At 37.6% G+C, this 72,089-nt stretch overlaps 1 protein-coding gene across 1 annotated transcript; it reads left to right on the forward strand.

Moving 5' to 3' along the window:
- Nucleotides 1-3,378: 3,378 nt before the first annotated feature.
- LOC145983779 (battenin-like) lies at nucleotides 3,379-46,093 on the forward strand. Its single transcript, XM_083116828.1, has 9 exons — nucleotides 3,379-3,400; nucleotides 8,865-9,016; nucleotides 16,832-16,965; nucleotides 17,967-18,125; nucleotides 19,584-19,727; nucleotides 23,131-23,575; nucleotides 27,933-28,082; nucleotides 42,371-42,511; nucleotides 45,224-46,093. The coding sequence occupies exons 1-9, from the start codon at nucleotides 3,379-3,381 to the stop codon at nucleotides 45,350-45,352; spliced, it is 1,476 nt and encodes a 491-aa protein (XP_082972954.1). The 3' UTR covers nucleotides 45,353-46,093.
- The last annotated feature ends 25,996 nt before the right edge of the window (nucleotides 46,094-72,089 follow it).

Genomic DNA, 72,089 nt, shown 5'->3' on the forward strand with positions numbered 1-72,089 from the left:
TATCATTACTTAATTCATGAAGACTTTCTTTACCAATCGTGGGTTTAAATGTCTCTTCTTTGCCAATCTGTGCATTACAGTCACCTAACAGAATTTTCATATCATACTGAGAAAATTTATCAAAGACCTGTTCTAACTCTGTATAAAAATCATCTTTAGTATTATCATCTTTATCTTCCGTTGGTGCATGTATGTTTATTAAAATAATTTTACACCACCTACCCTGTAAAACTGCATATGATATCCTATCATTAATAAATTCTACTGTTTTAAGAGCCGAGATAATTCTATTATTTATGAAAAAGCCTGTTCCAAAATTATGATTTTCAGTACCACCATAGAAAAAAGTATAATTTTTAGTTTTACAATTCCCTTCTCCTGGCCACCTAACTTCCTGGACAGCTACTACATCTAATTTATACTTAACTATCTCATTAACTGTACACTGAAATGCCCCAGGCCGGTAAAGGCTCAGCACATTCCAGGTGCCTAATTTAATATCCTTATTCCTAACGTAGATTTTATCCTTAGTCCAGGGACCTCCCAAAGTAGTCCCCACCCGGAGATCCGAACGGGGGACTATTTTACCTCCGGAATATTTTACCTTGGGAACATCCATGGCCTTATATTGCTGATTCTTGACATGGTTTTTTACAGTGCAGAGTTGTCAGCTCTACGCCTAACCCCCAATATGAATGGAGGAACTACTACAGAAGACGAACACAAACACATTCGACAACACAACTATTACACAAGACACACACAAACACATCACAACTATAACACAAAATAAACACAAACACACCACAACTACTACAAAAGAAAAGGTGTCAATATTATAAATATGTTCTCATTGTTAAACGTAATTGATGATCAAAAGGTGGCCTCTTAATTAGTAGCCACCCTATAATTATTTCAATTACAAGGAGCTGAAATAAGGAAATATACTTCTTTGCGAATTATCCACTTCACTGTACACGAACATTTCCCGTGTTATCATCCTATTTCCTATGCCTTGACCAAATCTTCCAAATGGAAGTCGACGAAAATTATATTATATTTTTGTAGGCCTACTTGCTAAAACATGGCTCCTATTTGCTTAAAAGGGGAGAGACTTGCATCACCACAGACAATGCCCGCCCACTGGCCACGTTAACCATTTTGCAAAATATTGTGTCATTCCAGATGCCTAATTTAATATCCCTATTCCTAATGTACATCTTATCCTTAGTCCAGGGACCTCCCAAAGTAGTCCCCACCCGGATATCCGAATGGGGGACTATTTCACCTCCGGAATATTTTACCTTGGGAACATCCATGGCCTTATATTGCTGTTTCTTGACATGTCTTTTTACATTACAGAGTTGTCAGCTCTACGCCTAACCCCCAATATGAATGGAGGACCGCACCTGTCGTTGGTCAGCAGATACCTCGGATCTATCTGGGAGCATCACATTGTAGTCCACCAACCATACCCCACTTCTGCCGATTGTGGGATGCTCATAGAACCATGACAGGACAGCTCTGTAAATCCCAACAGAGCAAAATGTTGACCATTTCACTCTGTTGGTTGACTAACTGCAGTGAACAAGTCACTGGGCGATGAGGTCATCACATCCCTACGCCTAACGCTTGTCTAACCTAACCTAATCTTACCGTGAATGGTTTGTGGGGCAAACATGCATTAACTTTCAATATTGTGAATAATGGAATTCTTCAAATTCAAATTCTCTCAACCAAAATTTAATACTTCCATAACATTAATGGCTGTGATACTATAATGCAGGCAGAGGATTGTATAATAATTATAAAATTTTTGATTTAATAGAAACAGTATTATTGTATACATACTATATGCTTGAAAGAAAAGTATGAAAACATTTTGGAAAATTAATTGTTGTTCCTTGTAGACTTCTTTCAACATTTAAAGCAATTGAAAGAATGAAAACCTCTAATATTGAAAATTAATATTTCTTCTTTAAAAATACTAAGAAAATATTAACAAAAAGAATATCTACATATACATATATATAAAATAATATCTACAATATCTCTTACGTAAAACAGCTTATTTAAAAACCAAATACTCATCATTTACTAAATAGCTGAACATGAATGAAGAAATGTTGATTTATTTCCCTCCACGATGAACTTTGTGCCAGCTGATACGAGACTTAAACAGAGAAGTGCCATATTTATTACACTTCCCACGTCCAAGTCCCATACCGGACTTAGCATTTGTATCTCTTCTATCTTGATGTGTCCATAAAACACGCGCGCTATGCTGCTTCCAATACAAAGTTGCATTTACCTCAAATGATCCATAAGCATTAGCTACATACAAATAAAAAGAGGCTGCGACTATTTTCACCAGGTGGTGAGAATAGCATGTAGGGCTATTTTCACTAGCAAAATAATTACCGGAATTACCTAGAAATTAAATAAATGCTTTATAGTGCTGTACAGTGGGATTAATTTTCTTGCATTTTCATGTTCAAATACTATTAAAAAAAATATGAACTGGGAACTGCTCAATGGGTAACATAGTTTCCCTGGTGACACTAACATTTCAGTAGCCAACATGCTAGAGTGCTCACCACATACGTAAATGAGAGTACACTTTGAAAAAATAAAGTTTACCGAAGCTATGGCAAACAAAAATAATGTACTTAATGTTTTCACTCTAAGAAAGGCATGACTTCATCAGTAACTTCTGTACTGTGTGTATCATGATACATGCATGTTACTGAACACAAAAATGTTCATCTTAAAATAGATAAATTGTGGAAATGATCACACTCTGAAGTGTTTTTTTTCCACACAAAGGTTTCTCCGAACTGCAAAGTTATTCCCACAGTTTGCAGTACTGAAAGCACCATTTCATTCTCTTGTATAGCTTCTAAAAAAAAAATCACACAATGGGAACCATGATTTTCAGTAATTATTCTCAAAATAAAAAAAAATGTGCAACTACATTCATGAGGTGTTGAGACTAGCAGAACAAGTTATTTTTACCAGTTTTTTTTATTTTTTATTATGGTAACAGTTTCATACATCGGAGACACATTTCTTCATTTTTACAAAATAAACTAGTTACGGAAATGAGTTTCTCTAAGGTTTCCAACGTTAATCAAGGTATTTTCTTTCATCGTGGTATCTATTTGACCAGGAAATCATGTCAGTGTTTCCAACCCCCCCTTTTTTTAACTATGCTTGCCTAACCTAACCAAACCTAACCTTATCGGAATGGTTTGTGGGGCTGTCCGTCAGCTTCCCGTGCATAATGCACAAGTGACGAACACGAACGTAGGAAAGAGCTTTAAAGAGAAGCTGACTAAGAAGACTAACTAATGCCCGCATAAACAAATATAAGTGACAATGCTTGAATTCTTGCATTATGGTAAGTTAGTTAAGTATGGTAACTTTAAACAAACTGTTTTTTGCCCGTAATACTATTTTGAAAATGAAAACTGAGTATGAATTCACAAATGGAAAAGGCCATTGCATATGAAACTAAGCCGTTGTGGTTTCTCGTGTATTGTATTAGTAATTCTTGAAAATACAAATATTTCAACCCAATTGCAAAAGCAATTACATACAATTCGTGGGGTAAAACAAAATATAATGCTAACACAAACTAATGTTAACCTATTCTTCTATTGAAACCCGGCAATTGTATGTTGCAAGCCTATCCATACTTTGATGCTTTATGGTTATACCATAAACAACTTTTTTGAGAATACAATGCACTTTTTTAACACTTTTACTTTTACAGTGGGTTGAAATTCAGATATGGTCGATTAAAGTGACTTAATTTTATGCAGTGTAAGGTTCGATAGTTGTAATAAAAATCATCCTGTGAAAGTAAGATGGGTTCAACTACTGAATGTTATATGGTATTGTAGTAGGTTAAACTAAATAGAGTAGGAATTTTTGATAATGTTTTGAGTGACTTAGGTCAGTTAGATTTGGTTACTTGAATTTTTTCTACTTTCTTTTTCCTGTAGGATATTGAACGTAAAATGCATGCAAAAACAAACGAAAACCTGTACTTGAGGACAGAACTTCACTCATAAATAAAGAATAGAAAGGACTACCTCGAAATCATCAAAGCTTCTATGATATTTTCGGAACGACTTGAGATGACCGGAGCCCTCTCCGATTTTCTTCATATTTGGCGTACCCACTAATTGAAGCTTCCTAATCACGAATCTGAAGTTAAAATTTGTCGGAAAGGTCTAGAAATTGCAAAATAAGCGAAAATAAGGCGTTAGTTTTCGGAATGGAAACCGTCAATTTTCACAAAATTTATTGTTTCACAAGCAAATATATATATTCCTGATAGTACCACACCAAATTTTAACTATGTTTGCCTAACCTAATGGTAACTAACCTAACCACGCACCAATGGTTCGTGGGGCTAGCATCAATGGTTCGCAATTATTTGCAATTTCTAGATCCTGATACTACCACGACACAAAATTTTAACTATGTTTGCCTAACCTAACCATGCCCCAATGGCTAGCACCAATGGTTCATGAGGCTAGTGTCAATGGTTCACAATTTCTAGACGTTTCCAACAAATTTTAACTTCAGATTGGTGATTAGGAGGCCTCAATTTGTGACTATGTCAAATATGAAGAAAATCAGAGAGGGGTCCGGTCATCTCAAGTCATACCAAATTTTCATACTACTTTCTAACCCTGTGAATGCTTTTCTTTTTTCTGTACAGTGTGCAAAATCATCTATAATATTGTTGTCATGGGTGTGTAGGCAAGAGATTTTTCTGAGTAGGGCCGAACCGTTTGTAAAAGACGCAACATATTTCAAATTAAAGCAAGATAATAGTACTGAAATAACATGTTATGATGGACCTGTTGCTAAATATATTTATTGGAACTACTGTATCTACTGATCCACCACTACACCTGTACTTTTGGGAGCACTGGTGTTTCTCACATGTTTAGAACATTTGGAAGCATGAAATGTGCATATTTTTTTTTTTTTTCTGAGGGGACAGCTGTTGTGATGCTCTAGTAAAATACTACTTTCAAACTTACCATTGCTCCAATTGTATAATGATTTTTGCAAGTTGTAAAGGAAAATATTCAGATACTTAAATATCTAGGATAGAGAAAATACTTCAATATTAATAATACTGGAAATGATTGTGGATGGAAGTTTGAAGTTTGGGGAAACTAAATTGTATGGCCCAAGTTCCTTTGTTTTTTTTGCGTATGCAATTTTAACATGGTTCGATTTTGATTTACTTCTGTTAATGCATACTGCTGAGTTTTAGCGATTACTTAATATTATTAAATGTTAAGTATCCCCGAAACGTCTGGAATTCCTTTATTTTCTTGAAGGTGCCATTTCGTTTTTTTTCATGCAAATAATCTCAATTTTCAACATATCGAGTAATTCTTGTTTGTTCGTTTTCACTTGCGTTGAAATGGCAGAGAAATCTTGACTAGCATTGTCTTGTCGATGATCAGTGGTTATGCAGTGTTGCACAACCTTCTTCATAGAAAAATACCTACTTTCCTGTTACTGATTTTGTATTTTTTTTCCAAGTTTGAAAACCCCACGAACCATGCGCGGAGAGCCCCACGAACTATGCATGGCAAGGTTAGGTTAGGTTCGGTAAACATAGTTAAAATTGTCATCTTCAAAATTGTTAAAAACATTCATAAATAGCCCCACGAACCATTTATAAATAGCCCAACGAACCATGCATGGCAAGGTTAGGTTTGGTTTGGTTAGGCAAAAATAGTTAAAATTGTAAAAAACAGTCATAAATAGCCCCACAGTTACATGCACGTTCATTTACGTTATACTACTGTTACACAGTAGGAAAACCGCGTGTTTGGAAACACTGACCGGTTGCTATGTCATCAAGCGCACGCAAAATTTTGTTCACGTAGTATGCTTTTGTAGTTAAGTTAGGCAGGCCAGGTTTGGTTCTCTTAGCATTATAATAAAATCACTAAATGCAGTCGCTTGTCAATGGAAAATACATTGTCCATGGGAAGCATGCATGCTTGCATAAGGTAATTTTTAAATTGTTGTAAAAATTGCATATGTAGCATGATGAAATCTCAATAAAATAGAAGGAACTTGGGCCGTAGATTGCGACAGATTGCGACAGACAGTTAGCTACTCCATGGATCATCATGCACATTTCCACATCCTTCATTGAAGTCACACCCATCTCCATTCCATTGCATTAGTCATGGCATGTTCTCCATATATCTCACAAAGTTAACAAATTTAAGTTGGTTTCATGTTCCTTGCATTCAAGAAACAGATTACAGACTGCTTTACACATGCAGCAGATTCCTCGATATTCTTTATCCTCCATTGGTCGTGCTGTATCCCGAAGGCACATGCAAATATAATTGCTTATTTTCTTGGAAATGATTAGGCATGCTGTTCTAAGCTTCTCGGTAACTTCTTTCGGCTCGGGTACCCTTTTCTACACCCTCGATTTTTCGCACATTTCAAATATTCTCGTTACGAAAATTAGTTCTTCATAAGAAACGATGTTTCTAAATAGCGCGGAAAGTAATTTTTTTAGATCTACGTGCTAGGAAACTTACGTTTTTCAATATTTAGATTCCTTATGTAACGTCGAAACGGTTTTGCAGGGATTTGATCATGGCGCATCTTGGATTCATGTCACAGGCGCACGTCAGAACATTTTCTTTTTCTTCTTATCTTTGACTTGTGCAATGGGATAATTTGCAATTTTTTCTTGTTATAAATGACTTGTGCAATGGGATAATTTGCGATTTCAATATATTATTTATGTAATTTATTGGCGGATTGGATATTTGAGACATTGCCATTGTTTTGTGCGACTTTAGACATTGGAATTGATTTGTGTGACATTGAATTAAGACAAAAGGACTAAATATGAGATTGACACACGTTCAACGGATGAAGGACATAGAGGACTTTGTTCGACGAGACATACGGGACATTGTAATTGACTTACAGGGAACCTAGCCCCACGAACCATTGACGCTAGCCCCACGAACCATTGGCGCTAGTCCCACGAACCATTGGCGCTAGCCCCACGAACCATTGGCGCTAGGCCCACGAACCATTGGCGCTAGCCCCACGAACCATTGGCGCTAGCCCCACGAACCATTGACGCTAGCCCCACGAACCATTGGCGCTAGGCCCACGAACCATTGGCGCTAGCCCCACGAACCATTGACGCTAGCCCCACGAACCATTGGCGCTAGCCCCACGAACCATTGGCGCTAGCCCCACGAACCATTGGCGCTAGCCCCACGAACCATTGGCGCTAGCCTCACGAACCATTGGCGCTAGCCCCACGAACCATTGACGCTAGACCCACGAACCATTGGCGCTAGCCCCACGAACCATTGACGCTAGCCCCACGAACCATTGGCGCTAACCCCACGAACCATTGGCGCTAGCCCCACGAACCATTGGCGCTAGCCCCACGAACCATTGGCGCGTGGATAGGTTAGTTCAGTTAGGTTGAGATCGATAGTTAAAATTTGGTGTCGTGTTAGTATCACGATCTAGAAATTGGAAATAATTGCGAACCATTTCAAACGACAAAATTTTAACTTTAAACGGCTGTACAGTCGTAAATACTTCTTTCCGCGCTCCAATTTTTTTTTATTCACAAATAGGATCGAATAATATTCATAATGAAAAAGAAAAAAATTCAAAATTCGAGGGTGTAGAATAGGGTACCCGACCCCTTCTTTCCTCTTTGTCTGAATACAGATGACCTGGCACCCTTCATGTCTGGGCTTAGTAAGCTTTTTGTATCTCAGAGATACATAGTGACTGATTCCAGTTGTGTTAATGGTATCACAGTTTGCTCGCAGAAAGGTCTGTCAGGATCCGAAAAAACACTGAACTCATTGTTCCATTCTCTGCAGCAGTGTGGTGAATGCAGGTAATATAAGGATATCAGTGATATGGGTCTGTTGGCGATTGTGATAATGTAGATAGAGAAGGTGGTTTGGAGACTGAACTGGAATGTAATTGATTGATTGATTGATTTAGTTTATTTTACTTCGCGTTTTGTGCCTCTTGGCTAATTTGCGAAGATGAGGATGAGTGATGAAATGATGAAATGGATGAAAATGGACATTCACAAACAACCATACCCGACCGGGATTCGAACCCGGGACCCATGGCATCGCAGCGCGATGTGCTAACCACTCGGCCACAGGGTCGGGCCTGGAATGTAATAATGATTACGATGAACAACAGAGTGATGTATATAAATGTTTGTTAGGTGACATTAAATATCATATGTAGTGCTAAAGAAGTATTTTTTAGATGTTTAAGAATCATTATATGTAAGACTAAAATAAAATAAAGTGAAAATTAAAAAATAATCATGGATATGGTAATAAAACTGTACCTGTATTTCACAGATACAAACACACATCACAATGTTTAAATGCTGCTTGAATGTCTGCAAATGGCATTCATGTCTTTCCAAATAATCAACAAACTTGGCAAGTATGCATGCCATTGTGAGCCCAGCACAGCAGTGGCAATATTTCCATGTTGCCTTATTTTGTAAATAACCCTGGTACACTCATTAAATGCATAATTTCAATCCCCAGTTTAGGCACATTGTACAGTGGTTCAGATCCCACTTTAAATTGTATGCTCAGTCCCAAGTAGCCTATGCGCGCATAAACAAGCAACATTTTTAATGTATAATTTCTCTTTCTAAGGTAAAGCTGCTCGTGACCACCTGACTTCCATTTCACACATAAGCTATTATTATTGAATTCGGGTTTTGACTAAATACTTGAACTATTGGCATTGGTGTATTTTATATCACTTGTCTTCCCTTACAGGTAGCAGCACCATGACAGCTGCATCTGGAGAATGTCCCCGGAACAAACGGAATCTTCTTGGCTACTGGCTACTGGGCCTTTGCAACAACTATGGATATGTTGTTATGCTGAGTGCTGCTCACGACATACTGAGTTCTGATTTTCACGCTGGCGTATGTATATATTTGTGGATTGTGATGTTTTCATTCATCCTTCTTCTCCCAGTGTACAGGCTGATTCAAGAGCCCCATCCTGTAGGACAACTCAACTCCATTATTGTTGCAAAAAAAAAAAAAAATGTTGCCATCTTTATCCAAAATACCTTAACCATAATTTGAGGCAAAATAAGATGTGAACATGTGACAAATGCAGGCCCCTCCCCATCCTACACTTATGAAAATTGGACTGTGCTGCCAGTCACAGACATCCAACAGTATCAAGTTTAATATAGCCAGATTTCCATTTGTACATGTTTTTCCTTTTCTGTGGGTTGATGTGGACAGGTGGAGGGGACTGCACATGTCACATGTTCACACTTTTTACTTTGCCTATGATTTTCATCATCAGTTCATGATTCACATGGCATTTTCAGCTACCATTGAGTCTCATATCAGGGTACAGCCTCAGCAGTGCATATGTTAATAATCCCAATGCTTTAAATTGAAACCCACATAGTGTTAACAACTTTCCCCTGTTCCCATGTTTTGCTATGTACACTAATAATGGAGTTGTCCTATGTAACTGGACTTTTGAATTACCCTGTGTATTATTGAACAGAAGAAGACATTTTTATATGACAAACAGAACTTGTATCACCTGAAAGTTATCTATATTGTAGTGTACATTGGCAAGTAGATGACCCTTTTAATTGTACCATAAAAAAAATCATTTACCATCTTGTAAAGGGCATAGATCTTCCTTGATTAACATCAGTACCACTGAATACACAATTTTCTCTTTGATTCATTAGAGAATCCATTTTATTTCATGAGACATGTGAGATAATTGCTGTGAATACTGATTTATTTTATGTAATATTTTATTCTACCAAGTATTTATGATTTTCTAAATCTTGGTATTGAGTATTTCTTCCCAAAGTGAATAATTTTGGCCCCATACATGCATGGAATTCCAAGTGGAATGGGATATGTATGAGCTGACACTAAATGTCTCCACAGAACAGGATGGGGATCCATTTTGCTCAAATGCTAAAGGATAGACGCACATTTCAGGACCTAAAACTGCATCTCAAAAATTTAAATTATTGACATCTAATTATATGGTCCACGTGCAAGGAACCTGTTTCAGGGAATATGCACAGGACACCTAAGGAGATTTCAGACCGAAGGAACAAGTAACATATGATGCATGTAGCTTGGGAACGAGCCAATCAACCGTAACATTTCACACCATAATGACATGACAGGCTACACAAGCCTGCATTCCATTGGTGGAATCCTAAGTGACACGTGTTGCTTGTCGCTTCAGTGGAGAAATGCAGCAACAGAACTTCTGCTGTCTGCTTCTATTGTAATCAAATGGGGTAAAACCTACTACAGTGAAACACACGGAACCGAAGTGCAGAATTTCTGTGCCAGATGTCTGCAGCTTTCTAGGGTGCAAATTTTCCATTTGCTGCATCTCCAAAAGCTTTCTTTTGTAATAACATGATGAGGAAGTGCGTATTACTCACTATTGAATACAAAATAAATACGTAAATAGTATCAAAACTTTACAAACTTACGTGAGTGAGTATATGTTAATCCGGATGACGTTTCAGAGGTAAATACTTCCTCCTTCTTCAGGTCTAACTAGAGGTCTAGAGGGGTGGATACATTTCCTTAGAAAATGGGATAATGCCGGTAAAAATTACGCTAAGTTGGGTTTTCATGTCGCCGCCGAAGTTTTGAGAGTTGTAGGGAATGAACGCGAATTCTCATTGGATTGGTGATGTTGCTGTTGAGGGGAATCAGTCCCATGGGGGAGGAGGTAATCTCCAACTCTGTGCGTTTAGACCATTACCCATGCGCTTCACCTTACTGCTGGACGGGAGTTACTCAGCACCTGGTTTTTGTTTTGAATATGAGTATTTCTTAGAATGTTTTACCTGGAAAGGGATTTTTACCATTTTAATAACTAGGATTTTTAAGTGTTTTTCACCAATTCCTTCAACCATATTCCTATTTAACACTATTTCACGTGACACCATGTCCGGTGTCTAGGCTTCTAGTTAGACCTGAATAAGGAGGAAGTATTTACCTCTGAAACGTCGTCCGGATTAACATATACTCACTCATGTAAGTTTGAAAAGTTTTGATACTATTTATGTATTTATTTTGTACTCTTTTGTAATTCCGCATGTCCTCGTTTAGCTCCAGGAAGTGTCATGCTCAGCGCCACTACAGATGAGAATGGAAAATGTTCCGCATTGAAGTATGATGGCACAGTATATGGACTGACTGCCCTTGGAAAGGCACATGTAATTTTCTATTCAGAGGTTCGGGGTGGCTCGTTTCTGGCATCTCGGTGGGTGTTAACCTTAACTTATGAAAACTGATTGGCTGTGGTAGATATGAAATAGAAAAGGATAACACTGGTCGACATTTTTTCAAAAGTTGAACGATGTTTTGAAATGAATAGGTGACTGAAAGATTTTTCATGCTGAATTCAAATTTGAAAACCGTTTTGCTCCATCACGTCACAATTTTTCACAAATCGTGAAAACTGAAAAGCATATATGGTCTATTATGGTATTATTGGGATCATTTGGGGTTTATATAATCATATTACAGACACATAGAATAAATAATTTTTGCAAATATAGTAATCAGTGGGACATATATTGAGATTGTAAAATCTATATTATATACTATATTCGCGTACATTTTCATTTACACATGTCTAGAAAGAGATATAACATAGTGCATTTCGAATTACTGAGACTCAGGATCAAACTTCATTCTTTTTGACTTTCTGCCTTCCCCGACACCCGACCATTTTTTAAAGTCCAACAAAAATCTGCCATCATGGAAACATTCCATCGTCCCTGGTATCTCCGTTCCATCTCTGCTATGTCCTTGTGAAATCTTTCCCCGTGCTCCTCGCTGAAGTGTCCGAGATTACTCGGAAAGAAATCTAGATGCGAGTTGAGGAAATGCAATTTGAGGCTCATTTTACAACCAAGTTTACATAAATTCGTTAGCAGATTTTTCACAAAATTTTCATAGTTAACGTGTTTTTCATTGCCCAGGCATCCCTTTCCGTAGCAGTAATTATTTCTTCAAAATCTGCATCCAACATCAGTTTCCGTATCTGAGGGCCAACAAAAATACCCTCTTTGAGCTTACCCTCAGTGACGGATGGAAATTTCCTGGCAATGTATATAAAGCATTCGCCGTCTTTGTCTAACGCTTTCACAAACTGTTTCATTATCCCTAACTTAATATGCAACAGAGGAAGCAGTATTTTAGACGACTGAATTAATTGCCGTTGTGTCACATTCTTCTTCCCTGGAGAGAGAGATTCTCTACTTGGCCACGTTTTCACTTTCCAATGATTCTCCCTGTCCCGACTGTCCCATTCGCACAAGAAGCAGGGGAATTTTGTGTTCCCAGCCTCGAGACCCAACAACAAAGCTATCACTTTGAAATCTCCACAGACAGACCAACCTTCATATTTCACTTTCAGTAGCATGAACCTCAAAGTTTCATAAGTTTCCTTAAGCAACACAGAATATGCAACTGGAATCGATGGGAACACATTACAGTTATTTAACAGAACACCCTTCAGACTAGTCTGTGATGCATCAATGAAAAGTCTCCATTCACGTACATTGTAAGAAATACCATACAATTCCATGACTTTCTTTATGTTGTTACAATAAACAAGGTTTTTGTCTTCAGTAAAGTATGGGAGTAGCTCTGTCTCTCGATGCCTGTACCATGAGAAATGTGTTCCTGGAGACAACAGGTTTTTCTTACTCAGGCGGGAACCAAGAATTTGGGCACTCTCCTTTGGTAAATTTAGGTCTCTTACGAGATCATTCAGTTCATGTTGTGTGAAAGGTTGCGGAGTGCCTGTACTTGTACCAGGACAGAAATCGTCACTGTCATCATAGTGTGCATGTTCAACTTCAGTGTCACTTGAAGTGCTGCAATTATCACTACTCGTACGTGGTACAGGTACAGGTACATCTGGCCCATGAGGCACGGGCCTAATGGCCGATTGTATGTTGTTGGGATAGCTCACATTGCTCTTGTTCTTAGCACTGAAACCGCTAACAGCTATAGCACAGAAATAGCAGTCATCAATGTGATTTTTTGGTTCCCGCCATACCATTGGTATTCCAAATGGCAATGCTTTCCTCTTGCCACACTTCCACAATCACAAAGCTTCCACACATGTTTTGCAAACTTCATGCGGGGCCCAGTTTTGTCCTGATCACTTACTTTAACACCAAAATGTTCGTGGTAAGCAGACCTCACAAATGTGGTGATAAGTTGTCTTTGCCTCTTCACTACATAGCTTCCACAAATGTAACAGAATACATGGGGCGAGTTCAAACACTTCCTGGACGACGACGACATTGTCTCTCGACACAACACAGCACGAACTATCGACAATGATGAAAACTTTATCAAATATTTTGCATTCCCTACTGCTATTTACATATATACAGGGAGGTTATTTCAGTCGTTCACCGCCAGCGTGTCGGCCGTTCGGCGGACTCTTCATGCAACAGGTCCCGGCAAATTGCGTTCAGGAAGTCCGTAACAGAAACCGCTTGTTTTGTAATGTTTCCACTTTTCACAATTACAGTTACAATTACAACTGAAATAAGCACGTAACTTGTCGCAAGGATGCTGGAAAAGGTATCCTCCCAAATACAAATATTTCTGGCACCTTATTTCTGACATCTAATCTTAGATTAGACATCGCTACTTTATCCTCAGTTGTCGCGACAGCTTATCGGGGAGTTGTCAGCCGCGAGAGGACGGCGCTTCATACTGCACGTGTCGGCAGTGATGCCAACCGTAGGGACATGTCTTACGCATAGGGACTTTTCACTAAATTTCGCCCGCGTAGGAACGTAGGGACAGATTTTGCCAAATGAGGGAAAACGTAGGTACTTTTTTCAATCTTGGTAAATGACATTTTATGAATTACTTTATCTGGATACTTTAGCGAGGGGGAGAAAAAAGAACTAACTAACAAATCTCCATCAGAATTTTGGAACATGTTATCGGTTACCAAAAACTTTCAAGGCAAGTTCCTTTTTGAAAACATTTCCACTCTCGCGAAAATAGTGCTAACATTGCCACATTCTAACGCGGAAACGGAAAGAATATTTTCACGCGGAAACGGAAAGAATATTTTCAATGTTAAGTGATACAAAAACAAAAAAGGGAAATAAAATGGGACCAGAATTGTTCAAGACTGCAGGAAATATAGCATCACCAACCAACATCTATCTCTGCACAGCAGCGGCATGTATGACTTCAAATAACATAATCAACAGTAAACGACTCAACGTTATTCATTAGGGGTGTGCGGGATGCTTTGCTTTAAAAAGTCGTTAATTCTCGACGTTTTCTGCCTTGTAAGTTTCTGGAACTTATCGAAAATTGTAAGTTTTTATTCTAGAAATGCAAAAACAATCACTTAAAGTGAAAATGACTTGTAAAATTCGAGATTTCCAGTGCTTCGGGAAATTTCGAACATTTCCCGTCCCGAAAATTTTCCGACTTGGTCGGGAAATTGCAAATTTTTCAGTCCCGAATGTCGGGATTTAAAAAAATTACCGTCCCGATCCCGTCCCGACCCAAAAAATTCTGTCCCGCACACCCCTATTATTCATTAAGGCAAGAATTTACAATACCGGACCCTTCTGTAATTTCTATGCTACGTCTTATACTCACGAAATAATTATTCGTGATGATTTATCTCAAATTAACATGTTGGGGTGAGGGGGAAAAATGTTCATTAACGTGTAGAAGTTGTAAAATAAGCTTTTCAATTCTCGCAATGATTCTCCGTATACAAGTATGGTAGCCATATTTGTTGATATGAACAAATTACAATTAGTTACGCTGTCTACAGCGTTGCCACCCTGTTGATTTCATACTTGGATAGCATGGATTGTGTAAGAATAGCGGAAGAGAACAGTAAAAAAGTTGTTGTTGTTGTACAGATTGTTAGATGGAGTGTGCAGGAGGATGGCTGTGGGCTAATTAATAAACTTATGGATTTCAGTATATTGCCCAAAGAACGTGCTTACATGTGACAGCGACAATCACGATGTAGAAGAACTGATTTGATTACAGGTAAATTTGGCAACATTACATCAATCATAAAATTGCAGGATACGAAAATGGCGTCGTCGATGATGAAGAACGTTTGCCGTTAAAGTGCTACGAAAATAATATTTTTTATCGGTTCGTAATCACAATTACCGCAAAACCATTCAGGAATAGCCCCACTGAGCATTCTCGGTAAGGTTAGGTTAAGTTAGGTTAGGCAAGGCAAACATAGTTAAAATTTGGGCTCGAAAAAACATGCACGGGTAGCCCAACAAACCATTGACGGATAGCCCCACGAACCATTCAGGTACGGTTAGGTTAAGTTAGGATAGGCAAATGTAAATTCGCGCCTTCATTAATTGTGGAAGCACCGAGCAGAAAGATTTGTTAAGTAAATGTGTATATTTTATCTTCTGTTTTGCATGCTCATGAGGTGATGATTTTTTTAGTCGCCTTACTTGGCGTAGGGACATTTGGTCAGTTGTAGGGACATTTTGACTACGTCTGTAGGGACATTGCCGAAAAATGGTTAGCAACACTGTCGGCTACCAGACGTCAGTGTACGTTCATGTTCACTTCTGTTTGCGTTTATCAGTACGCGTGTTGCGTATACTGTGTTATTGTAATGTGCTACTCATGGCCAGTGCTTTATTGTGTGTTAATTGTTATTCATTCATTACTTATGTCGTTAAACAAATATAGTCTTGAACAGAGAGTTTTTATGTACGATAATTACGTGAAAACGAATTCTTGCAGAAAAGTGGTCAGGGAATTACGATAGACAGGATCTCTTGAACCTAAGAAACGTGTTGTATTGCTGTTGAAGGAGGTCATTTTCAACATCTCTTATAACACAGGAGGTTAGAGATCATCATTATTATTACTTTTAAATATCATTTTACGCTTTCGGTTTGCTTTATGCGCCGGGATGCTGTCTTCCCTTTCTGACAACTGAGGATTAAGTAGCGATGTCTAATCTAAGATTTTCTGTCAGAAATAAGGTGCCAGAAATATTTGTATTTGGGAGGACACCTTTTCCAGCATCCTTGCGACAAGGTACGTGCTTATTTCAATTGTAATTGTAACTGTAATTGTGAAAAGTGGAAACATTACAAAACAAGCGGTTTCTGTTACGGACTTCCTGAACGCAATTTGCCGGGACCTGTTGCATGAAGAGTCCGCCGAACGGCCGACACGCTGGCGGTGAACGACTGAAATAACCTCCCTGTAATATCTACAATACACTTAACTAAGGTTTTCGGATCACGTAACCTTATACACGGTAAATAAATTAAAAACTACTATTTGCATTAGTTGGTATCGAATAACAAAACTTAGAAACAAATTTATTGAATCATTCATTGTTACTAGGCGTCTTCAGCAATTTTGTTAATCATATAATCTAATAAGAGGTGCACTGCCATCTATCGGGAATATTATTAACTTCTAATTTCTGGGCAGGAATTACGATTTATACAACAATGAAGATTTCTAAATAACTGAGGGTGATACAACAAAAACAAGGTCACTTCTGAAATCAGCATCAAATGTAGTTTCAGAAACCACAATTAGTTTCCAAACATCAGAACCCATGTCGACCAGTGTAATTAACAAATAACTGAAACATTCCAGGATATGCTGAAAAAAAATAATACCAATTTTATTAGCAGATTTCCTTTTTTGTTTCAGGGGGAGACTGTTAACAATGTTACCAACGGTTCAAGAGACTGCAACCCTACCTCAACTGGTGCCATTCTGCTGGCTGATGTGATTCCATCTCTTACTATTAAGATGATAGCTCCTTTTCTCCCATTTCTAGTGCAGTAAGTATCTGACTGAAAATATGGCATACATGTGTAAGGCAGATCTTTAATAATATTAAAACAACCATGTAAAAAACAATAACTACATTTGAAATGGCAAGCTGTAGCTACTCAGAAGATAAAAAATGAGGGAAGATGCAGATGGGTGGAAAGGCCATAGAAGAAGATAACATGTCTGAAGAACTGATTTAGGTTTAACAGTACAATAATAATATATAATAATAACACATGGTATAACAGCCTGTGAGGGCCAGTGCCTACCTACAGACTGCCAGCCTCACTCCCATCAGACTTGTAAGATCATCCAGTTTTGGGGCGACATGTGGTCAGTCGACCCCAAGTTCTCATCGTAGGTTTTCTCTGACTGGGTTATGGTACATTTCCTCATCATGGTGGATGACAACTGGCTGAAATCTCAGAAAATTTGTTACACTTCCTCCAAAAGATTTGAACTTGCGCTTTCCCATAGCCCAAAGCTTGCACCTTAGAAGTCATGGCCATGGTGCGGGACTTAACAGTATAGTAGATGTTTCCATTTCAGAGAGATAAACACATATTTTTCTCATTATATGGGGCATACAGGCAGATTGCGTATTTCAGTAGAATGTGAGATGGAATTTGGAAAGACTGTGACTTGAGAGTATTCTATAATTAGCAAAATTCAGGAGTTTTGTGAGAATGTTTGTTTGAGTGAATTTTCTTCACAAATGCCTACTGCAAAAAAGGGGGAGAATATGTATTTTCGCCAGAATCAGATTTAAACAATATGTGGTTCTATTTGTCATATTTTTAATTTGTGCAGATGGTTTCTTCATGATGGAAAAAGCACCAAAATCAGGTAACACTAAACAACACAATCATTGTAAGTCATGTGTATTGTAATTGTTTTCTTCTTGTTTATTATATATGTATATATGTCAAGAAACTTAACTTCTATGTTCAAGTGTTTGCAAAAAATATGGTTGAGAATTTTTTACTTAAAATATTGTTCTTTCTTCTAGCATAAGGGTGCTCATGGTCATCATCCTAGGAGCTGCTGGATTTTTGCTTGTTGCATTGTCATCTGCTCGATGGGTTGCTATTTGTGGTGTAGTTTGCACAGCTTTGGGTTCTGGTTTGGGAGAAGGCACCTTTTTATCTTACTCAGCCTTTTTTGAAAGGTGATTATTTTTTAATAATTCATATATTTCACATGATATTTATGTGTTTCGCTATCTGAAAAGAAGTTATTCATTTTTAAACTACTGGATCAGTCTCCTTTGCTATACAAATCAGTTAATTGTACGAGGGTAATTCAGAAAAAAAACTCCGTTTGTGCATGTGCGTGAAATAGCTCGGGATAGCGACGTCAGTCTTGTGGCGCTGTGGGCAGTAGTTCAGCAGGCAGTGATAAGTGAAAGGAGAAGGTTGTGTTTCAGTTGACTCGTCCGTTACAACAATTGAAAATGAACGCTACAATAGAAAATCCTGCCAAATGTGAAGTTCGTGCAGTAATACGATTTCTGTGTGCAAAAAACTTTCGACAGCTGCGATTCATTGCGAACTGTGCAATGTGTATGGACCAAACGTGATGAGTGAAGGTGTCATACGCGAATGGTCGTATGTTTAAAGATGGACTAACTGATGTGCATGATGCGCCAAGAAGTGGGCACCCATCTGTAGTCAGCAATGAAATTGACAAGCATCGGGGGATGCTGACTTCCGGTGTGGTTTTGGTTCACGATAATGCTCGCCCGCACACTGATGGACACACAGACACACACAAGAACGTTTGGAGTAGTTCCGTTGGGATGTTTATGATCATCCTCCCTATAGCCCAGATTTTGCACCGAACAAATACATACAACATTGTTCCAGCTAATGACACCCGTGTCCACAACACTATCAGAGTCACACAATTGCTCTTCAGGCACATGAAAAAGTGGCTTGCGTTGCACCGCTTCAACAAGGACAATACGCTGCATGGTGCTGTTAGAGAGTGGCTTCATTCCCAGGCGGGAAATTTTTTTGCAGAAGGAATTTCAAACCTTGTAAAACGTTATGACAAGTGCCTCAATTTGAATGGTGATTATGTCGAAAAGTAATGTAATGTTGTACTTTTCTAATGTGTATAATAAAAGTTCTGTATCTTCGAGTGTCTGTCATTGATAACAAAAGTGAGGTTTTTTTCTGAATTGCCCTCATATCTCAGATGAATTAAGTTTCCATATAAAAGACAAAATGTCTTTACAGGGCCGTAGAAGATGAAACAATGTCATTTTTTTGTAATATTTGATCAGCTTTTGAAGTATCCTATATTCAATTAATATTCCAAATGCCAGACTTTCTTCACTATGTGGAAATTCACGATACATTATGGGTTAAGTCTTATGTTTGATTTCTTTGTATGGCTATTGTTCAGTCCTATTTAGAACAGATCTAATTCAGATTATTCTCCGTGCGAAATAAATACCTTAATACCATACATTATAGCTTTATAACTTCCATTTCATCATGTTCTGGAACTACTTTTATTGTGATCAAATCATGCTACTTTCACATTGATTTAATTTATTGAGACATAATTGCTTTCATTGATTTAATTTATTAAGGCATAATTGCTTTTTTCCCGAAATTAGAAATGTCATTTCCACGTGGTCATCTGGTACTGGTAGTGCAGGCATAGCAGGCGCTGTGTCCTATGCCTGGCTTACGGCTGGAGGAATTTCACCAAGGAATTCATTGCTGCTCATGCTGTCTGTTCAAGTTATCATGGCTTTCACGTAAGTGGATACTTTTTTTTAAAAAACATTTCCATTTGGTATGCTTATATGGTTTGTTATGTAATTTGCATCTTACTTCCCTCATCCAAAATTCCTCCCCCTCACTCTGCAATGAAAGTTTGCACAGGTCTCAACTTAAACATATTATTCCCTCACAATGAAGGCTAGGTGCACTTACTAATTTTGATGCTGCCATATTGAAACTTATTTGCATAGGTTGTATGATTTGATTAATATGGCTCTGATTGCACATGCATGTTTTGTGCAAAGCCCTTTTGATGATACAACGTTCTAGGTCTACAGAAATCTCTTTGATAAACTTGTTTCAACTGCTGTTCATGTAGAATTTTTGTGTATACGTGAACATAGTAACATATATTTTTGTAGTAAGATATCAATATCAAAGTGCGTAAATGATATTTCACTTGCCTCATGCATTTATTTTATTATTATTAACCTGATCCAAATTTGCACCATTATGAAGTAAGTTCCTTACGAATGCCTTAAAAATACATTGGTAGGAGATTTAATAGTGGTGACTATTTATTTACAAATAATACAAAGAGATGCCTCTGTGAAACTTCTTTTACAGCACTTTCATGTAGTCACCAGCATTGTGTAACAATTGTTTCCAGTGATTTCTCCTTTGGGATCAAATCGAAGTCACAGGGGCTTAAGATCTGGGTGGATGGTGGATGGTAGAGCACCTGCCATCCTCATCGAGATAACAAATCAGCACAGGTTGGCCTACATGCACCCGAGCATGTCCTGCAAAATGAAGAGAGGATTCAGCAGCAAAATATATTGCCTCTTCTTTTTCAATACAGGTTGCAGGCAATGCAGTTTCCTCACACGCTTCTTGAAGACCATGATGACACTGTCGTTCTCTATGACTGCGGCCACATTCAATCTTTATCCAACTCTGCTCTTCCTGCTTTGAAAACATTGTTGTGACTACAAAACTTTAGATTATCAACTCCAAAGATACTCTATTCCTCTCATCAGTGCGCATGCACCTAGTGTTGAAGGGATGACTCCATTTTCTGGGAGGTAGTTTAGGTATCAAACTAATGTGTAGTTTAAGCAAGAAGCATCGGTTCCATTTCATGATGTATATACAGCAGTGTTGCCACTATTAAATCTACAACCTACATATTAACTGTTGTCTTATGAATGTTAGTTTAAAAGGATTTGACAATCCTGAACAACATAGTATTGTGACTTTTTTATACAAATATGTGAAATGTGCCTTCATGGTATGGTGCTATATGCACAGGGAACTGTACCTTGTTAAGAACCCATCTTGTCACAAATTGTATGAGTTGCATCTCTATTTTTATGACCTTTCTAAGAATCTAAGAATTCGAGAATTGCATAAAATTAAAAATGAGATCCACCTCTAATTTGGTAAATTTACTTTAAGAATATACTTTTAATAGTTTATTTTTCTCCTCTTGCTTACCTAGCATCGCCATCCCTATATAAAGGCGAAAACCTGGCTGGCAATTTAATTCTGCTCCGCCCTCGGATGAGAGAAGGTGCTCTCCACTTAGGCGAGAGTCCAGGCACCTATAGAGGAGAAGGTGTGCTCTGCTCCGGCGAGAGTCCAAGCACCTATAAGGTGCCCTACCCGGCGAGAGACCCAGAGTAGTAAAGGCTCCATCTTCGGATGAGAGAAGCTGAACTCCGTCTCCGGACGAGAGATAAGAGGTTGGACTCTGTCCATTAGTCACAGAATCCGCTCCACTTTCGAGTGAGAATAGCCTCACTCCATCTTAGGACGAGAGAAGTGGACTTGGTCTAGCTAAGAACACGCTCCACTTTCGAGTGAGAGAAGTGACTAATCAGCTTTCCCCCCCATTTACAAAAGTCATTCATTCTTTTAGAACCCCATCTCTTTAATCAGACTCGAATGTTTACCTCCAGCTTATGAATTTCAGGAAACCTTAATTGGAATATTATTTTAGGAGATAGTTAGTATTGGGTTGCATTTCAAATGTATTATGGTAATTTGAATACGGATGAATTTTATCAATTGTACTTTTCTTTTGTAACCTTACTTTAAACTCATAACCTCTCTGTAGTGGTCTAAGTTTCTTTCTAAACCTTGTTGATGAATAAAATTTGATATGTTAAAGCAAACCCTGGTGTACTCCCTGTATCGCTCTGGCTTAATATTTGGTAGGCCTTACAATGTGCAACATACACCCGATCCCTGAGTGTAAATGGAATCTCATGCTCTGACTAGTTAAAAGGTTAGCATTATGGGTAAACTTGAGACGACGGTAGTGAGAGAGTATGCCTGCCGGACCGAAGTAATTGACGCTCTCAACGTGGGCTGCATTGTTAAAGACTGTTTCAAGAAATATGGCATCCAGATCCTTGATCCGGCCGTGGACGCTGTTTCAACCTTTTTTTACCTTACCTGTGTGAAATGTATTTTTAAAGAAAAATAAGTATGTAGGAACTTCAGTGAAAAAGGCAGGCTGAACCAGGACTTGAACCTGGATCCATTGCATACTGTGCAATTTCTCTACCAACTGAGCTAGAGAGTCTGCCTGGTTTTGCTGCTGCTATTTGACATGTGTGGAATTGTCTTTCTGTGCTATCACTACAGGATGTGTTGCCCTTGAAACAGTGATATGTTGACAGTGCCTAGTTTCTTCCAGCTAGGAGCTGTATATTACCTCATAATATGGCAAACATAGGGGATGCACTTGGTAGAAATTTCAGCCAATCATTCTAACAAGCAAGTAATTATTGTTATCAATGCTGAGTGCATTCAGCTCCTCAATAGCATAGCGGTGGTTATCCTGAGGCCACAACATTAACCACTAAATATCACCCATTAAACCAGGTTTGATATCCATAGATGAACATAGAGGTTTAGTTCCCACTTTAACTGTAGGTTCATTCCCAATTAACCTATTCGAGCATTAACTCAACTTGAAAGAAACTTTTTAAAACACTAACCTTCGTGAAGTATAATCAACACTAAATGCAGAAAATTATCTGTATAAAAAAGAGCCATTACTTCAGTGGAGGTATTAGAAGCTCTATGAAGCATTGTTTTCAGAATTCTAACCCAATCTGTTCACTAATCATGACTTCTATCATGATGATGCAAAAGTTTCCTGGAAAAACGTGCATTTTTGGTGTTTTTTAGGTGGGGTTTTCTGAAAAGTCCCCATCGGAAATATGTGCTCAATCCACAGAGGTCAATCCTTACCTTAATGGATATGTACTGAAAAGCACATTAAAAGGCCTTACAGGAAAAATATATTATTTTGTTAATATTTTCCCTACAAGTGATTCTTTTTTTTGGTGCTAGACTTTATTCAGTATTTCAACATTTTGTTACACTGCAACTTAACTTCATCTTTTATATTCTTTCTGTCCATAGATTTTGGTGCTTACTTAAGCATCCAGAAGGACAAGGTGCATGCTGTCCAAAAAAGGTTGCCAGTAAAAGTACATCTGCAGTGCACCCTGAATCTGCCGTCAGTGCTGCCGTTAGCACTGTTGCTAGTGCTGCTACTCACCTGACCATTGAAACTGAATCTTCCAGCAAGGAAATTAATCTTGAACTTCCCATTGGAGCTAGCGTTGAAATTAAAACTGAAATGCCCAGCGATGTGGAGACATCAACTGAACCCACACCACCAGGCAGTCCACCAGACAGTCCACCATGCAGTCCACCAGGCACTCCTCCATCCGAAAGTGCTGATTTGAGTAGAAATATATTTTCTGAGTTTGTGGACAAGCTTAAGTCTGTGCCAGCGCTAATTAACTACATGCTTGCTCTGGGAACAGTCTTCTTGTTTGAATATTTCATCAACCAGGGATTGGTAAGTTGCATGCAAATTGTGTTTATATTATAGATTAATATAAATTATCATAATTATTTTTCATGTAATTCATGTACTCTACTTTTGTTTTGATACATGGTTTGTTTTTGTATGGCAAAATCAGGGGCCTCCCCAATGGTTTAGTGGTAACGCCATCATCTTGTAATCAAGGTGTCCTAGGTTTGATACCCAGTGGAGGCACATAGTGGTTCAGATCCCACTTTAAACTGTAGGTCTAGTCCCAATTAGCCTATATGTGCATAAAGTGGACTTAAAACAAAAATTCAAACTAAGGTAAAATCTATTACAGTCACCTGGAAAATCTTGAGAAAATAATGTTAAATCAGAGACTCGATGAGTCCTTTCCTATTTCTGCTTGGAATATGACAAATAGAAAATTAGAGGTTCTCTTATTGTGACTGCATCTCATGATCACATTTTTCTGTAAGTGTGTATTTTGCTGAACATCAGTGGGAGTTTTTGTAAAACCATAACAGATGAAGGCAAGAGAGGATCAGGCAACTGCCTCTTCTTGCTGGCCGCAAACTCCACTGTCATTGAGACAGCATAGTAATTTTTAAATCATTCAGAGAGGAAAGAAAGGTGAAGACAGATTGGTAGGAATGTGTGTGATTAAAAATGTAATGTTGCAAATGGCATTATGAAAATTCTCAAGATATCACCATCCTCGCAAATTCAAGGTATGATCAGGAGACACTTATATGACTTCTTCTTCCATTAGCATCACAACCCTTTGTGGGTTTTAGCTTTCTCAGACAAATCGAATCCAATCTTTCCTCTTATTTGCCATTTCTTTCCAATTTCTAACTTTGAGAATCTTTAAATCTTTGCATACATCTTCAATCCATCTCATCCTAGGTCTTCCAATTGGTCGCCTTCCCATAGGTCTCCATTCTAGTATACATTTTATAGTTCTCATGTTATCCATTCTTTGTATGTGGCCTAACCATTTAATTCTTTGACTTTTAATATATCGTATAATGTCTGCACCATTGATTAATTTTTCTAATTCCACATTATTTCTTATTCTCCATATATCATGTTCTATCTGTACCGGGCCAAAGATCTTCCTTAAAATTTGTCTCTCAAATATACTTAGTTTGTTTCTATCTTTCTGTGTTAGGATCCAGGTTTCAGCAGTATATGTAACCACTGGTCTTATCATAGTAAGATATATTTTCATCTTTGTATTTCGTTTCAGAAGTTTCGATTTTAACAGGGATACATTTGCATAATAGGCCTTATTACCTTTCTTTATTCTTTCATCTATTTCAGATTCTATTTTATTGTTTTCATTAAGTGTAGATCCAAGGTATGTAAAATTACTAACACATTCAAAGGAGTAATTATTTATTAATATTGATCTATTATTATTCATGTTTGTTCTATTAATATTCATATATTTAGTTTTTTTTCATTAATTTGTAGTCCTACTCTTGCAGCTTCCTCTACTAGACTTATAAATGTTTCTGAAAGAGCTTTCTTAGTTCTTGCTACAATAGCTACATCATCAGCATATGCTGTGACTTGTTTTAGTCTAGTACTGATGTCTCCTCTCACATCTAATTTTTTAATCACCGAGTCCAAAACTAAATTAAATAATGTTGCTGAAAGAGGATCTCCTTGGCGGACTCCTGTCATGACATCGAAAAAGTCCGATCTTGCATTTTCAATTTTAAATGAGGCTCTAGTGTTTTGAATTGTCATTCGGATTAATCTTACTAATTTATTTGGTATTCCAATTTCTTGTAACCTTTGTAATGTTGTTGGTCTATATATTGAATCGAAGGCTTGTTTGAAATCAATAAACAAAACATGCAAATCTATATCATATTCATAGCATTTCTAAAAAATCAAACGCATCATCAGGATGTTATCTGTAGTACTTCTGTTGTTCCTAAATCCACTTTGATACTCTCCTATAATGTCTTCAGCATAATCAGTTAGTCTGATGTTAATTATTGCTGCATTTTTTTTTGTATAGGTTGTTTAATAGTGATATGCCTCTATAATTTTCACAGACTGTTTTATCTCCTTTTTTAAGTATAGGGCACACTAGTGCTATGTTCCAATCATTTGGCATTTGTTCTCGATTCCATATATTAATTATAAGTTTATGTATTCTACGATACATTTCTTTTCCAGCTGCTTGTATAAGTTCACTGTTCATATTGCCAATTCCTCTGCTTTCAACTTTTTAAAGTTTTTAATTACTGTCTCCACTTCTTCGTATGTTGGTGCATCAACTAATATGTTTTCATTATCCTGCTGATTCATCATGTTCCAGTAGGGCACTTATAAATCCTGGTTGTGTTGAACTCCCTGGAAATGTTCTTTCCATCTATTCATTATTTCTGCTTGTTCAGTTAGGATTTGACCGTTTTTGGATTTTAAATTTCTAGTTCTTGGTTTATACTGTTGTGTTATAACTTTCTGGGTTTGATAGAATTTTCTGTGTTCTTTTTTGGTGTTTAGTTCTTGTAACATTTCTATTTGTGTTTTTACTGGTTGGCGTTTCTTTTCTCTACACAGTTTCTTAGCATGCTTTTTCAGATTTTCATATTTTTCTTTATTTGATCTTGTAGTTCTATTAAGACATCTATTTCTAGCTTCATTTTTTGCTTTAACCACCTTTTTACATTCTTCATCATACCAATCTTCATTTTTTTCATATGCTTTGGTTCCTAAAACCTGATTAGCAGTACTATCTATGATGTTTCTTAAATTATCCCACTCCACTTCTACATCATCATCTTCTCCTGTTTCTTCAAGTTTCGTTTGTATTTCTTGTCTGTATGTGTTTTGTATAAAAGATTTCTTCAATTTTTCTATATTCCATTTCTTAGTTTTCTTGTATATTCCTTCATTAACCATGCTAATTCTTTGTCTTATTTTAGTTCTGACAAGATAATGATCCGTATCACAACTAGGTCCTCTATATGTTTTGACATCAATTATTAATGTAGCTCTCCTCTTATTGATCAATACATGATCAATTTGATTACATCGTTGTTCACCTGGTATTTTCCAAGTTCCTTTGTGAATTTTTTTATGCTTAAATCTAGTGCTACTGATATCAAGGTTTTGTAATTGTGCTAGTTGTATATACCTTTCTCCATTGTCACTTGTTTCTTTGTGTAGGGAAAATCTGCCTGATACTCCACTACTGCTGGATTCATTACCTATTCTCGCATTAAAATCCCCCATTGGAATTAGTGTATCATGTTTTGGTACTCTATCACATACATCTGACAGTTCACTATAGAAATGTTCAATATCTTCTTTGTTTGTGTCTTCAGTTTGTGCATATATACATATAAAGGTCATATTGTTGAATTTTCCTTTTATTCTTAATTTACATATTTGGTCATTTATTGGTTCAAATCCGAGTATACATTTCCTCACATTTCCAGTAACTAAAAAACCTGTGCCATTTCTTCCTTTAATTGTTGGATGCTTACTATACATAAGAGAGAATTGTTTCTTTTTAATCCATCCATTCCCATTCCATCTTATCTCTTGTAATGCTGTTATTTGCATGTTATATTTTATTAATTCATCTGCAATTTCATTCATTTTGCCTGGTTGGAGCATGGTACAGACATTCCAGGTTGCCACATTAATATCCACATTCCTTAGCCTTTTACATTGCATGGGTCGTCTCTTATAGATCCGTCCGGCTTTGCTTGTCTGAGAGTTCGTAGCGGGAGGTTGTTTTACGGGGTAAGGGTGCTGGCCTTACGCCCAACCCCCAACCTGGAGGACCAGGGATTTGTATTCGAGGTTCCTACCCCTAGGAAGACTGGCTTCACCACGCCTAAGGGCTCTTCCTACCCCTTGGTTTTCTGTCAGGGTTTTCCTTCCCTTAGCCTTTAGAGATCCCTCTCTCACCTGCAAGGCAGCAGGGGCAGTGCTTATTTAATGGCGGCACTTACTCGCCATGTCTCAGTGTCGTCGCTGGATTTTTGTGGTTTTTAAATGAGAGTTATCCTGCCAGAAATAACTCTCTCCACATCCTGTTGCCACTGACGCTCCTTGTCCGCAACTGCTTATTTGTCGCAGCTAGCCTACATATCTGTAGGCCGTTCCCCTATCCGCAACCTGGGGATTCGCTCGGCAGCATAGAGCTCTGCTCCTGGGAATTTTGCCCAGTACCGAGGCTTATATGACTAAAATTATATTTTAGCTTTTCTTTCTAATTTTTCTGTTTCCTTCTCTAATTTATTTTATGTTGATTCCTCTACACTTGTTAAATTTACTTTACAAACCTGTTATCTGTGACGATGTATTTTTCATGTTTTATATTTTTATTTTCTTTATTTCTTCCTTCATTTAGTTTGAACTTATCTACTTTGATAACACTTCAATAAGCCACCAAGAACAGTACAGATGGTTTCAAGTTGTATACCAGATTGGAGTCTTTTTGTCTCGATCATCGGTTAATTGTTGCACTATTGACCGTCTGTGGGTGTTATCAGTATGGCAGGTAATTATGTCATGTGCCTACTCTAAAATGTTACATGATAATTGTTGTTATCATCTTTGACAAATGGAAATAATAATTTAATTCATTATATATGCATTTCATTCATGTTTCCATTTGACATTTGAAAGCCAGCATCTCCTTTAGTTATAGCCCATGGCACTGATATATTTTATGGATTGTATGTTTTGCCACCTGCCTGTGAGGCATAGTGGTTAGCACAGGCAGCTATGTTGCCAGAGGTCCTGAGTTCGAATCCTGGCTTGGGCATTATTTGTGAGTGTCTGTTCCAGGGAGTCGTAACGTACCCAATTTGCGTTACACGGTACGTTCCATTTTGTAGGAGGAAAAGTATGGTTCCACTGCTGGTACCCATGTAACGTAACGAAATGCAATATGTTATAGACTGACGTTACAAGGAACGTAACAAAATGTATTGTGGTAGATATTAACGTTATAAAGGAACGGAACGAAATGAGCACATTGGAACATAACGTAATATGCAATATGGTATATACTACCGTTACAAGTTACAAGGAACGTAGTAACGAAATGCAATATGGTATATACTAGCGTTACAAAAAAACGTAACGAAATGCAACATGGTAGTAAATAACGGTATACATAGGAACGTAATGAATGCAATCCTCCGTAACGGAATGAAGTGAAAGGCAATATGGTTAATTAACGTTACATAGGAATGTAACAAAATGTAAACCACTGTAGCGGAACGGAACAAAATGCAGTTGGGTACATACCATCTACATAAGGAACGTAAATAAATTCAGTATGGTAGATGTTAACGTTACAAGGAAAGAACAATTCACAAATGTTAGCTAGTAACGTTATAGGCGCGTGACGAATATAATCTATTTAACATCACGGAAGAAAAAGGAATAGCCAAAATCTCTTACCTTTCATTGGAACATTGCGAAAAATAACTCAGTATATCGTATGGGATTAATGTGAAATAGCCGTGAAAAATATGGTTGTTTGTAAACAAATGAATTTCAACCAGGGTTGTTAAAGGGTCAGGAATTTTAAATCAATTCAATTCCGGTTCAGCAGGGAATATTAGCAAGCATAAATGGATCTGGACCGTAAAGAGCCTTTTTATGTATTTCAGATCGTTCCAGGGACCTTTTCTCCTGATCAATTGAAATACGGCAAAGGGACCTTCTTTCCGGATCAATTTAAAAGACGGTCTAAGTTCCATATTGAATTGAAAGAATACGCAACTTGGACCGAATTTAAACTGTGCGATAAAAAAGTTTCCAGTCTTGTTGCGGAACCCAATAGAACCCATTAGAATTTATGGGTTCGTGGACGTTTAACAACCCTGATTTGATATTAAATTACATTTTTGGTTCGAAACTGAATAAAGCTTCCAACTAGTGTAGAAAGGAGTAGCAATAGGCGTGCGCACGGGGTGCAAGGGGAGGGGTAAAATGCCCCCCTCGTCATGGACATCAGAGAAATATGCCATATGCAATTGCATATTAACCCGATAATAGTGTTGCCCCCTCAAGAAACACCACTTGAATTCGAAATTATCGCATTCCTGCATCCCCATTATAATAATTAATGTAAATTAGTATGAAAAATCAAATTATACGTGTGAAATATATACTTTTAGCTGACATTCGTTTTCTAAAGGGGAGAGGTGGCCATCCTCGCCCCCCTTCCAGATTTCCATGCCCTTATATTATTATACTTTATTCCAGAAATTTAGGGTAGAGGAATCATATCGCCGGTTATTAAACGATATTATGCTCTTGAAGAAAATGAAGTATTTTGAAGCCGATGAAAGTTCACAAAGGAACAACGGCGGAAGAAGGTGTTGTGGCACAATCACAGGGGGCAGGGTAGATTAGCCTTCAAACTTGTACAGAAATCAATTCTAGGAGGTAAGGAAGGCAAACATTGGACTATAGAAAGAAAGGTTGCAGAATCTAAGAGTAGCAAGACAAATGGATACTCAAGATGGATTTAGTTTTCACGTCTTTCGTGCACTATTTCTTCCAGACGGCAAGAGCACCTGCAAGGGGGCACAGAGGGGCAATTGCCCCCTCTCGATTTCTATCTTTATACCAATTTTAAAAAAAGTTATATAAACTTGGACAGTTGCTGCTGATTACGGTGTAAGTTTTGTCCGTGTAAGGTAATAAATAGATTTATTATTAATTTTTGAAGCCGCACCGTTCATTTATAAACACACTGTATATGAGTCATTGTGAATTCGAGTCAATTTAAACATTTTGCGTTGTTGCGAGATTATCTATTAGGATACAATTTGGACATAAACAATCTAAGTAGAAAAAGTGCATCTTGTATATCAAAATTGCCATGTCCATCTGATCTCCGAAAGTAGTGTTTAGCACGTCATTTTTCAAGTATATGATTGATTGATTTGGTGTTTTGAGTCCACTTTATGCACAGTAAGGCCAATCGGGACTGAACCTTCAGTTTGAAGTGGAATCCGAACCACTTGTGCCTCCACCGGGTATCGAACCCGGGACCCCTTGATTACTAGGCGACGACGCAACCACTGCGCCATCGGGGAGGCCATTTCAAGTATAGTCCATGATTGTATCTAGTATATGAATGAGATTTGTCCCTCCTCTCAAACAATTCGTGGCTTGTCCCCACCGAACGAAGTGTGTCACTTATAAATTAAGTTTCCGAAAGCAGGCATTATGCATGAACAGAACAAAAAATACTCCTGAGAAATTACAAACATTATAAGCCAGTTCGTGACCGGGAGTTATTGACGGTCTCCCCCCCCAACCTATCCACTTTAGGTCCCGGGTTCGAGTCCTGGTCTGTAAATATCTTTTTTAGGTGTCTCTTCATCAATTTCATCTATTTATCATCCATCTTCATAGTTTCGATTAATTATAAAAGTGACAAAAGCAAAGCAAAATAAGAACAAATAAAAATAATTGCAAAATGACTACAATGTCAGAACTACATTTGAAAAATAAAATGCGAGCAGAAGATTCATTTTCAAACAGGTATTTGGGTAGAATTGTGTAGACAGACAGCATGCTCCCGAAAGTTGCCAATCCACGTGTAGCATGACCTTCGATACTGGGGTTGCGCTTTTTCAGGAAAGTTTTCTCGACCCTCCTCAGGCGTCTTATCAAGAATGCCTCAGTGTTCGTAGCATTGCCAACTTATTTTCCGTCGGAAAAAGTATTTTTCCTCCTATTTAATCTGCGGTTGGCTCTACAATACATACAACAACTGAATTACGGCGAAGTAGGTTAGAAACCCTGCGTGCTCAACAGCAGCTTCGATAAGGCACCTGATTGTTTCGAGCTGAACCAGGAAATGGGCGATCTTTATTCCCCAAGGCCATTCCGTAAAACTAATGCCACAAGAAGTTTTCTGTGTGGATTTGAGAGCATGAAATTGTAGGCTGATGATAGTACTAGAAGACGTCAAGTGGATTTTTTTTCTGTTTCGTTATGTTATATAGCTTTCCTACCTATATAGTTTGAATAACTAATCAATCATTTGATGAGTAGACAAACACGAAGAAGCCGATCCCGTGGCAAATTAGTTAGCGTAATACACTGCGAAGTCTAATGTCGGATTAGAAAATATGGATGGGTCATTTGTCTTTATACCACTTCCATCACCTATCACATCCTTTATCATCGCGATTAACCGAAAGTGGTAGACGCGAAATAAAAATAGAACCTTTGCATGAATGTCCGAAAAAAAGGCAAGGGCACGAACCACCTGGAAAAGGAAAGTCAACCAAAAATTATATATATCGCGCAATTGCATTTTAGCTATAATAATATATGTTAATTATTGCATGAACATGCTTGAGGGGAGGGTGGGGGAACACAATTTTTATCCCGAAATTTTGGAATTTTGAGAGTTAGCCCCCTCCCCCTCGCCACATATTTGCAAAAATTTCATATAGTCTGAATCTCTGGTTCATTCCGCGTACAACGGTATATCACTCATCTCTCTAGGACAATTAGCTTCCGATCTACACTTATTTAATTGAAACTCTGCATTTTGCTCAAAATCGGCTCGGTACCCAGAGGCTTACTTGTGAAAAAGGTCTTGGGCGTCAAAAGGTTAAAACAAGACAAACTTTCATTCTAACCTCAGTCAATTGTGGGAGCTGCTTAGAAGTAGTAGTGTTGCTGGTATGGTGGACTTCGGTTCTTACTTTTGCTTTTAACAGATAGATACATTTTGAATAATAGTGAAATCAAAGTAATCGATTATTTTACCGAATGACAAAGTTATAATGGAATTGTGTTATCTCCATTACAGAACAACTACCTAATCTCATTCAATTCCAGTGTTCTATCTGGTAGATAGATATATCAACCTTTGCAATGATGTAAACTTTCAGTGCAATGGCGACAAAAGTCCAAGAACTATAATGTCAAACTTTAAAGGTTTCCTGACAAAATAAAAAAGGGACAGATCATTTACATTCTCAATGGACATGTTGAAAAAAAGACTAATATTCATTTTTTAAAATTTCTTTTTTTAGCGTAGGTAAAAGGAAGTCACTTGAATAAAGTGGGAATATAATCAAAATGTCCATCAGGTATTCATTGATTTCAAAAAAGCATATGATTCGGTCAAAAGAGATAAATTATATAATATATTAGTCGAATTTGGAATACCTAAGAAGCTTGTTAATATGATACAAGTATGCACCAGTGAAACAGAAAGTAAAATTCGTGTGGGTATTTATGTGTCTGACAAATTTACAATTCATGATGGGTTAAAACAAGGAGATGCATTATATCCATTGCTCTTTAATTTTGCCTTAGAATATGCTGTCAGGAAGGTAACAGAAACTAACGAAGGACTAAAATTAAATGGTGTGACTCAGTTGTTAGCATATGCAGATGATGTAGACTTATTAGGGGATGATATAAATACAATTAAGAATAATGCTAAAATACTTTTCAAAACTGCTAAAGACATAGGTTTGGAAGTTAACAAAGAGAAAACTAAATATATGCTTACAGGCCGAAACCAAGTGTTAGGTAATAATCAAAATATAATTATTGATAACAACTCGTTTGAACCAGTTTCCAAATTCAAATACTTAGGAGTAATATTAACCAATGAAAATTATATTAAAGAGGAAATAAAGAGTAGGCTTAATTCAGGAAATGCAAGTTACTTCTCTCTTCATAAACTTTTGTCTTCTAGTTTAATAACTAAGAAACTAAAAGTTAAAATATACAAAACAGTAATTTTGTATGTAGTGCTCGTATTAAATGGGTGTGAAACTTGGTCCCTTACATTGAAAGAGGAACATAAATTGAGAGTATTTGAAAATAAGGTTCTTAGGAAAATATTTGGACCTAAAAGGGATGAGGAGACAGGTGAGTGGAGAAGGTTACATAATTTAGAACTACATAATTTGTATTCATGTCCAGATGTTATTAGAATAATTAAATCAAGAAGACTTAGGTGGGCAGGCCATGTGGCACGAATGGGAGAGGAAAGAGGAGTTTACAGGATTCTTGTTGGGAAACCTGATGGTAGGAGACCTGTAGGAAGGCCAAGACGAAGATGGAGGGACAACGTTGACATGGACCTAAAGGAAATCGGTAGGGATGGAAAAGAGTATATAGATCTTGCTCAATATAGGGACAGATGGAAGGCCTGTGTTGCTGCAGCCATGAACCTTCGGGTTTAAGAAAGCTAGAGAGTTAGTTAGTTAGTTTAAAAGGAAGTAGCTATAAATGAGTAAATAAAAAATATTACGTGGCAGAGTGGTTAGCACAGCGCACTACGACGCCAGGGGTCCCGGTTTCGAATCCCGATCTGCACATGAGTGTTCTCTGTGAGTGTCCCTTCGTCAGTTTCAGCATTCGTCGCTCATGCTCATCTTCGCTTTCTGAACCGCCAGGTGTACAGCACCTGGCGCAGCGTTTCGCGTCCGAATTCCAGGAACAGGCAACTTACGGTTACCTGACCAAGTAGCGTTTCGTCCGAGGGCTACCATCCTAATAGTGTTTAATGAAGCAAACTCTTGCTAACACTCTTAAATGCTCCATCGAAGAAAATATATATTTTTTTGTTTTAATATTTCTTTCCCTCTGGAAATTGCAAATCTCACCTTCGTAGTTGACAGATAGTAAGAAAGTGTTGCCATCAGCCATGACTAAAATTTCTAGATCCAAGTTCACTTCCTCTCGACGATTTGTTTTGATTTGATTTGTTGTTTTAAGTCCACTTTATGCACATTAAGGCTAATAGGGATTGGACCTACAGTTTAAAGTGGGATCCGAACCACTTGTGCGTCCACCGGGTATCGAACCCGGGACCTCTCTCTCGACAATTTGTCTTGAGTCTGCACTCCGCTGTCTATGCAATGTAGTTTTAAAAGTTGTAAACCGAGGTATACTAGTCACCAATTCCATCGCTGCCAGTGGTTAGTCAAGGTGTGACTCATCATCAGCCAGGATCGAACAAAACGCAACTCATTAAACCGTCGCAGACGAACTGTAGCATTTTTCTAGAAATTTCGCTTTCGGACGAAACGCTACTGAACCGTACAGCAGTCCCAATGCCTACTCCAAGTTGCACAGCTGCTTTCGGAGCTCTTGGTTTGGAAAGGGGGTCGGGATGAGGAAAGGGTCTTGATTTTTTATACTGAAGCTCCTTCATTTCAGTCTCCTATTTCTCTTGGTTGAATTTTCTGAGATACGGAATCTACCTCATTTTGCTTGTCATTACGTTTTATTGCATCACCCACGGTACGCTTACATATACTACTTAACATTTTCAATTTCCCTGTACCCTTTGGTTAGGTACGGTAAAAATAAATAGCTGCCATTCGTCAAATGTTGTATTTTTGTTTTTGTTACCCATTTTTCTCGTACTTCAGTCAGGGAGCAATGCAGCTACTGGTAACAAATGTAGTCAGGAAGTAGCATCAATTGTTCCTTCCCCGCACTGTAGTTGACCAGTAAAAAAAAACGATGTAAAGCCTCGTTTCTATTACCACAAATTTGCCGCGCAACATGACGCGCGGCATGCGACGCTGCATGTGCCAAGCATTTGTTGAAATGGAAATTGTCTGCAACATGCCGCGGCGCAAGTGCCGGGGACAAAATTGCCCCAACAATTAAGACGCACAACATGCGCCGCGGACAATGGAAACAGCCTGCAGCAAGTTCCTGGGGCATGCGCACTAGAGTAGAAACAGACGACGCGACTACAATCTGTGGTCCAACAAGATTTAATAACAATGCAAAATCACTTACAGTCATTCTTACAAAGTTTTCGTATCCACTTTGAAGACGTAAGTCTCTCATCAACGAGTTATATGCTCCTTCCGAATTTCTTTTCGCTAGAAAACTTCTAATCCACCATCTAGGTCGTTTTCGCCTCTTATTTTTACAAGTTCATGGTACGCGCCTGCCATAACCACAAAACCCGCCATAGTTGTATTGTTCATCTTTACACAAGTTAAATCACTACCAAATTATTACAATACAAGAGAAGAAACACTGACTACTCTAAAGCACAATGGAACAACGCTACACTCAAGTCCTGCACTCCGGTGCTGTTGTAGGCGTATTTTGCAGAAGTAGTTTTGAATTGGAAACAGTGCACTGAATGACGCGCAACATGCGCCTGCACATGTTGCGCGTCATGGGTCTGGAACTTGTCAGAATGGAAACGTAGCTTAACAGAAACAGAAGGCTTTCACGATTTGTCTGAATATTAAAGTGATCTCTTTTTTCACACCCAAACATAAATAACTATTTTCAAATATTTAAACGTAACAGGGGTGTAAGGGGTGACCTTCCACGTATTACATCCAATCCTCAACTTCATTCCACGTAGTACGCCCTGGACTGCTCTTTCCAGACTAACGAGACTCTGGCGACTGGCCCTATGGCCAGTATAATTCTGTGTGTTCTCCTGCTTTCTGTCATATGCGCTGAGTGCCTCTTTACAGCCTCAGCTTTTAACCTAAGTCAGAATATTTTAATATTTCAGTTATGCGACATTACAGTTATGTTATTTGTTATGGTAAGGGGCTGCACCCCGTATAACGTGGCGGGTGCAAAATAGCCTAAGTGCTGACGCACCCAAATTTTTTTAAAAAAAGTTACATATAACTTTAAGAAATGCGTATAAATATTTCACCATCGTTTATATTTATGTACATGTTGTTAATTTTCAAATATTGTGAAGGAATGCAGCAAGATGCTACGTATTTGATTACTAATGTGAGCCACTGTATATGTTATGTTTTTATTTCATGAACAATGTATGGTCAAACATTATTTTGCAGAGCTCCGTGGCGGAGTGGTTAGCACAGTGCAATACGACGCCACAGGTTCCGAGTTCGGATCACAGCCTGTGCATTATTTTCTTTGTGATGTCCTTTCATCAATTTTGCCATTTCATCACCCATCCTCGTCTTCGCGATTAGCCAAAACTGGCATAAAACCAAATTTAAATATAACAAATCAAAATCAAACATTACTTGGCATGACAAGAATGGATAGGTTATTTTGAAGCTGCTGTTATTAAAAGCAAATTGTATGTAGCTTTCCTAGACAGAAGTTTCACACAGAGAAACTGATTGATTGGATAACGGCTGCGGATTCCTACTCGAGCAGAAAATATATATATTTCCATTTATTACTTACAAAAATAGCAGACTGATTTCCTGCTAAATCAAAGAAAACTTGCATTCACAGTTACAAATTGACGTGTTGAATGAACTTAACTACAGATTTCTCTCACTCCAATTCTGATTAATCGAACAGCACACCACAACGTGGGTCATTATATATTTCCAGCTTACTCTCGAGTTCCTCAACTAAAAATAAATTGACTGCGAGACAAAAACTCCTCTCCGATAACACATTATATGCAGATTGTACGTAAGTTGAAATTCCATCATAATAATAATTTGAATTCTTCAAGTAGTAGCTACAAATATAATTTTTCATACATATTTTCTTAGCAAAATATGAAGTTCCTCACTTCACAAGGATAACATATACACAGTATTTCACAAGAGTTTTTAGTTCGAGCTAGTCGTAGGCCTAATATGAATATAAACGTCACTTCATTACTTAGTTAAAAAAAAAAGTGCCAGGCAATCAGAATTCAAGGGTATGCCTGAAACTATTTGTAGTATCTCATGTATAAAGGGGGCTTTTTAAGTAAAATGAAGGATACATACCACATGCTTTGGTCAATTCAGAGTAGTAGAAACGTAATTATACTGCATGTTGCAACTGAAACCGTAGCCTCGAAGGCCGAAGTCGTTTAGTAATCCATTCATACACTCGGTACGTACCAAACATTTCAAGTTCGAGTAGACATCTGGGCATGGCTGTTTTTTTTTATAACATCCCTTCATAGATTTAATATGATCATCATTCATCTTCATAGTCGCGATTATCTACAAGTGGCAGAAAAGCGATATAAAACATGAATAATACAAAAGTATAACAAACAAAAGAGGATAAAAGGATGAACTGAGTTTGAGTTAATTATAGGAAGTTTTATAAAATTACTGTTTCTTGAATAATCTTGTCCTTTGTTCCGATTGTATTTCTCAGTCACACGTTGCTCAATATCCATGTCGACTGCCGTTCTTGCGTTCTTGAAAATTACTTTCTTGTCTGTCTATGACCTTCTTTCGAACGTGGTAGGTAGGCGGGCATTCTGTCTGTTTCTACACCAAAAAGTTTAATGCACCTCCTGTCCAAGAAGACAAGAATTACTGAAAGTAATTTTCAAAATTGTAAGCGGATGAGGGCCCTTGTAAATGATAAAATATACTGTCATTTTATTCGCTTAGTTTTAAGAATCACTTTCCATACAATTCTTGCCTTCTTGAGAGTCCAATGGCCCTGTCTAGCTACAGACCAGTTGCACAAACGCGGTTTCGTTTGTTTCGTACAACAATTCCATCTAACATTTCGTTTCTACGCATTTTCTACTTGCCAAAAGTGCCTTTCATATCGCCCCAAGGCGTTGTCTACTCGGATGCTTCGTGATCGAAAGTCACGTGTACAAAGTTTCAGGATTCAGATTTTCCGATTTTGCGTGGTGCTGCTGCTATCAGTTCGGTTCGCCTTCTCAAGGTCGCGCAACAAGCAATTATTTTTGGTCTTCCGATAGGAGAAAGCTTGCCTCTCGCTTAGGTGGACGAACGATTGGCACGGATGATTTTTTGGCTCGACCATGGTTGGTCCTTTATGTTTCGTCCTTCAGCAACTTAATCTAAGCACGAATCATTCTCATCGCCAAACAACTGTATTTTTTTTTAAAAAAAATGATGTAACACATGTAAACAGAGAGAGAGAGAGAGAGAGAGAGAGAGAGAGAGATGAGATAGATAGATATAAACGTTTTCCCTCAACAAACGTTTGCTTTGCTATCGTATAAAGTGAACGTACATGTTAAAATTCATCTTGCATAAATAATCAAATTAGAACAAATTCACATAAAGCGATTAAGTATGCAGAAAAGAAATATATTTGTGATAAATACATAGTTAATAAGTAAATTCCAATAACCAGAACTTTTGTCACGCCGAATCTTGTTTACGGATGTTTTCAAACGTTTTGTTTTACAATTTAATTTTTTCACTGACATCCAAAACGAAAATACGTATTATAACTTAGTGACTTTCAAGGGGTCAAAGTACTGTAATGTTAGTATGCTGCCGATCATAATTATGAGGCTTCTTCGAAAACGCCTTCGATAACGGTATTTGCTATTCGTAACGGATATGTGTATCACTTTTTCGAAACAGACTTTTGTGGAGGAAAAGAACTGTAACGTTACAAAAGTAACGAGCACAATTATACGAGAGACCTATGTTATTCTCTCCGGAACACGGCATCGGACACGGTATTGCACATCGGAACGTCTGTATCATACCAGCTATAAATAACGTTGTTGCTTTGAGAAAAGGAGTGTAACGTTTTTACAACCGTGACCTCAATTAAGTTACTGGTTAATTGTAACGTTACTATCACTTTCCACACACACTAAAGTTACTAGTCAATACGTGACGAACCTCTTTCTTACCCTGTAACGTTACTGGGTGCCGGCAATGGATGTAACGTTAAAGTGTCACGTGAAGACCTACTCCTTTAGAGATCAGTTATGGTTCGGTACCGTTATGCACACCTGTAACGTAATGTTCATATACCTGAGGTAACGTTTCCGTTCACGAAAAAAGTTATTCTGTTTCTGGTTGTAACGTAACGGAAACCGTAATTGAAAATACCGTTCCATTTCGTTACGTTACGACTCCCTGGTCTGTTCATCAATTTCATCATATCACTCATCTACATCATCATGATTAGTCAAAAGTGGCACTAAATAACATAAATAAAATGAAATGTATATTTTGCCACCTTGATGGCACATTGAGTACTTGACTCAAAATCTTGCCACCTAACATTCAATGTTCAGGTCTTGCATGGACATTCCCTTGTGAGCATCCTTTGATCAATTTCGTCTAATCATGATTTATTATCATTATCATGAAAGCCTAGAGAGGCAGAGGAATCTTATCTGTGCAGCAACATATTGTACCCATTTCCAGGCACGTATCCAGAGGGGGGCTCAGGGGGCTCGGGCCCCCTCCGAAATTTTTCGATTTACACTAGATAAAATGAGGTTTTTGGCTTGTGTGTGTGAAATAACATATTGTGATTATAATTTAAAGAGAGATATAATTATCGAGGAAAAGCGGAGAATGTTCTAGAACCCTGAGGGATAATCCTGTTATTGATAATATTGTATGTAAACTTTTCTTGCTCTTTCGGTGTTGTCGCAACGAACTTGAGCATTATTTAAAGATTTGTCAGCATTTGGAAGTTGCACAACAAAGCACTGTTGAAGGCAGTGCCATGAGTCAGGCTATTCGTTGGATTACTAATTCTCTGAAAAGCTCGAGAGGGAACGTTCTTGAATAGGAGGTGGAGTCGAACTAAAAAACATTCCAGAATATAATATGGATATAAATACGCGGATTCAATTTCACGCTTGGTCTGTACAACAGAATCATTCAATAAGACTTCAGGAGTAAGTGTGCCAGTCGATTAGTGATCAGTCAGTGTTCATTGACAGTTTTATAACATGTAGAGATTAGGGGGGGGGGGAGAACTAGTGACACATTTTGCTGGAGAGTTCGAGTCCAAATCTGAAGACATTGCCGACAGTGTAGTGCTAGTTTCGGGTCATGAGCCGAAGAGATCGAAGGTCTCTAAAGTAAATATTTCAGCAGTAATGGGCATTGCAGCTTCATTAAAAAAAAATATAAAAAAAATAAGCTGCACGGATCAACGGAAAATCTAAGTTTTGAGTGATGATTTATTAGTGACCGGACCAAGTTTTCTGTATGCAGTCCGAGAGTTTCCTGGGTTAAAAAAGGACTTTTAAGTCAACTGTTTTGGAAAAACACTCAAACACTAACTACCACAAAGGGCAGCCATGAAGCGAAAATTTTATGAATGTCGAGAAGAGAAAGCAAGAAGATGTTGCATATGTGGAAATTTTAGCGGAAAATGACTCGAAAACCAGGGTCTCTGGTATATACCGTGCAATTCTTTATTCTACCAAGTGAGCTACCGAGTCACCCTTGCCTTTGCTTGATCTTTTGCTGTCGTTGTAGAGCAGTAGCACGGTATGCCTGGTGGAGCCTGCATTTTCCACTAAAATTTCTGCATGGCACATCTCTTGTGTATGTCCAACCGTAAGATGTTGCCTGTTTAATTAACAAGCACAGAAAAAGGAGATAGAATAAAACTAAGGGACATTCCAACCAGCTGACAAGATATTTTTCTTCTGTGGTCAACACTAGCTGCCAGAATAAAACTAAGGGACATTCCAACCATATGACAAGATATTTTTCTTCTGTGGTCAACACTAGCTGCTGTTTCAAGGTGACAATGAGATTGACCCACCAGGTTTCACACCGAAGCTACAAGCTATACGTGTCGCTTGAGGATTTCACAAATCGAACACAGGCTTGTGCAACCTGTCGTGCCGCTACGGTGTGAAAAGTTTCTGTTGATTGGGTCACTCATTGCAAGCGACGTGTGTGCCTTCGGTCTGAATTCTTGCTATTGAAGTTCCAAATCACAAGGATGGAAAATTATGATTTTTGTTAAGGTTACGTTTCGAAGGCAGGTGACAACACCATAAAGGATCATATCCAAACCTGGGAGAACACATTCGAATGGGCCGGACCCTGTGGCTGAGTGGTTAGCACATCGCTCTGCGACTCCAAGGTCCTGGGTTCGAATCCCGCTCGGGCATGGTCATTTGTGAATGTCCGTTCATCAATTTCATCACTCATCCCCATCTTCGCAAATTAGCGAAGAGGCACAAAACGCGAAGTAAAATAAAATAAATCAAATCAAAACATTCGAATGGATTTTCCATTGCATAACAGCTTCGTGAAACGTACACATACACATACTGAGATCGTTTCGGCACAAACACAACGTTCGTACATTGCAACAAAGGTGTCGAGTGATAAAAAATGTCTGATATCACGTTCTGAAAGAAAAAAAACAGTGGCAGATTTAGGAGACAGTTGCTCTCCATTTTTGGCCCCGCACTATGGCTTTTTAATGCGAACCTTTTTCTACCAAGAGAAAGTAAACTTTTCTTGCCCCCTCCCCCCACCCCCCACCGTTTTGGAACTGAATCGCCACCATTGACCTTAAACATTGCGAGGTTCTATCTATACCCCTGTAAAAAAAATGATGTTTAGCCCCCCCCCTCCCCCGAAAATAATTTCTGGATATGTGCCTGCCCATTTCCTTGTTAGCTTTATGCACCAATCTTGAATGCCTTCTGTTTGATTGTGGAGGCTGTTAGCTCCAGAGTGAAAGAATAGGACTGTTCTTTGCATGTGAAAGGTTAATATATTTAATGAAATGCTTAATATGTAGTATTGTAAAGCTTGCCACAAGTTCATCCTCAAGTGAGGTAGCTGACCTCCATGGCAGAGTGGTTAGAGCAGTGTACTACATTGCCAGGGGTCCTAGGACCGAATCCTGGCCTGGGTGTGGCTGTTCTTTGTGAGTGTCCCTTATTCAATTTCATTGTATCGTCACTCATCCTCGTCTTCACAATTAGCTCAAAGTGGCAGAAAAGCATAGTAAAATAAACTAAATCAATTAAGTGAGATCAATTGTATCATTAATGTCAATAATAATAATTTGGTGGAAGTTCAGCCTTAAGCAATTTGTAGAATGTACTATGTAAGTTTCTAAATATTTTTTTTTCAGGCAATAAATGTGGGCATGTTTACGTTGCAAGTGATTTACAAATACATCCCAGTGATATGGATTGTTTTTGGTTTAATCCTGTGGGAAGGCCTGCTCGGAGGAGCTGCGTATGTTAACACATACAACAAAATTTTGTACAGTGTAAGTATATAACACCAGCTACTTTGAACGTGAATAAATAATAAATTGAAACAGCATTATATTTACGGTAGTTATGTTTTTATTGAAAATTAGATATTAGTTTCATTAGTTATATACAGGAACCAGGTAACATTGTGAATTCTAAATTAACAAAACATAACAAGCAAACAGAGAAGAATTGTAAATGAAACAAATTGGAATTTTCTAAAAACTTGGAACATATCACACATTTTCCAATGGGAACAAAATACATCTTAAATTCTGCATTTGATTCCTATTTAACTCATAACATAAGGTTTACTGAATCTTTTTAAAATATTGTTGAATTAGCATAACTGCTTTTGATAAATGGAAATCCTCCTGTTATGACTGATGTATTGTGCTGGACTATGAAACTCCAAGGAAACTGGAAATTTTAACTGAACTGAATTATTTTAAGATCATATTTGACCCATTGAAAAAGCCACATAGCATGCCTTTGTTCTTACTATGTCTTTTATTGTTCATTTTTCCTTTCACAATTACTGAGGAGAGAGGGAAGGAGGATACATTTTCTACTTGTTCCCAAAGGTAATTTTATTATTTTTAAAAAAGTAGTTTTTTTTGCAGGGGCAGAAATGTGCAAGGGAACTTTTGCCAAATATATTCCTGTGAATTCAAGAGACCAACCAGTCTTTAACATGGCAATATCTTATGTAATGGAAATGTAATAATATATAGTATGAACTTTAATTAACAATCAATTTATGTTGTAAATTGTAAGTACGTGTTCCTGTGTTAGCTTGCCATCACTACCAATTCAGTACTTATGAACTTTAGAGAATCATTGGAATTAATAAAATTAAAATAATTATAAATACATAGATGCACATATTTTTTGAAAATAAAAAAGCAAAATTTTGGTACAAAAACAGAGTCAATTTCAGGGTCAAAAGCGGTAAATAAAATAAAGTTCTGGTATTTTAGTGGTGAAATATCGGATCAAAAGCAGTATGCAAAATGAGATTTTGGTTTGAAAATTGTGAATATAATCCTAAATTTGCACTGCACTTATTACACAAAATAAACATATCCCTTCTAATAGTACATTTATGTAGTTAACAGAGTATTAAGTTTATTCATGTATAAAGGGGTCATTTTTGCTTCTCAAATATTTACAGCAAAATTAATAAATTTTCCGTGATTTTCATAACTTGCAGGATAATTCAAAGTTCAGAAAGTGTTGCGTCGGTAAATAAACACTAAATTTCGTTTTAAGAGTCCATTTCGTATTTTGCAGTTAATTTCGTGACAAAACAGGGCACCTGTTTCAGTTTCACCTTCCTGAAACATGAAAAATTATCATTTCAATGTGTTATTTCATATTTCGTGTCTTAATCAAAAACGAAATATGCATGCCTCTATAAATACATAAATGTGAAAAAAAAAATGTCAAGTCAATTGGAATTATGATGTAGTGGTAATGCTGAAGCCTTGTAATCAAGAGGTCCTGGGTTTGATCCTCATTGGAGGCACATTGCATAGTGGTTCGGACCCCACTTTAAACTGTGGATCCAGCCATGTTGAGCCTTTTTGAGCATGTGGTCTTTAAACAAACAAACTTTGACTGAACTCTTTTGGTCTTCATTTACAGAATACACCAAGGTTAACATATGTTCTCCCTTCCCCAAATAATAATTCTTGGATAATAAAAGGGTCAACCAGGTGGATTTTCTTTTCAGAGTAAAAATACCTGGGTTTTCTTACAAACCCTTAACAAAAATTTAAAATGTTAGAAAGAAACATAGCAAGTCACAACATGCTCACTGAATGTCATGGTACTGTATTTCAAACTTGAATACAATCATCACTAAATTTAATTCTCAGATATCGTTGATAGTGACCAATAAGTCAATATCAGAAACCTACACAATCTATCTCTCATGTTGCTTCGTCTCAGATTCAAACTTGTGTCTACTACATTGATTTAAACATGGTATCATGTGGCATTCAGATGATTTAGTGTGCTTTGTTATTGCATTTTATAGTTACAGTAGAAAGTTTTTATAAAAAAGATGTGATAAAGTATGAACAAACATCTTGATGTAGAAATGTTCTTCTTTTTACTTCACAAAATGTGGTAACCCTAAGAGGAGTGATGGGTGACAAGGAACATGACAAGCTGCACATGTCACTTGCATGCCTCTGGGCAGTTTTCTCAATACTGTGCATTGTGTCATCTCGGCCTGTTGTTCACACATGCATGATAAATGTTTTGCTTTAGACTAAAGAGGCCTATCTCGCTTCAGTTACACAATGAAGGTGTGTAATTAATCCCCGAGTCACTGGTTGTGTCACCTATCACCTGCCGCTTTGGTCTGAAAGCTCCCTTAAATACATGCACCATGGAAGAATCACTGAAAGGCCAGGCATGCACAGAAATTATGACCAACAAATTGGTTCATATGAATTCCTTCAGCATGGAAAAAAATGAAGATCTTAGTTTCTCAGTTTGAAGTGCCAGTGTCTTGTGACCCAAGTAATTTATATCTGGTTAATGGTCTCCTCAAGTGCAAGTCCTTGGGTGAGTGCCTCTCTAGGGATACATAACTGTAGAACAAGTAACATAGATGCTCATAAACCCTCAATCAAATATAGAACACACACCACTTCATAATGGTAATGTCGTGAAGATATAGTGTGAGCAAACTTGATGTTTTTTCTCTTTTCTAGATTCCAGAAGACAAGAGAGAATTCTCTATGGGAATAACCTGTGTTGCAGATGCTATTGGAATTACCTTGGCAGGATTGCTTTCTATCCCAGTTCACAACATATTGTGTGCCCTGCCAGAGCCTCAATAAAGAACATTCTGGAAAGTGGCAGTAACGAAGCTTTATATTTTCAATAATAAGATTTGTTCAGTGTTTAATGTTGTTCAATATTCTAATTTTTTTTTAAGTGTTCACGTGGTCAACCACCTACGATTTTAAATTGGTGTTGTCTATATGTAGTTAGTCCAAATTTCTTTTTCCAAAATATTAAAGGACAGTTCTGAGAGTTTTTCTAAATATTTTGTAACAGTGACTCTTTAACTATCACATGTTTATTTTAATTATTGATCTGTAAGTGCTAGATGGATGAAAATTTTTTATTAGATACAGCTATAAACAGAAATTTTTGTCAGGTGATACAATTACTTTTTTGGATATGTTTGACTCATGTATATTAAATAAAATTCATTTTTCCTGAATGATATTAAGTATTGTGGGAGATTTCAAGTGTGATATTTATGAATGAAACCAAAGAAACATTGTGATACTAGTGATATAAGATTTTAGAAGTGAAAAACTGTTCAAATAAATCTAGTCTGTTACATACACACACATTATTTGGCTGGTACTGGCATATCTCATTCCATGTTCAGAAACGTTATTGAGTGGTACTTAACATATTTTTCTTAAAGCTTTTCTATCAGCATTTTAAGTACTGGCAGAAAATTAATGTAGAAAGTTGAAAGTGTATTCGTTAATAGTTAAGAAGTTTTTCTTATCCAAACTCTTCATGTTAAATCATAAAAGTTTCATGTGTATCAAAGAAAATGTAAGTCATATTATTAACATGTGATAATAATTAATATGGTTTTGTGTTGAAACAAAATTGTAGTTCAGATGAATCTTATTAAAACTTATTATTTCGATAAATTTGTCAGCTGTTTCATTCTTGTTCAATCCACACACAGTTGTGTTCCATTACATTGCTACATAATAAATGTGTTGTAGGGACCAATACAGTAATGATCTATGAAACAGAAGTTTCTATGTTCAGATGCCATCACCCTTTAAATTGCTTCTGATTATTGTGGTGATGGAATGGAAATTTCTAAAAGTGGACTTTTAAATGTGAAAACACTTGGTTTATCATAGGCAAGGAAAATTGTAATAACATTAAGTAGGTAAATGGCATGAATGACAGTACGTTCAGTGCAAAAACAGTAAGTTCACATGTTGAAACTTTACTTTGTTGTGTGTGTGCAATCATTTACACCAAGTATCATAAAAAAATAAATATAATTTTAAAAATACTTCTTACAATGTAATCTTTAGAACACCATAGGAAACCGGAGCATGTGGTGACATTTGGGTTAGGCAAGCAGCTGAAAATGATTCCATTTCACCATTAAGCTTATGATCATATAATACAAGTTTCATTCAATATATAACCGGAAATATGTTGTAACAAATACAGTTTGTAAAGAAATATAATAGCGACACGTCATCCTCACAGCAATTTTCATGAATATCAGTACATAACACAGGCATATAAGAAGCAAATGAAAGCAGAATACTAATGGGTTTTATGGGACATCTTCTCCCATGAGCAGTGCTAGTCACTTGTTTCTGTATTGTTAATACAACCTCCAGATGATGCTGAAATCGTACATCCATTATTTCTCTAAGAAAGCAGTTACTGTGAAGGTGTAAGAAGTCTGTGTGAGGAGATTTTTTTTTAAATCTGCGTTAACTGACCTCATGGTGACTTTTTATTGTTTTGTGCAGTGACTGTGTATTGTTTCAACAGTGTCGCGTGATAGTATTGTTGGTATCTGGAAAGTGTGAATGAGCCAAAATGGGTAAAAACTGTGACATTTCACCTTGTAAGCAAGGGCAAATCCTTGCTTTGCATAGTGAAAGCAAATCCCTGATAGATTGGTGGAATACTGATAATTCATAATTCAAAAGCAGGCAGAGTTATTAAAGAACAGAATGAACATCATAAATCGTCTCTCCGACAACATTGTGGCAGAAGGAAGAAAACATCACGTAGTGCAGATTGCAAAATAGAAACAACAGCATTGACAAATGGAGGACCGAGTTTCCTCCAAATTGCGTCTGTTCTGCGAACAGTCCTTTTAATTGATCTCAGTCATACTAGTGTAGTGTCTCGATTGCAAGATGTGGGTATTACCAAGAAAAAACTGCGTAAGAAGCAGCAGCTGACACAAGCTCACAGGACAGCAAGATGTGAGTTTGTGAGCCCATACGCAAGCTGGACTGAGGATGATTAGAAACACTGAAGTTGTGGCTAAGCAGCTAAAGGTGTTGGAAGGATCGAGATATGTGAAGAATCAGTTGATTCTCAAAAATATCTGCACATTCTACAGCACAAAGTACTGGTAACAGCTAGAGATCAGTTTTCTGGGTCAAATATGGACTACTTCATCTACCAGGATGACAATGCATCATGGCATCTATCACGAATGGTTAATCAGTAGTTCACGGACATGGATATTCTTGAGACTTCATTGGCTACCTAACTCCCCTGATAAGAATCCCATTGAAAATCTGTGGGTCATTATGAGTACAAAAAGACATTTTCGAGTAGGCTGGAACTCATAGCCCAGATCGTCAGGGTGTGGTTTCATCAATCGAGGCTGAACTTTGCTGTAATCTTTTTGCAAGCAGCCTCGACGATTGGCTGCATGAAGGAAGCCAAGGGGGGTTTACCAAATACTAGTGAACTGTTTTGTACAAGAAAATCGCTCCTGATCATTTTAATTTGATGTTTTGATATTAATTCGCAATTTTTAATTAAAGCACATAATTGTATTATTGTAGGCCACATACATATATATGCATATAAATTCAATATAATGTGTTTGTTTGTTTCAAATTGTGGTGTGAATGAGGAGATTGTAATGGTCATTGACTATATAGATTGTACTGTGATCAACCTTCATCCTGGTTAATATATCTTTTGTAAACGTTGTGTGTATTTTTTCTTTAAAAACTGTATTTATTACAAGCACCAAAAGAACTACAGTACTATGTTTCAACATAGTTCCCCCCTAGTTGAATGATAAGGGCACTGATTCCACAGGAAAATAATTATTTTGGACGCTTATGTAACCACTCATGCACCACTGACTGGACTTCATCATCATTCTGGAACATCGATCCACTTAGTGCATCTTTCAGTGGGCCAAAGGTGTGGAAATCGGAAGGTGCGAGATTGGGTGAATATGAAGGGTGGGGTAAGCACTCAAACTTTAGCTCTTCGATGGCAGGCAATGTGACACTGGCAGTGTGTGGTCTTGCATTGTCATGGAGCAAAAGCACACCAGTGGACACCAGACCATGTCATCTCTGCAGAATGGCTGGTTTCAGTTTTTCATGCAAAAATTTGGAGTAGTTGGTACTGTTTACAATATGACCTCTGGGCATGTAATGTTCAAGAATTGGGCCTCTTGTGGTCCCAAAACAAAGTTAACATGGCCTTTTTGGCACTCCGTTGTGCATGCACTTTCTTCGGTCTGGGAGACGAAAGATGTCACCATTCAATTGTCCTCTTACATTCTGGTTCATGGAAATGAACCCAACTTCATCTCCAGTGAAAATGCGATGAAGAAATGCCTCATCATCAGCTTCATAACGGCACAAAATCTTCCTACACACATCATCACGTCTCTCCTTTATTTCCAGTGTCAAACATTTTGGAACCCACCTCGCACACACTTTCCTGAAACTCAATATGTCATGATTGATATGGTGGGGTGATCTTACACTTATTTGCATCTGGGAAGCAATTTCACCGACAGTAATACGCCAGTTCTCCCGTATCAAGCCCTCCACTTGAGTAATGTTGTTTTCCATGACTTCAGTGACAGAGTGACCTGGATGCGGAGAATCTTCAGTACTGGTTATGCCCTGTTTGAACTTCTCAGCCCACTTGTACACTTGTGATCAAGTCATACAGTTGTCACCATTCTGAACTGTCATGCGGCGATGAATTTCTATCTGTTTCATGCCTTCACTCAACAAAAATCTCACGACAATTTGCTACTCCAGCTTGGAGCACTCCTGTAAGGGTGCCACCTTGTTGTGTAACTCTTTCCCAGCGTCCCATGTGCGAGGCAGGCTTGTGAGTACTAGCTATGAATAGCTTACAAATACCTTCACAAAATAACAAACCTATAACAATCACGGTCGTATTTTAGATTTTTTATACTTCTTTTCCAATTATTTATTGAATGCATCTTGTACATATTTCTGCGCTACGCTGCTGCAGCCTGGCGGAAGCATCATGAAATGAAGTGTTTACTCCCTGCCCATCAGAGAAGAAAGTGACGTCGGTGTTACAGAAGGAATGTGGCACGTGTGAATCTTTGCTCTGTTTTCTCCCTGTTTTCGAATCGAGTTGTAATATCAGCATCAGAAAATCTCAAGGTATGCACAACAGTAAAATATAGAATGTATAAGTTCTAATTATACAGTATGCGCCAAAATATACAGTACTCAAATTAAAAGACGAACATTACATTGCTGTGATCTGTGAGTTTATTTATCCTGAAAGAAACACTACATACACATTACTAGCGAGTTATAACTTCCTTTTCACTAGTGAGAACATGAGCGGCTGGAGCTATGCCCCATCGACAAACGTACATGCGCGTTCGAGGTGCGCGAGTTTCAGTACTGTATATTTTGGCGCATACCGTACTTTGACAGTAGCATATACTGGGCATGTTTTAGTGGCTATAGTGTGTAATCCTTTGTGGCCAGTTTTCGCTGACGTCATATACGGTTCCTATATGTGTATCGGGGCAGAACGTGGTAGTACCCCATTGTGCCCCATAATATTCTAACAGTCTGATTTTCTCCCTTATGATTCCAGATGATTCGTGATTACATCAGGAAGACCAACAGGCAGAACTGGTCTGTACAATCCATGAATCAAGCAATATCTGATGTGAGAACTGGAATCATGGGGTACAAGAAAGCTGCTACAGTACAGTGTACTGCAAACCACTCTCGAGAGATACGTCAGGAAGAAAAGAGACAATGAACAGTTTGTTATTGGTAAAATCGCTGGTAAATTGAAATGTGTATTTACCAAGGAACAAGAAGAAGAATTAAATGACCATTTGAAGGGTATGGAGAAGAGGCTGTTCGGATTAACAATGAAAGTTTGCCGAAAATTAGCATATGAACTTGCGCAATGCAACGGAATTGCTAATAACTTCAACACGTCCCAACAGAAGGCCGGGCAGGACTTGATGAATAATTTTCTTTCTAGACATCCCGATTTGAGCATCAGGAAGCTGGAAGCAATGTCAGGAGCCCGAGCCATGGGCTTTAACAGAGTTTGACTATAGAGGAATACAAGTTAACCGCATCTCAGATCTACAATTGTGATGAAACAGGTATTAGTGTTAACCCAAAGACTACTTCACGAATTGTAGCCAGAAAAGGTAAATCTCAAGTTGGAGTTATGACATTTGCAGAACGCGGACAAAATATGAGTGTTGAGTTGTGTGTTTCTGCATCGGGTTCTTACATGCCGCCAATGTTATTATTCCTTAGGAAAAGGACACATAAAGAATTTGAGCTCGGACTGCCACCAGGTTCGTCTGTCATGATGAATGAAAGTGGGTGGATGACATCTGACATTTTTGCGATGTGGCTCTACAAGTTGATTGCTTTCTCAAACACAAGTAAAAACCAACGTGTGCTACTCATCTTGGATGGACGTGCTACACACACGAAGAATCTTGCACCAATTGATTCTGCACGAGACAATGGTGTGATATTACTTTGTATTCCACCACATTGCTCTCACAGACTCCAGCCACTGGACGTTGCTGTAATGAGACCTTTAAGCCTCTATTTTGAAGAAGAGGTAAGATGGTGGTTGCACATGAATCCAGGGAAGGTAGTGACACTGTTCCAGATTTCCACCTTATTTGGAGCTGCATTTGTGAATACTGCCACAATGAAGACTGCGTGCGCTTCATGTATTTGAGAAGACAGGAATATGGCCCCTGACTATGAACATTTTCAGCGATGATGACTTCCTGCCATCATTGCCTACTGATATCACAGTACAAGAAAGAGAACACATCCATACAAGAGAGGAACGTCTGCAGACGGTTCCAGCAAAGTATGCCTAGACCTATTGACGAACCAAAACCAGGACCTTCAACTTCAACAACAGAAACAGACCTACCGGATGTGACCACATTTTCAAGAATGTCGCCGACAGACATTTTACCTTTCCCCAAAGTTAAGGATGGTACCACAAGACTGCCAAGAAGGCACGGACAATCAGCAATATTGACATCATTGCCTTATAAAGCAGTATTGGAAACGAGGAAGAAGGACGAGGAAGAAGGACAAGGAAGCAACAGTTGAGCAAGTAGAGAGCTGTCTAAGATGTTGCCATCAGGGAAGCAGGGGAGCAAGAGGAATTTGGCGAAGAGGAAAAGTGACACACTTCTGAATGCAGGAGGGGTGACAGCACCAAAAGGGAACAAGAAATAGAGTGCTAGTTCATCAAATTTGACAACAGAAAAAGGGAAGAAGAGATTGAGCGCTAGTTCATCAGCAGACACCGCATGTCTTCATTGTGATGAATGGTATTCCCAGTCCAACGAGGGATGGATTGCGTGTATGCAGTGCAACAAGTGGTCACATAACGCGTGTGCAGGTGCCGAGAGTGATGACGAATATGTGTATGTATGTGAGTTATGCCAGTCTTAAATCTGAGTACCCCATTGTGCTGCGTGTGTTCAAGTGAAAACCAAAAAAAAAAAACTACTTTCGAAAAAAAAAGTATAGATATTTAGGTTTGGACAAATATACTGCAACTACTGGTGTTTTTTGTAACTAAGACATAAAATAAAATATTCCATTCAGTTTTAGTATTCTCTCGTCATTCCACCTCATCTTCCCCCACATATTGAATAGAGTATTTAGTTAGGATAAATTACATAAAGCACTCCTTTCCAATCTATTCCTAAGTTTTGAGTTTTTATGTCCACTTTATGCACAGATAGGCTCATTAGGACTGGATCTACAGTCTAAAGTGGTATCTCAATCACTGTGCAATTGCCTTCATTGGGAACTGGGAACCCTTGATTACAAGGTGGTGATGCCAAGGCTCAAGCAAACATCCTGGGCCTAGGAATTTCTACTTCAAGCCCAAATTGTAAATTTTTGTGATGATGTACCGGAGATGGGACTGAATACTAATTTCAAAGATTTACCTGTGTTCATGCATGACTCATTCGGTTTTTTTTTTATCACTGAAATATATGTTTGTCATTGAATAGGAAGTAGGTTAGTTGAATTGCAAAAGAAAACAAACTTCTTTCTTCATTTTATTCAGAAGCATATGGTTCATACTGGATCCAGTCTATCTTAAAAATACAGGGTGTCCATAAAGTCTCTTTACAATTTCAAGCTTTTATTCCAAAGACATATGAAGAGTTAATTAAATGAAATTTGTCACATAGTAGCAGTATATATTGAAGTTTTTTTTTTCATAACTTAATAAACCTCAATATGAGCACCATTGCTTGCATGAAGGACGTCAAGGCTAAAATCGATTTCGCGCCATGTCCTCTCTAGCATAGCCTCATCAATGGTGGCAATGGCATCAGTGATCCTTTGTTTGAGGTCAGTAATGTTCCGTACATTTGTTCGAAACACAGTGTCTTTAACGTAGCCCCATATAAAGAAATCTAGGGGCGTTATGCCTGATGAAGGAGCTGGCCAGGCAATAGGGCAATCCCGTCAAATCCACCTATCGGGAAATGTTTGGTCCAAAAGTTACGAACATTTAATCCCCAATGTGGTGGTGCACCTTCCTGTTGGTAAAGGACGGTTGGTTGAAGGTCAGCCAGTTGTGGTGTCACATATTCAGTCAAAAGGTCAAGGTAAACATTTGCAGTAATTGTTTGCTTCGCAAAGAAAAATGGACCAATGATTCGATTGAACATCAGTCCACACCACACAGTCACCTTTGGACTGTCTCATTTGAGGTCCATTATCGCATGGGGGTTTTCTGAGTCCCAGATTCTCGCATTGTACGTTTTCAGTTTACCGGAAACATGAAATGTTGCCTCACCAGTAAAACACACTCGGTTGAGGAACATTACATCCTCCGATATTCAATGAAGCATGTCTACTGCAAATCGTTTGCATTTTGGTTTATCATTGGGCTCGATGGCATGCAACAGTTGCACTTTATACGTAATCAATCGCAGGTTGTGGTGTAGGACCTTGTGCACTGTTGATCGTGCTAGCTGTAACTGTCTGGCAGCAGTGCGAGTGGATTTCTTTGGAGAATTAACAAAGGCTCGTCTTACACGTTTGATGTCTTCCTCTGATACTCGTTTTCTTCCACTTCTTGCTATATCCAAAATTGTACCGGTCTCCATGAATTTCCTGTGCCATTCACGAATTGATGGACGTGCTGGTGGTTGTTTCCCATACCTAGTCCTGAAGTTTCTCTGAGTCTGAGTGTCAGATTTTGCTTCAATGAACCACGCCACACATTGTGCCTTTTCTTGCGGAGTAGCCATTTTTCTTTCGAGGACCTCTCTTTCTTCACAACGTTACCGGAAATACACAAATTAACTATTAGTACAAAATATAATAGTAAACGAGTACAATAAAAAAAATTCACTCAAATATCTCATCATTTGCATTTGTAGTAAATGTTTGAAGTTGTAAAGGGATTTTATGGACACCCGGTACATTTGAAACCTAGTTTTTCAAACATTTGTTGTGAAGCAACATTGCCTTCCACATTTGTAGCAAGTGGATGCATTCCTTGTTTGTGCATTTCAGTACAGAGAGCTTTGACAACTACCTTACCATATCCTCTTTTTGTGATAATTTTCCATTGTGTGTAACAATCCTAAACCTCCATTTTCAGTCCACAATATCCAAGAGATTAATTCAGCTGTTCTGGAAAATATTCCAAATCCTTGGTTCAGCGCTATCATTTTCTCAATCAAGTTGCTAGATGACAATGTAGCAAATGGCCAGAATTCGAGAACTTGTTGTATATGTGAAGTTTCAGGAGGTGCTGTCTTAACATCTGGTGTGCACCTTGAATGAAAATGTTCTCATCAAGCTTTATAACTTACATCGACCATTTACAGACCCTATAGAAGAATGCCTGATTAAGTATTAGTTGGTGAAGTAGTTTGGCCCCAGTCTTCTTTTAAAAGTTACCCCTAATCAGGAATCGAACTTGAATATCAACCCCCTCCCCCCACACACACACTGCCAGGAGGTTTTTCTCTCTTTCTTTAAATATGATTTGAGTACTCAAAAATAATATCATAGACTGGAGTCCAATAAGAGTAATGGACTGAAATTTCAACAGCTAGTATGTCCCTCCATGAACAGCATTTATTGTTGAAAAGTTTGAACATGCTGTTCTACTTTTACAAATATTTCCCCCAAGAACTTCATTACCTTTGAAACACAATTGTTTTGTAAGCTATTTTCCTTGCATTTACATATGTGGTTACTTATGTAATCTATATCTTTTGCCTTTTCATGCTGCATCCAGTACATGTTGCATATACCTGGTGATAATCTTCCTATCTCTTGTGCAACTTCTAACACTTATTGTCTATGCTTTGCATGAACACTTTTAAAAGTATTTGAGTATTCCAGTTAATTAATTTTGTGCTTTTAAGTGCTGACTTCCAAGTGGTGCAGCTCTCTTCCAATGTGCTGGACCTCGTCATCTGACCTGAACCGACGACCACGCAGCGCCTCCTTCAAAGGGCCGAAGATGTGCTAATCTGATGGTGCCAGATCAGGGCTGTATGGAGGATGTGGAAGCAACTCAAAGCCAAGCCTGTGCACAGTGCCTACTGTTGCCCTTGCTGTATGAGACCTGGCATTATCGTGGAGTACGAGCACCACCTTAGACATCAGTCCTCGTCGCTTGTGCCAAATTGCAGGTTTCAGTTTGTCTTTCAGGACTGCACAATAACTTGCACTATTCACAGTTTCACCAGGATCGGTCCCTTCACATCCCAAAACAGCGTTAGCATCAATTTCTTACAGGACGGCTGTTGTTTGAATTTCTTGCGTACAGGGGACGACGGATGTTTCTATTCCAGGCTTTGCCGCTTACTCTCTGGCTCGTAGTGGTGAACCCATATTTCGTCTCCTATCACGATTCGTTCCAAGATACGGGGATCGGCTTCATAGCGTTGGAGAAACTGGGTAGCCACTGTGACGCGCTTCTGCTCATGCGCAGCTGTGAGTTCCTTGGGTACCCACCTAGCACACACTTTATGGTACCCTAATTCATCATGCACTATTGCATATGCTGATCCGAAACTGATGTCCAAGAGCTCCGCCACTTGTGCTATTGTGATTCTTCGATCGTCCCTGATAATGGTATCCACCAGTTGGACGTTTTCTTCTGTGCGGGATGATTTTGGGCGTTCACTTCGACTTTCGTTCGTTACACTTATCCGTCCCACCCACTCATACACCTTTCGTTGAGTCATTGTGCTTGCTAAATACTGCGCTAACAGCCGACGGTGGATGTCTGACGGTTTGACTCCCTCCGACCACAGAAAGCGCACTCAGGCACGCTGTTCCTCGATGGTGCATTCGTGGAGTGGTGCGTCCATACGCGTGACCTTTTTGCTCCGCGACACTGAATGGGGCAGTGATGGATACTCCTACTTCCACGTCACTCCAACTATACACGTGGTGACATCAGACACACCCAGTCTTCGTTTATTCCTCCGAAAACACAAAATTGCCTTTAGTTTTTGATTTACTTAGTATATTCTAAATGCAAATAACAACAATCAAATGTATTAGGTACGATTTATATTGGTATTGCATTGCTTCTCATACTGGCAACTTATCAAAAATAACTTTTTTTAATATTCAATATACAGAGCAATCCATTGAAGTGTAGACTGCTGCATCAATGTTTTAGCTCTATCAACAAGCAAGGTGCTCATGGACATATGTTGGTACTGTAGACTGTCCGTGAATCAAGCTTGCAAGTTTTCGTAACAAGTTTCACGACTGATTTATTTATGACATGGAACTTTTACACCCAGGAATCTTGTTTCAAATCGCCTATGAACTTCACGTGCCAATTGAGTTAACACATATGAATCATAAATAAATGCATGCATGCTGAGCAGTAGAAAACATCTGCTGATCATAACACACTTTGTGGATGAATACACTAGAAAAATGACAAACATAACAAGCATCCTATCACTTCACAGTCGTCAGACTAATAAATAGACCACACAATCAAATCAATGACCCTTATCACTTAGTTCATGTCTATTATCAGTACCTCCATAAAAATTGGTTTCTAGCCCCCCTCGCGAACTTATGTTAGTGGGTGTCTTAATAAAGATGTATAAAAAATGTGTGCATATCGAAGGCAACTAGTTTGAACATTTTGTTGTATAAATATTGTAAGTAAATCACTTTTCAAAATTATTATGAAAGCTGTTGTGCGCTTGCTTGATCAACACTCTACGATGCCAAGAAACAATCACGTGTACCTCACTTGCCGACAGCGTAAACACTGAAGTGGCAGTCTACACTTCAATGGATCACTCTGTAGAATTTGTAATTTTTAAAACAAATCTCTGTGGAGCAATAACCCTTCGAGAGCCAAGGCCTGTCAAGTGACTTTTCCTTGGGTGACGTGCAATGAGTCCTATTGCCACCGTTTACTGTTTTTTGAGACTCGAGTGCTACTTCTTTCCAAGCAATTCTCTAAAGCTTGACGCACACTGAGACGCCGGAAGTGTTGCAATAGAACGGAACAGTTTAGCTTCCGGCGTCTCAGTGGGTGATAACCCTCAAGATAACCTGCAGACTTCTAGAAGGAAATTCTGTGCTTCAGTTCTACACATTCCCCTGCAGTAAGCGTAACACCATTTGATTTCAATAGAAGCAGATGCCAGAAGTTATGTTGCCGAATTTTCCGGGTTTCCCCACGTCTCAGTGCATGAGGTTCTTTATTGTCCTCACGATGTTGGGTCAACATCAAGAGTTTTTGAGCACCCACCTAACCCAGGACCACTTGTATCAAAGGCGAGAGCAATAACCATTTGACTATGAAGGAGCCCAATTTGTAATATATTGATTGATAATTTTATTTTTCATAAAATATCTAGCAGACAAACTAATGTATACTTTTTTATTCCAAATATCCATGGACAATGATATTATTTTATTATTTTTTTATGTAAGAATCCCACACAAATAATTGGAGCTATGTATTTGTTTATATTTACCATTTATAATTGTGCTCAAGTTAAATAGATACATTATATTCAATTTAATACTTACACATATTTGCATACCATTCAACATAAGAACAATTACAGTGCCATCTTCAAATCTTCCTCCTGGGCTTAGAACCCTGGTTTTAACATGAAGATCATTTGACTTCCCGTTTACACTGTGTCCTGATCAAATTACAAACCTATGGAGACAAATATCAGAATTGTTACTGATAATAATTCTACACTTTGTAAACAACTAACTGTATATATCTTGTATTTGACTACAAGCAGAATGCTATCAACAATTTGCACATGAGATTATATGTATTGGTAAAAAAATGCCATGAGTATAATATTGAACTACATAATATACCGTGCGTTCATTTCGATCTGCAGCCGAGAGATCGGGCAAAGCGTGGCGGGCGGCGCTGGCGGATATGCCGACATTTGCGGCCTGTAATGCCTGCTTATTTTTATGGACATATGCAGACATTTATATAAATATTGCAAAACGGGCACTAACCTGTGTTATAAGGGTACAGTTTTAATTTTAGTAGCTTTGTGGCTTTATGTGCTCATGATTTTGACACTCCCATCTCCTGTGAAACACTGCGTAGAGGTTTGTTTGGAGAACGTTCTAACGCTGCACCAATTTCATCGAGTTTTCCTTCGGTTAGAATACGTCGTTTTTGCTTAGGTATTTTAAAATTTATCGATCAAGTTTCTCGTAATTTAAGGACAAGATGTCTAACCGTATCTCTATGTGGAGGTGAAACACCTGGGAATTTCTGTAGAAATTGCCTACACACGTCTCGACACGAGTCTGTTTTCACGTAAGTGTCATACATAAAAATTATTTGTTCTAACGTGAACCTTGCGGCTGTCATTCCAATCGTCTCACTGACACAACACACATACACACTGCAATAACACAAACAAGTAACGGCAAGTAACCAAGAATAACACTCTTGGGCACAGTACGAAATTAACATGCTCTTTCTTTACATCTGCTCGCAACGATAGTCGCGAAGGAACAAAAAACTCGAGCTCTGAGATTTCAGATTGCAAGGAAGCTCACGAACACCACTGACTTTTAACTGTTTCGTCTGCAGCGTAATCTTGATACAGTGTTGCACATTCGAAACCTCCAAACGATCCCCATCGACACAAAACTCTTCCAAGGATATAAACTTAAGCAGGACGTTACTGGTCAAAACTATGATTAAAATGTTTATTATCTGTGGCTCTTAACATCATTTCTAAAGCGTATTTATTTGTGTATATAATGGCAGAACTTGGATGGATTACAGAAGAACTTTTGCGTGTTATAACACAGGTTAGTGCTGGTTTTGCAATATTTATATAAATGTCTGCATATGTCAATAAAAATAAGCGGGCATTACAGGCCGCAAATGTAGGCATCTCCGTCAGCGCCGCCCGCCACGCTTCTCCCGATCTCTCGGCTGCAGATCGAAATGAACGCACGGTATTTATCGATTTTATGCAAGTGTTTGACTCAGTAAATATAAATTTAATGATTAAAGTGTGTTCCATATAGGATGCCGAATTTGAATCGAGTGCTATTGTTTTGTTTTGAGGTTGGCAGACCTGTTCTTACCAATGTTGGTATCTGTTGTCATGCCGATTAATGTAGCCTCAATCATTTTGACTCGTTTGTTGTGGTTACGATATGGAATAATTTACGATTGAGCAACATGTTCTCACTGTGAAGACATTTTACCAAAGTGGTGAAAGTGCAACGCAGACAGTGCGAAAACTTCGTACGATTTTCCGAAGGAATAAAACACCTAACGAGTCTACAGTATGCCAACAAACCACGAACCCTTTTGGAACTGAAGGCGCAAATCATACAGGTGATTGGAGGCATCGGGACAGACATCTGCGAGAGGGTTATCAATAATTTTGTGGGGCATATAAATGGATGCAGACTCAGTTTGGTTGGACATATGCCTGACATTGTCTTTCATACGTAAATGGGAGATGTTACTGCTTATATATATGTGAAATATAACTATTTTCATGATATTTTCCCTATTTTTATTTAATTTTGTAATTCGGCGTCCTCTACGGAACACCCTATACATGTTTAAAGAAATTTAATGTCTCAAAAAACTAATAACATTAATAAATTTGACCTTGCAAAATACCACAGCCAGAGTAAAAATAAATAACGCTGTGAATGAGAAATTTGCAATTGAAACAAGGAGATCCATTATCAGCAATTTTATTTAGCATTGTCATGGAAGCAATAATTTAAAAGATGGAAATTAGATTCAACATTTCAATAAGATTAAGACAGATCTGTGCATACGCAGATGACATTGTAATTACTGCAAGAACTAAGCAATCAATGGTTGACTCACTTGTGAAACTAAAGCAACAGGTAATGAAATATGGATTAATAGTGAATGAAAATAAGACAAGATATATATGAGGTGTACAAGAAGAAAATTCGAGAACAAAAAGCAAATATAGATACAATGCAAATAGAGCAGGTCCAGTCATTTAAATATCTTGTGTCAATAGTAAATGGAAACAATTTAATTTAAGAAGAAATTAAAGAAAGGATTGCAGCTGGAAACAGAGCATACTATGCAAATAAGATCTTCCAATCTAAATTAGTTTCCAGGAAAACAAAATTTAAACTATACCAATCCATAATAAGACCTGTTGTTACATATGGCTGAACTGGGTGCTCAAAGAGGATGTAATTCGGAAACTGATGATATTTGAAAGATAGATATTAAGGAAAATATTTGACCCAACAAGACTGTCTAATGACTAGACCTCGGATTTTAGGTTTTTAACCTATTTTTTTCCTTTATAGTTATGTAAGAAATAATAAGTTATGTCAGCGTTTCGTTAAAAAACACAACAACTGATGAAGTTTTATAGTGCCTAAAAAACTATTTTGCTTGTTAGAACCTATTTTAGATTTATGCGCCTAAATCAAGCCTTTTTTTAGGTTTTTATATATTTTTTTAGGTTTTACAGAATTTTTTTAGGTTTTACAGAATTTTTATGTCACACAGAGGCATTTGCTTTGTTTGGCCAAGTAAAAAATTCAATGACGAACGTGTTTGAAACGTACTCTCTGTCGATTTCCCTTCCTCCGAGTCCATGGTGATTTTTCAATGTTCTAAACAAAGCAAAATGTCTGGTGCCACTATTACCTGTACCAGAGAGAGAAGCCTGTACAATCCAAATGGTGTGATCTGTGTGGTCTTGCTTACTTTCGCGTCACTTTGGTGCTTTGTGGCATTCACACCTTGCAAACTAACATTTCAACATTGAAGTTAGCACCACTGACTATGTTTTTGTTGAAAGATCGTTTTCAGCATTTATAAGATGATCCTCACAGACAAAATCGCGGAGTTTGACTGTGGATAACATGAAAAAAGATTGTTGGGAAGAGTGGATTTTAATAGCTATTTCCAATGGTAAGTTCTGCCATCACCGCAGAGTTACGCAACGCACATAACTTTATGCAAGATAGTGCATATTTCAGGATATAGGTGTCCCATTTTCATTGCCGGTGACTATACCTAATCAGCATTTTTCAAGAATTTTGAACTAATATTTTAAGTTTTATTTTAATCTACTTCAGGATTTTTCGAGACTAATTTAAGATTTTTAGGATGTATTTTAGGATTTTTAGAACCTATTTTAGGAACCTAAAAGCACACTTTTTAGAACCTAAAAATCCGAGGTCTACTAATAACATATGGTGAATAAAAACAAACAAAGAAATTGATATATATTAATAAAATACAAGAACAGTAGAAGATTCATCAAAGCTAGAAGATTGAGCTGGTTGAGTCACATTGAAATAATGCCCTAAGAAAAAATTGTAAAGCAAATTTTTAACTGGAAACCTATTGCTACTAGATCACAAGGAAGGCCCAAGAACAGATCGATAAACGACGTTAGAGTTGGTTGTTGGTTGGTTGAGTTGGTGTTTAAGTCCACTTTATGCACAGTAAGACTAATCGGGACTTAACCTACAGTTTAAAGTGGGATCCAAACCACTATATGTGCCTCCACCCAGTATCGAACCCAGGACCCGTTGATTACAAGGGGACAACGCAACCACTGTGCCATCTGGAAGGCCTCTATTTTGTGTGTGTGTGTGTGTGTGTATATATATATATAGTATATAAAAAGGTTATGACTTTTTTGTAACCCCATGTTGCTGTGTCATAAATCGATGAACTTTTGTTCAAAGGTAATGGAAAAGGAAATAATTTGATTTAGTTTTTGGAAAAGGGTCACCCCCAAACCAAAAAATCGATTTTACCATATACGCGTAGGTCTATATGTAGTTTATTGTTATAACACAATATACAAAATTACAAGCGAATACAAATTAGAAACTTGCAAGTAGGAATAGCATAATTATAGCATTATTCATAATTATCATGTCTTGTTAGACAAAATAAATCTGAGCTGAAGTTTCTCCTTCATTTTACAGACGTTATTAAGATCTTGAAGACACTTGTACCCGTTCTGCACACTGATTTGTTCTGGGAATTTAAAGTCTCGATGGTTCTTGATTCCAAAACTTTTTCACACAGCTTAATGCTTTTTTATGAACCTGCAAGCTGCTAAATAGCTTCTCCTAATTATCTGTATTGTAGATTGCGAAAAGAACTAGTATTGCTCCAGAATTCATAATTTAGGTATCTTCTGAAACTTCACTTCAGGAAATCCTCCAGTTTCATCAAAAAAGTGGAAACCCGAGTTAAATGAAATAGAATTTCATATCATCACGCCATCCTGCTGTTTCAGTAATCTCTTCTTTACCATTCTTGAAATTAATTGAGCTGCTCGTAGTTCTTTACAAGTTCCGGAATAAATGAATATTCGATATTGGGCGTTGTGTTGTTTCCTCCAAGTTCGTCATAAATTATTTTGCGATGCACTCGGTCAATTGATTGATTGATTTGTTATTTTAAGTCCACTTTATGCACAGTAGCACTCGGTCAAGAACATGATGTTGACGACCAATGAATTATGGTTCTTCCAGTTTCTTTCGAGCAAACAGTCTTTGTAACTGAATTACAATCGCATTCTTCACATGCGTAGTGTCTGCAACAATCATATTTATACTCTTCCATAAATGTTATTAATCAAGAACAGCTGTTATTCCTTTGACAACAGTATCTGCTTTTCCGTCTGGTAGATCTAGTGCTTCTCTTCTTTCATTCTTCAACACTAAGCACTTGATATTCTTGGTCATCAATACGTTTACCATCAAATTGCAACGACCAGTTTTCAAGGTGTAGTTTTTTCTTCATTTCTTCCTTAATGGTAGACATGTAAATACCAGATTGTGAAGGTGTCTCAATGTCGATTCTATCTTGAGGCAAATGGTTGGTGCTTTGCTGGTTGATCGATAACTTTGAAGATGTTAGGGATTTGGTTGCAGATTTGGTTTTGTTATACTTCTTCCTTGTCCTTGTAGACTGTTCATCTGAATTTTCGGACTCTTCATATTCACTCTCAGTCTCTGATGTTTTGAAGGTTGATGTAGTAGTAGCAGTGGCGACTCGTGAGTAGAGCTTTGTTCCCGCATAAATCGGCTTCATGGCCCAACCAGCCTCAAAAAGGTGGCTGGAGCATAGTGTTGATTACATCACCTCCAAGATATCCGATATCGAAAATATGTGGGACCCTTCCCCCACATATCCTAAATGTGCCTTCATGCACATTTTATCTATATTGTATTCGTTTCTGTACCCCTTAGTAACTGTTTATTTTTTACATACGCATATACGAACCCTCTACTATGTAGACGGCTGAGGGCCCCCTAAAAGCTTACTTGGCTGCGGGCCCACCCGCACTGCGGGCTTTTGCGGCTTGTAGATCCGGCACTGGTACAGGCGATACATGACACTGTGTAATTGAACGCATTTTCGAAAACTTTCCTCGGTCTGTATACCATAACTTCCTACACCCCAAAAATTCCACGAGAGTAGTGGTTGACCGCGCCAAGGCCTGCCCTCGGGCGTTTAAGATTCACAATTTATTTGCACGTATTTAGAATTTATTTGCACGGGTGTTAATTAATTTGCACGTACTTAGAACTGATTTGCATATCATTAGAATACTTTACATTTATGTATTTGCTTATTTAAAACTTTTATGAATATATAATTATTTATTTTATGAAAAATATGTATATAAAAGGTAATTAGAGGTACTAAACGCTATGCATATGATTTTATATTCATTACTGCGAAGTATGTAATGTATCAATCGATAATATTAATGTTTATAGTATTGAAAGTAAGTTTTTATGGTTTATGAAACGCTATGAAAGGTGTTAATGGTACGAAAGAAGACGGCCCCGGGGCTCGAACCCGCGATATGCAACGGTAATAAATGGTTAGGCCTATAGTGTATGCTACGTATGTAATAATGTATGTTATTATGTTATGAAAGACGGCGATCCGAAACAGGAGATGGTGAACTCCGCGCAGGTTGACGAGAAAGGAATTTGGGGGATGTGAGATCTAGGTCAAATGACGTCACAACGCCAGAACAAAGAAAGAACCCGATTGACCAATCAGAACCGGTTTTTTCCAAGGTAAACTAGAACGAAAGAACGGGAGAAAGGTATGCAACGCCGTAGGGGAGAGGAGGGATTGAACCAGACAACAATTGAAGTCTGGGAATGCGCAGCAAGGGTCAATTTTTTGAAACTGTGCGTCGCTTGCATGCTAGAACATGTTTCTGTCTAAGTAGGCCAAGGTTTTCTAGAACACTAGAACAAATGATGTCTGAGAATGCGCGATGTAGGTCAAATCTCTGAAACTATGCGTCGCTTGTAGAACCGGTTTCCGCCGCTAATTAATATTCCGCTCAGGTTTGCCTCCAGGGCATTGAATGCTGTAGCGCGGGGATTAGGCTAGAGCGCTTGCATGTCAGAACAGGTTTCCGTCAAAGTAGGCCAAGGTTGCCCAGTACACAAGAGAAAGGATTTTTGGATACCCAATTAGATTGGAGCGAGAATTTTACCTTGAACAAGGAGAACGAAGCGTAAGGGTTTTTTATCTGTACTATGAAGAAGGGAGAGCTATCAGGGACGGGGGCTACAGTTTTCACCATTTGCTTTTATCACGGGGTAACGAACCTAGGACTCCTTGATTATTGATTTAGGTAGTAAATTTGTTACTGTGTGCTATTTAACATAATATTGAGTTTATTTTTTACCAAACTTTGACTTTATGTCAAACATTTTCCCAGCTTATCCTTTTTTTATTCAAATAACACAATTTAAACGATTCTAGCAAGAGTTTATATTATATTTTCAACACACAAACTGTGTTCTTCAATTTTTAATTGTTTATTTTTCAAGTTTTGGACACACAAAGTGTGTCTTGTCAACTTTTAACTTATTATTTTACCAAAATAACGCAATTTTATCTATTCAGGAAATATTTTGTATTATATTTTAGACTCGCAAAGAATTTTTTTCAACTTTTAACTTATTATTTTACAAGTTTAGGCTTATTATTACCAAAATAACACAATTCAATCTGTTCAGGAAAGACTTTTAGTTACATTTTCGACACACAAAGTGTGTGTTCTCAACTTCTATCTGTTTATTTCACAAGTTTAGGCTTACTATTACTCAAATAACACAATTTCTTCTATTCAGGATATTTTGCATTTACAAAGAGATTTTTTCAACTTTTAACTTATTATTTACAAGTTTATACCTATTTTTACTCAAATAACACAATTCCATTTGTTTAGGAAAGACTTTTAGTTACATTTTCGACACACAAAGTTTGAGTTTTCAATTCTTATCTGTTTACTTCACAAGTTTAGCCGAATATTTACTCAAATAACACGATTTGAACGTGTTTTTCATTACATTTTGGACACACACACACACAAATAAGCTTTTAAGTTTCTCAAATATCAGCATCTTTAACTAATAGTACAGCATAACCAATATTATTATGATAGAAATGTTCTGGTGGTAGAACCTAGACCTACTGTAATATCTCTGTGGTATTAACTTACATGCAGCCCATAACTTTTGGGACTGTTTCTCCTCCGTTACATTTCCTCGCCATTTACTCTTAGCGTCGCAATTAGCCTCAGAAGCAAAAAAAGCGAAATCTTATATTTGTTCTTTTTATATCTCTGAAACCACCTACACTATAGAACTACATTTAATGAATTTTGCAGTCTTCCTGTTTGATCTGTTAAATAATCCAGTCAATAAAAATATACTTACATAGAAAAATCTGTTTTTCAGATACTTTAATCGGGTAATCTGCTTTTGCGTACTTCCTCAGAAATATAGTTCTTGCTACATTTACATAAATCGAAGTCTAGTTAGAGTTGGCCTGTAAGTACTTCTGGTACATGTAGTTACTTGAAAAAGCAAATATTGGGTGTATAAAAGGTAGCATTCTTGTGAAACAGTAAAAAATCAACCTCATTTCCTCGTAGCATTAGCTGTAAATGCTTCTTGCAGGTTAACAAAGCTCTGGCGTGTGGGCCTACATTACCTACAATCCTTTGTAAGGTTCGTGTTGTCCTATAAATTGTCGATATACACACTAAGTCCCTAGTTACAACCTAAGCTTTTAGTTTCAATCAGAAAATTTCAGTGTTCGGATAGTGATTGTAGCTTCGTATAATAAACCAAATGGAAATAACCCAAGTGTTGATGCACCCAAAAAACCAGTAATACTTCAAAAATACATTGAAAAAGGCTATAAGGCTAAATTATTCTTCTAGCATAGAAAAAAGTTTAGCAAGTGGACCTATGGTTCATATAGTAAGTCGTCTGTGAACTTCGTCTTGTCCTGTCAATTGTCAATATATTGATAAATGGTTAGCCCTATATATTCTTTTCAAAAATAAAAACAATGTTGGTAAGCGTCCAGTTATGGAGCCATAGGTAAAGTGAAGATACCGCCCCCCCCCGTCATTACGCAGCAACGGGAAATTGAAAATCAATATGTTCCTAAGTAAAACATCAAACTATAAAATAAATAATGAGACTTGTTAAGCTATTTCAGTACTATTAAGCACAAATGGATAGCTCGCTCGACCGCAGTTAAACTTTAAAAAAATGCGACACTAATTTTATATTATTATTATATCTTATGAAAACTCTCTCTTTCTCTCTTAACCTTTAGTACGCTGCGCGGGTCTGACGAAAGTAAGCCCAGTGTCGCTGAGGCTTTTTAGAGCGAAATTTAAATTTGTATACTTAATGGAGTAGAATCGTAATAACTCTGGCACTATGGGACCAATCTACTTCGGATAACTTTTGTTTGCAGCTAGAACATCAGCGCATGCAACCTTGTAAAATTTGGAAGCACCAACCGCGATGGGGGGAGGGGGTGTTACTGGTGGGGGCCGAATCCCCCGAATGTCAATGAAAAAACATAAAAATGTGGAGTTTGCCCCCTCTTTCCCTGCTATTTTTGTAAGAAACCCCGAACGTTTGGCTTTTTTTCAACGAATGGACCTTTCGCAACAGAATGAAAGGCCAGTTAAGGCCAGTAAAGGCCAGTAAAGAGTAAAGCGGTTGGACCCTGAACATGAGCGGTGCGCGGGCTCAAATTGACGACGTTGATGATGACGATGATGATGCTGTTGGGAGAGGAGCGTCATTTTCATCCGAAGAAGAATCAGATACAGCCTCCAAATCAACATCGTCATCAAAGTCATCATCTTCATCCACATCTGATCCTATTCTCTCACATTCATTGTCCGTATCATATAAGAGCTCACCGATCTCCCTAGCGTACAATAGTTTCCTTCCGCACATATTTCTACAAAGAGCCGAGTCAACAGGAAAGAAATGGATTCGCAGTACGCAAGATGCAAGTGAGGATGAAAAAATCAGAAGCACATATGAAAAACAATCACACGGAACACAAGTTCAATACAGCCTAGGAAGCACAAAATGAGAAAAATACAAAACACAGTCTTCCACATTCACTGCTCAGACCGATTCTGGTGAGGCCTCATCTAAAAGTGCAAGGGGGGGGGGCTTTTCAATCCGGCTCTGTTTTGTCCATGCTTCTTCCTAGCTTCCAGCTGGCATTCCATTTATAGCATAGAGGTGACAGAAATCTGACCCCGCTCCCCTACCACCCCCACCCAGTTTAGCAGGACCTCCTGTTGCAAGCAAGCTCCGTGTACCTTATCTGCGGTGAGTCACAGCATCTAAGCTTGAACGAAAACAGCGTCATAAATACCAAGCATTTATTGCTTCTCTGTCAACTCAGGACTCGAACATGTGACATGGGCATGTTGGAAGAGGGAAGTTTGGAAAACACGATTGCAAAATATGTTCCGGGAAGGACTGTCAGTTTTCCCACCTCAATATACAAATATAAGTGTGGGAAACCCTCGATAATTGTATCTAAAGCTTCATGGTGCATATCTGTACCACAAGGCACTTTTTCTTTTAGTCCCATATGTGGGACAAATTTCAACTACAGGTTAACCTGTTCGTACTGCTCTTGCGTTTTGATATTTTGAATAATAGAAAGCAGTTCGGTACGAAGAGTATTTGCTTGATTGTATAATTCTTGTTTTAATTGCTCTGAAGTGCTTTGTTGAATTTGTCGAAATTTATTATTTTCATTTTTCAACTTGGCTTTCTTCTAAATTTTGAACATTGTCTATTGAGGCTAAGTTGGTATATTTTTGGAGTAGGGATTTCAGTTCGCCATCAATTTTCACTATGGGATTAATTAATCAGTTTGGAGATTTGTAATCTCAGCTTGTATATTTAAAATTAGTGAATTTTGTCAAATTAATAAATCTGATTTAAGTTTCTTAAGACGCTCGTCTAACCTGGCAATGTCGCTGGAATTATCTGGTATCTCTTGTCGCCTTCTATTTCCAAATATATCCATTACTTTTATTTATTTATTTTTATTTTTAATTTGTTTTATTTCTGCTCATAGTATTTTTATATATTCATGAGAGGATAGATTATTCTTATTTCTATGAAGAGATGGAATTAACTTATCATACTCCCCAATTACAAATTTCCCCTATACAAATTTCGACCTATGTGTACAACTGCTGCATTGGATGCAGAGATACTTATTTAAATTTTCCCTGTGACGGGAATTTTATATGATGTTTGTTTATTATTAAATACATATAATTGTTTACCCGTATCCTCATCCACTTGATACCAGATAATATTTAAATGGATGATAACCAAACCTCTTAGTTTACGATGAATATCCCTAATGATATCCATGTTTACTGGAATTCTCTCTATTTGTTGAATATGTTTCTTAAAACCAAACACATTCATGGGCATTATTTCATTTTGGTTATTTATTATATCGAGTTTGGTATCAAATTAAAGAGAACATCAAAACAAAACCAATGCAAAAATCCCCACCTTTCTACGTTACTTGGTTTCCGAGATATATGCATTTTAATAAATTAAAATATAAAAATAGAAGATAAGGGAATCCAAGGCATAATGCTTCTCTTCATAGCATGCAAAGAAGAGATAATAATATTTGCATGTGACGCACTACCAATGTTCCAAGTTGTCATCAATCTCTTTGCATGTTACGCAAGTTAGGTTCCCCGAAGATACTTCCTACAGAGTGCTTTATATACCACCACTGCCATCTAGTAGCAAAAAATGTCCTTGGAGAACATGAAAGCAGTAAGTATCACTAGATGCTACCATCTAGTTGCAAAGAAATGTACTTGTTGGGATAAGATTCATTACTCAATGATTTTAAATATCTTCCGGTAGCAATACGATTAGCTGAAGACATATGATAGAGCGCTCTTGAGTTGACATAGCTAATTGCTAGACTTCGCATATTGCTAAAATACCTTTCTATTTATATATTTCTCATACCGCCATTATGTTACTGATTAGTTTCAAGCACAAACAGTGTAAACGATTAAGTAGTACATATGGTAATATAGAAATATGCTGGTGCAGTATCTTCGGTTCAGATAAATGGACCGAATTGATACTGGGGTATTTTGCAAAAACATTTAAAATTGAAGTTGGGTTCAATTATTTTTTTTACACTTAGAAAAACAAATAAATTTCGCTCTAATTATTAAAAAGCGATTTTTTTAAAAAAATAAGTGAATTAATTAGAATTAAAATTAGAAATTATCTAAATCTTGCAATTTTACTATAAAAAAATAAATGTTGAACTTTTGCATGAATCAAAATCTGGATAATTGAAAATGTATGCTTAAAAATATATTGATTTAGACTCGAAAAGTGAATTTTGCCCTACAGAAATGAGTGATTGAACTTTGATAAAAAAAACATAATTATGTTTTATGCTATAAAAATGGTAAAATTTTAATTTCTTGGATATAATCCCCTTGAAAAATTAACTAAAATCGGGACAAAATGAATAAATACAAAATAAACGGCCCAGAACATACATTATACACTACTGAATATGTATTCATTCGAATGTATTGGAAATGGAAACACACATAAATGTAAGACATTCCATTCCAGGATGAAATCTTTAACACATTTAACATGATAGAAATGTTATACAAAAATTATACAATTGTTCTACAGTTACAGTTTTAAAAATTAAAATAAAACATTATAATATATGCAGTGTTATATAATTACAAGGTGTAAGACTTAAGTGTATGAATTACACTATATTTATTTATACATATGTATGTATGTATGGATGTACAGGGAAGTTATTTCAGTCGTTTACCGCAAGAGTGTCGGTCGCTCGGCGGCCCCTTCAAGCAACAGGTCCCGGCAAATTGCGTTACATAAAGTCCTTAACAGAAACAGCTTGTTTTGTAATGTTTCCACTTTTCACAATTACAGTTACAATTACAATTGAAGTAAGCACGTACCTTGTCGCAAGGATGCTGGAAAAGGTGTCCTCCTAAATACAAATATATCTGGCACCTTATTTCTGACCTCTAATCTTAGATTAGACATCACTACTTTATCCTCATTTGACAGAAAGGGAAGACAGCATCCCGGCGCATAAAGCAAACCGAAATCGTAAAATGATATTTAAAAGTAATAATAATGATGATCACTACCCTCCTGTGTTATAAGAGATGTTGAAAATGACCTCCTTCAACAGCAATACACACGTTTCTTAGGTTCAAGAGATCCTGTCTCTCGTAATTGCCTGACCACTCTTATGCAAGAGTTCATTTTCACGTAATTATCGTACCTAAAAATTATTTGTTCAAGACTATATTTGTTTAGCGGCATAACTAATGAATGAATTACAATTAACACACAATAAAGCACTGGCACTGAATAGTACATGAACTCAATAACACGGTATAAACAACACGTGTACTGATAAACGCAAACAGAAGTGAACATGAGCGTACACTCACTACGGCTGGTAGCCGACAGTGTTGCTAACTATTTGTCGGCAATGTTTATTTATTTATTAACCAATCGCCTATAACAGAGCGAATGCTCCAATTACAATCTAACTAACTAACTCTCTAGCCTTCTTAAACCCGAAGGTTCATGGCTGCAGCAACACAGGCCTTCCATCTTTCCCTATCTTGAGCAAGTTCTATATAGTCTTTTCCATCCCTACCGATTTCCCTTAGGTCCATCTCAACGTTGTCCCTCCATCTTCGTCTTGGCCTTCCTACAGGTCTCTTACCATCAGGTTTCCCAACAAGAATCCTGTAAACTCCTCTTTCCTCTCCCATTCGTGCCACATGGCCTGCCCACCTAAGTCTTCTTGATTTAATTATTCTAATAATACCTGGACATGAATACAAATTATGTAGTTCTAAATTATGTAACCTTCTCCACTCACCTGTCTCCCCATCCCTTTTAGGTCCAAAGATTTTCCTAAGGATCTTATTTTCAAATACTCTCAATTTATGTTCCTCTTTCAATGTAAGGGACCAAGTTTCACATCCATATAATACTACAGGCAAAATTACTGTTTTGTATACTTTAACTTTTAGTTTCTTAGATATTAAATGAGAAGACAAAAGTTTATGAAGAGAGAAGTAACATGCATTTCCTGAATTAAGCCTACTTTTTATTTCCTCCTTAATATAATTTTCATTTGTTAATATTACTCCTAAGTATTTGGATTTGGAAACTGGTTCAAACGAGTTGTTATCAATAATTAGATTTTGATTATTACCTAACACTTAGTTTCGGCCTGTAAGCATATATTTAGTTTTCTCTTTGTTAACTTCCAAACCTATCTCTTTAGCAGTTTTGAAAAATATTTTAGCATTATTCCTAATTGTATTCACATCATCCCCCAGTAAGTCTACATCATCTGCATATGCTAACAACTGAGTCACAGCATTTAATTTCAGTCCTTCTTTAGTTTCTTTTACCTTCCTAACAGCATATTCTAAGGCAAAATTAAAGAGCAATGGAGATAATGCATCTCCTTGTTTTAACCCATCATGAATTGTAAATTTGTCAGACATATTAACACCCACACGAATTTTACTTTATGTTTCAC

The sequence above is a fragment of the Lepisma saccharinum genome, chromosome 2 (assembly GCF_977018435.1).
Source record: "Lepisma saccharinum chromosome 2, izLepSacc3.1, whole genome shotgun sequence".
NCBI classification, from domain to species: Eukaryota; Metazoa; Arthropoda; class Insecta; order Zygentoma; family Lepismatidae; genus Lepisma; species Lepisma saccharinum.

Excerpts from the sequence above, each read along its gene's own strand:
- LOC145983779 (XM_083116828.1), top strand. The coding sequence starts at position 3,379 with ATGCTTGAATTCTTGCATTATG. Across the intron at positions 9,017-16,831 it reads GTTCTGATTTTCACGCTGGC|GGGGAGACTGTTAACAATGT; the intron begins GTATGTATATAT and ends TTTTTGTTTCAG. Across the intron at positions 19,728-23,130 it reads CAAGTTATCATGGCTTTCAC|ATTTTGGTGCTTACTTAAGC; the intron begins GTAAGTGGATAC and ends TTCTGTCCATAG.